At 44.2% G+C, this 72,089-nt stretch overlaps 1 protein-coding gene and 1 pseudogene across 1 annotated transcript; both read right to left on the bottom strand.

The window, feature by feature from the left end:
* Positions 1-29,054: 29,054 nt before the first annotated feature.
* Positions 29,055-55,903, bottom strand: LOC134369067 (histone-lysine N-methyltransferase PRDM9-like; annotated as a pseudogene).
* Positions 55,904-56,470: 567 nt separating this feature from the next.
* Positions 56,471-66,419, bottom strand: LOC134369066 (testis-specific Y-encoded protein 3-like). The gene is made up of 8 exons (XM_063085258.1): positions 66,353-66,419; positions 64,327-64,466; positions 63,667-63,822; positions 62,845-62,922; positions 62,604-62,715; positions 62,364-62,509; positions 62,178-62,259; positions 56,471-56,613 (listed from the first exon to the last, which is right to left on the bottom strand). Exons 1-8 carry the CDS (start codon positions 66,417-66,419, stop codon positions 56,471-56,473), a joined length of 924 nt encoding a protein of 307 aa, XP_062941328.1.
* Positions 66,420-72,089: the final 5,670 nt, after the last annotated feature.

Below are 72,089 nucleotides of genomic sequence, written 5' to 3'. Positions count from 1 at the left end.
GCAACTCTGGCCGGTCTTTTACCATTGGGACCTAGGAGCTGCCTCCTTGTGATTCTGGCTCTTGTCCCTCTGCCTACAAGTGGCCCAGCTTCCACTGGCAACACTGGGGCCCAGACTGAGGCTCTAGGTTTGCTAGTGAGCTGGCTGGAATGAGGTGTTAACTTGAGTGATCTGAGCCTTGAGTGATTCAGTGCCCCTCTTTTTTCCTGTAAGGTTTGTACATTTTGAGTCCAGAGACTATCATGTACTTTCTCTTTCCTGTGAGTTTTCCAGGCATTTAAAGTGATCTTTCCCCTAGCTTTGCCTCTCAGTCCATCTTTGACCCTCTCTAGCCAGCAGAATTTTGCACTTTGAGCTCTAAGTCCTTCAGGCACACACAGCATTTGCTTTGGTCTTCCATGCATGTGATTTCTCCTCCTTGGAATGTCTTAGAGAATATGTTCTAGAGTGGGATTGTCCAAACTTTTAAACCCAGGGCTCCATCCACAAGGGTAAAAATGCCACATGCTTCTGTAGTGTGCAAAATTAAAACATATATAGTGTGACTACTAATTGAGAGGAAAAGCACTGCTTTTTTCAGGCTACAGAAGGGATTGTACTGGCAAGTGGCAGAGCAAACAAAGTCGATTTCAATCCTTCCACGGCCTCGTGCTGGGACTTGCTTACAAAGCCCTCTGAGGCTGATCCAGTTGGTGAGAGAATGCTCTTGGATAGAGAGGAGGGGCAATGAGGGGCCCACTTTGCAATGCATGGTGGACAGTATTCCTTCCTCTACATCCCTGCTGTTTGGCTTGTTCTGTCCAGTTGGACAATGAGATTGAACCTTAAAAGTGACTCTCCTTGGGCTGGCCTGTTAGCTCACCACAATGTGGCCGCAAATCCCTCTTGTGCAAGCAATCTAAGACTGAGGCATAGCACAGTAAGAAGCGATCCAAGAGAGAGGCAGAGGCATTCACAGACCTTTCCCAAAACTGAGCACGTGTTAAGCTACAATGAACATATGAATCATACAAAATAAAAAATGGCTTTTGGAATCTAAGTGTCAGTCAGAAGTGACAGATGACCACTTGTCTATATTCTACCGGTCATGCAGATCAGGCCTGAAAGAATGTGGGCGGGAATTACACAGAGTGTGGATAGCAGGAGTTGGGAACCATTGGGGACCACCTTGGAGGCTGTAAACTCTTGCATACATGAGAAATGTCAACCTTAAGTAATTAAAGAAATACGAAGGAAAACAGGATATATGTGATTCTTCTCCTTTTAGAAATGTAGCAAAGGTCAAAACCAACAGTAAATGTTCATTCTAATAGGACATAAATTTGGTGTTACATGTCCAGAACACAGTTTAGCTTTACATATAGGAAGCCTGAGGAATGCAAGTGCCCGATGAATTAGTAATTTCAAGACTTCAAATGTTTCCTATGGATCTAACCATCTGCTGAAAAGATTAAGGTTTTAACAAGCCTATACATCACAATATTCTCAGTAATAGCAAAGAGTTAATAAACCAGTCCACAGTAGGGAAACTGTTTAAATTATGATTCATCCTTTCAATAGGATAGATTGGAAGCATTAAAAATTACTTGTGGGAAAGTTATTTATTTTCAGGAAAAAGATTTGTACAATATGCTGATCCAAGCAGGTCACAGATGGAGATGTATTCCATTACGTCTATAAGGTGATTATAATTTGTGTTTCTATACAGATGTGTTTACATGCCTAGAAGATATACATGAACCTGTTTAATGGGCATCTCGGGGTGGGTGAGATTTGGGATATGTTTCATTTCTTATTTCTCTGCTGTGTATTGCTTTTATAAATAAGGGTTATTGTTCAGGTTAGGATTATGGTTCGGGATAGGTCTCAGGTTAGGTTAGGTGTTAGGGTGAGTGTAAGGGTTGGTTTCGGGGGTAGTTTCGGGTTTTGGTTCTGCTTCGGGTTCAGGTTAGTGTTAGGGTTTGGGTTTTCTTTCCAGTTTGGGTTAGGGTTACGGTAGTTTGAGGGGTCCAGTTTTGCTTTGGGGACTGGATAGGGTTTGGTTTAGGGTTCGGGTTCTGTTTTGGGTTCGGGTTCGGGTTCGGGTTCGGGTTAGGGTTATTGTTAGGTTTAGGGATTGTGTTTAGGGTTAGGGTTCGTGTTATCGTTCAGGTTTGCCTTACGGATAGGCTTAGGTGTAGTGTTAGGTTTAGGGTTTAGGTTAGGTTTAGGGTTAGGGGGAGGGTTTTCTTTCGGGTTCGGATTATGGTTAGGTTAGTGTTACAGTTCCGGTTTTGGTTCAGGTACTGGTTACAGTATGGTTTAGGATTAAAGTTCTGGTTTGGGTTAGGATTAGGATTAGAATTAGGGTTATGGTTATTGATAGGGTTAGGGTTAGGGTTCGTGTTAGTGTTCTGGTTTGTGTTTCGTTTAGGTTTAGGGTTAGTGTTAGGGTAAGTTGTTGGGTTAGTGTTAGGGTTCGGGTTAGTGTTCGGGTTCGGGATAGTGTTAGGGACAGGGTTATGGTTAGGCTTAGGGTTAGGATTGTGTTCGGGTTAGGGGTTTGGGTAGGGATAGCGTTGGGTTAGTGTTAGTTTTCGGGTTATTCTTCGGGTGAGGGTTAGGGTTTGGGATCGGATTCAGGTTAGGTTTTGCGTTCGTTTTGGGGTTAGGGTTAGTATTCATTTTAGTGTTCGGTTTCAGTTAAGTGTTAGGGTTAGGGTCAGGGTTAGGGTGAGGTTTAGGTGTTGGGTTTGGGTTAGTATGAGAGTTTGGGTTCGGGTTCGGGTCAGGTTCAGGTTCAGGTTAGGGTTGGGATTTGTGTTAGGTTTACGGTTAAGGTTAGGCTTGTAGTTTGTGTTCATTTTTGTGTTAGGGTTCCTTTTAGGGTTCGGGTTAGGGTGATAGTAGGGTTTGGGTTCTGGTTCGGATTCGGGTTCATGTTATGGTAAGGGTTAGTTTTAGGGTTCAGCTAAGGCTTTGGATTTGGTTTAGGGTTAGGGTTATGTTTAGGGTTCTGGATAGGATTAGGGCTTGAGTTACTTTTTGGTTTTGTGTTATGGTTCAGGTTAGTGATAGGGGTAGGGGTAGGTTTAGGTTTCGGTTTATGGTTAGAGTTAGGATGAGGGTTAGGGTTCGTGTTAGGGTTAGGGCCCAGGTTAAGGTTAGAGCTTTGGTTAGTGTTAGGGTGCAGGTTAGGTTTATGTTTAGGTTTAGGGTTCTGGTCCAGGTTAGGTTTCTGGTTAGGGTTAGGGTTAGGGTTATGCCTGGAGTTTGGGTTAGGTTTAGGTTTCTGGTTCGAGTTCTAATTCGGGTCAGGGTTTTGGTTAGGGCTCGGTTTAGGGTTCGGGTTAGTGTTAAGTTTAGTATTCCATTAGGATTAGGGATCGGTTCCTTTGTAGGGTCAGAGTTAGTGTACAGGTTCAGGTTCGGGATCAGTTCAGGGTTAGGATTAGGGTTAGGTTTAGGGCTAGGATTAGGGTTACAGTTCGGTTTAGACTTAAGTTGAAGGTTAGGGTTAGGGTTCAGGTTCAGGTTAGGGTTCAGGTAATGGTTAGGGTTAGGATTCTGGTCCAGATGTGGGTTAGTGTTAGGGTTAGTTTTAGGGTTAGGGGTAGGGTATGGGTTAGGGTTAGGTATCGGGTTTCGGTTACATTTAGGTTAAGGGTTAATGTTTGGATTCTGGTTAGGTTTAGCATTAGGGTTATGGTTAGGTTTAGGTTACGGGTTAGGGTTCTGTTTATGGTTAGGTTTATGGTCCAGGTTCAGGTTCTAGTTCGTGTTTGGGTTCGGGGTAAGGGTTAGTGGTCGGGTTCGCATTCAGGTTAGGGTTAGGGGTAGGGGTACCATTAGGCTTCGATTTAGGGTTAGGGTTAAGGTTCCGTTTGGGGATACGATTCGGGTTTGGGTGAGGTTTATGGTTAGGGTTCAGGTTAGGGTTACCCTTTGTGTTCGGCTTCTGGTTAGGTTTAGGTTTAGGGTTAGGGATCGGGTTCTGTTTATGTTTAGGGATACGGTTAGGATCAGGTTTTCAGTTCGGGTTTCTGTTAGGGTTAGGCCTAGTGTTATGGTTCAGATTCGGGTTCGAGTTGGGTTCGGTTTAGGGTTGGGGTTCAGGTTCGGTTTTGGGTTCTGGTTAGCATTAGGGTTAGGGTTGGGTTTCGAGTTCGGGGTCAGATTCGGGTAATGGTTAGGGTTAGGGTTATTGTTTTGGTTAGGGTTTGGGTTCGGATTAGGGTTAGGTTTAAGGCTATGGTTATGATCCGGGTTCAGGTCGGGTTTGGGTTTCATGAAGGGTTAGGGTTAGCGTTAGGCGTCTGGTTCGAGTTCGGGTTAGACTTAGGGATAGGGTCAGTGTTGGGGTTAGGTTTGGTTTAGAGGACGGGTTAGTTTTAGGGTTTGTGTTCTGGTTTGGTTTCGAGTTCAAATTTGGCTTATGGCAGGGTTCCAGGTCCGGTTTTTGTTCAGGTTAAGGTTAGGGTTAAGGTTAGGGCTTGGGTAAGGTTTAGGGTTCAGGTTAGTGTTCGTGTTTGTGTTATGGCTAGGGTGAGTGTTAGGGTAAGGTTTAGGATAAGGGTTATTGTTCAGGTTAGGATTATGGTTCGGGATAGGTCTCTGGTTAGGTTTGGTGTTAGGGTGAGTGTAAGGTTTGGTTTCGGGGGCAGTTTCGGGTTTTGGTTCTGCTTCGGGTTCGGGTTAGTGTTAGGGTTTGGGTTTTCTTTCCAGTTCGGGTTAGGGTTATGGTAGTTTGAGGGTTCCGATTTTGGTTTGGGGTCTGGATAGGGTTTGTTTTAGGGTTCGGGTTCTGTTTTGGGTTCGGGTTCGGGTTCGGGTTCGGGTTAGGGTTATTTTTAGGTTTAGGGATTGTGTTTAGGATTAGGGTTCGTGTTATCGTTCAGGTTTGCCTTATGGTTAGGCTTAGAGGTAGTGTTAGGTTTAGGGTTTAGGTTAGGGTTAGGGTTAGGGGGAGGGTTTTCTTTCGGGTTCGGATTATTGTTAGGTTAGTGTTATGGTTCCGTTCTTTCTGTATATTTAACCATGTTATCTGCACAGAGGGACAAATTGACTTTCTCCTTTCCAACTTGGATGCCCTTTATCTCTTTCTCTGGCTCTATTCACAATTGCTAAGATTTGGAACCAACCTAAATGTCCATCAGTAGATAATTGGATAAAGAAAATATAATTTTCACAATATTGCTCTGGTCAGAACTTCCAGTTCTATGTTAAATAAGAGTGGAGAGAGTCGGCATCCTTGTCTTGTTCCAGTTCCCCATTCAGTATGCTGTTATGTGTGGGCTTATATATGGCTTTTATTGTATGAGATTATTTCTATACCGAATTTGTTGAGAGTCTTTATAATGAAGTGATGTTGAATATTATCAAATTTTTTTCTGCATCAAGATCTATATATTATTTTGATGATTTGGTGTGTTACATTTCTTGATTTTCATGTATAGAACCATCTTTGCTTCCCTGGGATAAATCCCAGTTCATTATGGTACATAATGTTTTTGATGTGTTTTTGGATTCAGTTTTCTACTATTTTATTGAGATTTTTTGTATCTATGATTATGAAAAATATTGGACAATAGTTTTCTATTTTTTGTGTGTCCTTGCCTGGTTTTGGTGTCAGGCTAATGCTGGCCTAGTTGTATGACTTTGGAAGAATTCAGTTCACTCTGATTTTTTGAAATATTTGAATGTTGTATTATTATTAGTTCTTCTTTAAATGATTGGTAGAATTCAGCAGTAAAGCCATCTGGCCTTGCACTTTTCTTTGTTGAGAGACTTAGTAAAAACATAAAAATATAATTCGATCTTGTTCTCTGTTATTGGTGTATTTAGTTTTTCTATCTCTTCTTGGTTCAGACTTGGCATGTCATATATGTTTAGGAATTCCTCTATTTTGTCTAGGATAGAGAAATAAAAATTTTGAATTTACTGGCATATAGTTATTCATAATGGTCTCTGTTGATCTTTTATTTTTTAGTGGTATCATTTGTAATGACTCTATTTGCATATATCATTTTGTTTACTTGGGTCTTTTTTCTTTATTTCTTTGTTAGTCTGGCTAATGATTTGTCAATTTTGCTTATGTTCTTAAAGACCTACTCTTCATTTATTGGTCTTTTATATTGCATTTTTAATTTCAATTTTATTTGTGTCTACTCGGATTCTTATTATTTCTATTCTTTTCCTTGTTTGGGGGTTAGTTTGTTCTTTCTTTTCTAGTGCCTTGAGGTGCATTTCTAGGTTTTTTATTTGATAGCTTTAGATTTTTTTGATATAGGCATTTATTTCAATAGACTTTTTTCTTGCCTCGGCTGTGTCACCTAAGTATCGTTATGCTGCATATCTGGATTCATTTGATCCAAGTTTTTAAAAATTATTTCCTTCTTAATCTATTTGTTCCATTGTTTGTTTAAGAACATGTTGTTTGATTTTAAAGTATTTGTGTCACTTTGAAAGTTTCTCTTATTATTAATATCTAGTTTATTCCATTATGGTCAGAAAAATACTTGGCATGATTTTTATTTTTTTTGACCTTGTTGAAATTTATTTTGTTATCTAACGTGGTCAATCCTGGACTATGCCTTATGTGTTGAAAAAAAAATGTGTACTCTACAGCTGTTGTATAAAATGTTATGTAAATATATCAGGTCTGTGTTGTCCATGAAACCATTTAAACAGCATGTTCTTTTAAAAAAAAATTTTTCATTATGTTTTTGTTCTAATGATCTGTCCAATGATGTGAGTGGTCTTTGAAGTCCCTATTATTCTGTTGACAACTATCTCTCTGTTCAGATCTAAGAATATCAACTTTATATACCTGGGTGCTCTGATGTTGGGTGCATATATAACTTATTCTCTCATTTTATTGATTCCTTTATCATTATATAATGCCCATCTTCATCTTTTAGAATAGATTTTGATTTAAAGTGTGTTTTATCTGATGTAAGTATAGCTACTTTTCACTTTTGATTTCCATTTGCAGAAAATATCTTTTTCCTTCCCTTCACTTTCATTCTGTGTGTGTCTTTGCAATCTTCACCACTTTGGGCCTAAGATGTTCCCCAGTGGAACCTTAACATGCATTAACTTCTGGGAGTTTAAATGAGGTGAATGATATTACTTTTTTGTGTATATGTGCAGATGGGATGGTAGTTTGCTTATTTCCTGCATCAATACTGTGGTCAAGTTTTCTTCTAACATACCTCAAAAATATTTATAACTTCCCACCAAAGGAGGAAGCTATAAAAACAAACAAACAAACAAAAGAATGCCAAGTTGATTGGACAAACAAAATTCTGCTTATTACCATCATTTTGTATCTGCTGCTTTTGTAATAGTAAAAAAAAACAGACATTATTATGAAAAAACTTTGCTTATCTCTTTTCTGGTCTGGCTTCTCTCCAAAATTATTTATAAACTTGCTTTCTGCCTGAATCATTCAATACCAGACTCATTTAGTTTATCTCTGGGAGCCACATGATTTTTCTCTAAGAATAGTGGTAAATTTTTCATATTATTTAACTTTAAATTCATCATCTCCAATCTCAACTGTGCCCGTCATTCTAGACCAGGTTGTACTTTGAAGTTATTTAAACTGTGCCTTCATAGGGGCAACAGATTCTGATACCAAATTTTTTGGTTTTGAATTTTGACTCTATTGCTGACTACCTGTGTAACTTTGTGAACAGTATTTAATAATATCTGTGCCTATGTTTTCTCGTTTATTAAATAAGGATAATAATTTACCCTAGTATTATTTTTTTAACTATAAGTACATTACTTAAAAGAGAGCTGTGTATAAGTAAACGTGATATAAATGTTCTCTTATTGTTAGCAATCTTTAATTTTTATTCTTCTCCAGATTCTTTCCATTCAAATTTAAACATGCATGTGTTTTTCACATCTTAAGAATATTTATTTGTCCCACATCTGCCCCCAGGGAACATTCAGTTTCTTATGTCCAATTTATAGCCCAACGCCTCATTTCTGCACTTGAAATCTTTACATTCTTGTCTTCTTCCATTAATATCACTCATGCAAGCATCTTTTGCACTCTGACTTTGGAGTCCCCAACTATTAAAAAATCTTCAGCTAAGATCATCTTTTGTTTAATAAAATTTTGGTTACTAAAATTCTTGCTTCTTTGACTTCTCTGCATCATTTTACATGGTTGAGATATTTTTTATGGTGTTCCATGCTAGTTTTCTTTTCTTTCTAAAAAATTTTTCTTTATAATTGGCACATAATAACAACACGTTTATGGAGATACAGCATAATATTTAAATGCATGTGTACATTTTTCTAATGATCAAATGAGAATAGTTAGCATATTTATCACTTAAACAATTTATTTGTGGCGATAACATTCAAGACTCTGTTTTCTAGGTAGTGTAAAATGAACAATGCAGTATATTTAGCTGAAGTCACCCTACCATGTAATAGAAAACCAGAACATACCTTTTCTATCTTTTACTTTGTATCAATTGACTAACCCATATGCAATTGATTATTGCTATTTGCATTTACCCTACAATGAAAGAAAATACTGCAACTTATGTCTTCTATCTAATTGTAACTTTGTACCCATTGACCACTTTCTCTTTATTTTCCCTCACCCTGCTCTTCCCAGCCTCTCATAACCACTATTTTACTTTCTACTTATATAGAAATAATGTGCTAAGATTCCAATATGAGTGAGATTACGCATCATTTGTCTTTCTGTACTTGGTTTATCTCACTTAACATATTATTCTCCAGATTTATTTATGTTGTCACAACTGAGAGAATATACTATATGTAAATTTATTTATGTTCTCTCTATTCTCTTTCATTGTTCTCTGTACGTTTTTATGCCAGTATTATGCTACTTTGGTTACTATATTTTTGTAGAAATTTTGATGTCAGGTACTGCGATGCCTACAGATTTATACTTTTTGCTCAGGATTGCTTTGGCTATTTGGAGTCTTTCATGGTTTTCCACAAATTATTTATTTTTTTCTATTTGTGTAAGATTATCATTGGTATTTTTGTAGGGAGTGTGCTAGATATATAGAGTACTTTGGGTAGTGTAAATATTTTAATGTAAATAATTTTTTAGTTTATGAACACAAGATATCATTCTAATTAATTGCCTATTTCAATTTCTTTTGTAAATGTTTTATAGTTTTTATCACAGAGACTTTTAACCTCGTTTAAATTTATCACTAGTTATTTATTTTATTGTAGTTGTTGTAAATGCAATTACTTTCTCAGTATTTTTAGATAGTTTGCTGTTGGTGTTTAGAAACATTAACATTTTTGCGTGTGATTTTTTTTAATCCTGAAAGTATACTACATTCATTAGTTATAACAGTTTTTGTAAAGTCTTTAAAGTTTATATATGTAATAAAGTTTATGTATGTAATCACATTGCTTGCAAATAGATATCTGATTTCCTACTTTACAAATTGTATGTCTTTATTCTGTTGTCTGATATTTTTGGATAGTACTTCCAGGACTTTGTTTAAAAAAAGCAGCATAAGTTGGCAACTTTTCCTTCTTCAAGTTCTTAGAGAAAAAAATCTTTTAACTTCCCTCTTTCAGTATGATGTGGTTTTGTCATATATCACTCTTATTGTGTTTGACAATGTTTTTCTCTGCTTCCTTATACAAAAAAATTTTATTATAAAACGATATAGAATCTTGTAAAGTGCTTTTGTGCATATTTCTTGGTTCTGTTATTATGATTTATCACTTTTATTAATTTGCATATGTTGAATCATCCTTATATTACTGGAACAAATCTTACTTGATCATGGTGAATAATCTTTTAAATGTGATATTGGATTTTGTTTGCTAGTATTTGCTGAGAATTTTTGCATTTAGGTTTATCAGCAATTGGTCTTTATATTTATTTATTTATTTTTATGTCTTTGCTTTTTTATACCAGTATAATGCTAGACTCATAATAAGTTTAGAAGTGTTCTCTTCCTTTCAATTTTTTGATGGCATTAAAGAAAAAAAAAATTGTTTGTTGCTTTTGTTTTGTTTTTAGTGTTTGGTAGAATTTAACAGTGAAGTCACCAGGCCCTGAACTTCCATTTGACAGATGGCCTTATTACTGATTCAACCTTATTGCTCATTATTGGTCTCCTCGTGTTTTCCATTTCCTCATGACTTGGTCTTCATACATTGTAATTGTACAGAAATTTAGGTATTTTTTGCTAGTTTTTCCTGTTTGTTGAAATGTAGTTGTACAAAATGCTATTTTATTATCCATTTTATTTCTGTGATTTCAATTGTAATGTCTTCTTTTTATTCATGTGAGTTTTCTCTTTATTTTTAAAGGTAGTCTAAAGTTTTGTCAACTTTGTTTATCTTTTAAAAAAACACTGCTTGTTTTATCGACTTTTTAAATTTTTAAATCTATATCTTTTCTAATCTTTGTTGCTTTTTCTTCTACAAATTCTGGGTATATCAATTTTTTTTTTTTTTTTTTTTTTTTTTTTTTTTAGTTTCTTAAATTGTAAAATTAGGTTGTTAATTTTACACCTTTCTTCTTACTGTAGACACTCTTTGCTATAAATTTTCCTCTTGAACTGTGAATGTTGTAATGTATAGACATGTTGTGTTGAGTTTTCATTTTAATTTGTCTCAGAAATTTTTCAGTTTTCTAATTTTGTTAAAAACCCATTGATTCAGAAGCAAATTGTTCAATTTCTATGTATGTGGAGAGTTTTTAATGTTCCTTTTACTACTAATTTCTAGTTTAATTTCATTGTGGTAAGCAAAGATACGTTCTATGATTTCAATATTTTTCTTAAATTTTAAGGCTTATTTTGTCACCCTACATAGGGCCTACTTTAGAGAATGTTTTGTGTGCTGTTTATAAGAATGTGTATTGTTTAGATGTTAGATAAAAAGCTTTCTACATGTTTTGTGTATTTGGCCCTTTTAATCTAGAACTTTGATGTTTCTTTGCTGATCATTTGTGCATATAATCTCTTTATTGCTAAAAGTGGGGTGTTTAACTCTCCTTTATTGTAATGAGTCAATATCATTCTTTAGGTTTATAAATATTTGCCTTTTATGTTTGCATGCTCTGGTGTTTGGTGCATTTATATTTAAAATTATTATATGCTTCTGGTGTTTTGGCTTCTTTATCACTATGTAATGCCATTATTTCTGTTTTTTCTTTTGATACATTATTAGTGAATTGTATTTATCTGATATAAATATAGCTACTTTTATTGGTCTTTATTTCTATTCATAGTGACTCCATTTTGTTCAAATTCTAAATTAAAAGGTATTTTTCTTACTCTTGCAACCTGAACGGCATAGCTTGCAGCTCGACATTAGAATACAATGATTTTGGTTCACATGTTTCTCTTAATTATTGTCTGTGGAGTAGTGAGCAAACAGACATTTGGGGTTTTGGTAACAAATGGATTATTTTTTCCCCATTTCTTCACTTTCAGCCTGTGAGTGTCTTTTTAGATGAAGTTTGTTTTGCGGAGGCAGCATGTGGTTAGGTTTATTTGTTAAAATGTATTAACCTACTCTAATCCTTTAATTAAAAACTGTACTGTATTTACATTTAGAATTATTGTTACATTAGTAGTCACTACAGCTATTTCATCACTTGTTTTTTTGTTCATATTTTTTGCTTTTGTAGTCTCTTTTAACTTTTTTTTCTTCTCTTACTGTCCTTCTTGGTATTTAAGTGATTATCTCTGGTGGCATATTTTAATTCTATGCTATTTATTTTCAGTATATATATTATAAGGTTATTTTATGTTTACCATGTGTTGGGAAAATAGAATAGTTTGGACAGGGCCCTCACCTCAGGCCCAGTTGGGTGTGGTTTTAGCACATCTTTGTAAGCAAATTGTGCGTGTGTGTGTGTGTGTGTGTGAAGTTAGTACAAATACACACCAATGTATCTTTTTAGTGTTGTTGCTATTCTTGAGTTCTTCAGAAAGAGAGAGAGAGAGAGAGAGAGAGAGAGCAGTTTTAGTGAATGAGACAGGTGGACATCTGCCTCAGGCATCTGCCCTGTGCAGCCATGTTTTCCCACCTTTTGCTCCATGACCTTTTGGCTGGTTACCCAGCTTATAGACTAATGTGAAGGAGTCTGGTGACCCAGCCTGGCGTGTGTGCGGTCTCGTGACCCAGACTGGCATCTGAAGAGTTTGTGAGCCAGTCTGTGAATGGGCTTGAGGGGCCTGGGAGCTCCAGACCCAGCCCTAGTGCAACAGTTGGCCCAGTCAGCAGGATTACCGGCAGGTAAAAGAGCCCGACAACTGGTATGGTTGCCTACCTTTACAATTGGTGATGTTGACAGGATTCCAGACCTTAGCTGTGGTTCCACAATTGGTGTAGTTGGCAGGATTAAGAGTGCCACACCATGATACTAACAATAAACGTCTTACAGTTATAATAGGTTATTTAAAACTGATAACAACATAACTTTTATTAGAAACAAAAGGATGAAGCAAAAGCATACTCTAAACTTTAACTTTATTACTTTTTACCTTCTGAGTTTTTAATGTCTCTGTTTACATATTTCATTCTGTCTCTTAACCAGTCCTCATAGTTATTACTTTCAACATTTTCTTTTTAGTCTCTATTAAAGATATGTTATTTACTCTCCACATTTACAATATTAGAATATTTTAAACTTGTCTGTATATTTATATTACCAAACAGTTGTATACTGTCTATATTTTGTTGTTACAAATTAATATCTTCTTTTTTCAGACTGAAGAATTTTCTGTACCATTTCTTTTAGGATGGGTCTGGTGTTGATAAATTTCTTCAGGTTTTTCTTGTCAAAACTCTCTTCTTGCTAAAATGGTAGCTTTGCTGAACAATAGTTTTGATTGGCAGTGTCTTTCTTACCTTTCATTTATCAGCACTCTAAACATATTATCTCAATCTCTCCTAGCTTGTGAGATTTCTTCTGATAAATCCACTGAAAATCGTATTGAGGATCCTTGAAATGTGACGTATTTCTTTTTGCTGCTTTTAGCATGCTTCTTTATCACTGATTTTGATAATTTGATTATTTTGTGCCTAAGAAATATGGTAATCCTATTTGGGTTGAATATGACTAGTAAATTCTGAGATCCATGTACCTGAGTGCTGTTGTCTTTCTTCAAGTGTAGAGAACTTTCAGCCATTATTCTAAAATATGTTTCTAGGCCATATTTGGTTTGTTTCCTTTGTAATTTATTTGCTTGGTTATAGTTTTCCATAATGTTTACAGGCCTTTCTTATTCTTTGTCTGTCTATCTGTTATCTATCCTCTATATAATCTATTTATTTTTGTTTCTCAGATTCGGTGGCTCCAGGCGTCCCTGGGCTTGTGGCCACATCACTCCAGTCTCTGCCTCTGTCTTTGCATGGCTTCTTCTCTGTGTCTGTGTCTCTTCTGCCCCTTATAAGGACAGCTGTCATTGGATTTAGGACCACCCTGATCCAGAATGACCTCATCTCAAGGTCCCTAACTAATCACATCTGCAAAGACCCTGTGTCCACATAAAATCCTCTTCAAGGTTCTGGGTGGACATTAATTTGGGGGTGTCCCGCTCCCCCCACTGCAGGTTTTATTATGAGGTCCATCTCTGGTCTCCACATTTTTTCTTCAACAAATAAGACTAGCCGAGACCCAGGAAGACTAATAAATCCAGTTTTATAAAGCATCTTTCACACGACCAGATGTTTAGCTCTGTTTGTGGCAACATAAGAAGAGAGCCACAGAAGCAGTAAAGTCACAGGTGTGAAACTGCCAGCAGCAGCAGGGCAGATCAGCAGACACTGGTCTCGGACGCTGAGAAGATACTGTGTCAAGTGCATGGCAGCCCCAGCACTGTCCTCTGAGAACACTCAACACCCAGGATGGAGCAGGCTCTGGATGGGCAGGCAGCTGACCTCACGGTGTCTGCGTATGACCGGCAGGCCCCGGACCCAGCCCCTGAGCGGAAGCCCGGTTTCCCCCACATCGAGTCTTCCCCATGGAGATAGCAAACTCCAAAAAGGTGGACAGAGATCATCATTGGTGACAGCAATAACCACCTGCACAGAGACAGAGCCAACGGGTCCCAGGGCTGGGAGAGGAGGGCATCCCTGCGACCTAATTCTAACCCTCCCCACCAGGAGAAGAGCCAGGACTGGAGAAAACACAAACTGATGTTCTCAACCTGTAGAGGGTCCAGCGAAGCCAGCAGATGCACATGTTCTGTCTCCTAAATGCTCTGTCCTCTGGACACTCTGTCCTCGATGGTCTATCCCCTGGATGCTCTGTTCCCTGGAAGCTCTGTCCACTGAACACTTGGTTCCCTGGACACTTTGTCCCCTATTTGCGCGGCCTCTGTGTACATTGTTCTCTGGACACGCTGTCCTAAATGCTCTCTCCTCTGTGTACTTGGTCTTCTGTCTCATCTCCTGATTATTCCATCCACTGCCTGCTTGACCCCAGGTCTCCATCCCCCAGGAGGAACCCCTCTTTTGGCTCTGCCTGAAACCCTGCTCTGCTCTGTCACCCAGGGATTTGGGGAGCACAGAGGTCTGTCCTGGATGTGGACACTGCTGTCCTCTGAAGGGCAGAGATGGCCGTGTGGTCATCGTGGGCTTTGCAGCCAGCAAAGGACCAGGACCTGGTCAGCTGAAGGAAAGAGGAAGATCTCTACTAACTCAGGCAGCGACCTCACTGAGTGACTGCCCCATGGGCAGGCAAGAGGCCCCCTTGTGGGGAGGCTGGTGGGAGGGGATGCTGATATCCATGCAACTACCTCCGGATCCAAGGTGCAAGATGTATCAGAGTCCCAGGAGCAGCAGGGCTGACACAGTGGGTGATAGGAGACACCCCTGGGGGAGATGGTGAAAAGGTGGAACCCCAACATGGCCCCAAACCCTGAGCCTCTGCAGTGGGGAAAACCCTCCCATTCCTCCAACAGGGACCAAACTCGAAGGGAAAATCCAGGAGAGTGGCTTGGACCCATCCAAGCAGTTGGCTGCGTGGACACTTCTGCAGTAGGAGAGGAAGGCCATCTAGTGGGGATGGAGGGAGTGGCTCTGCAAGCAGCCATGGCTGGGAGACCTGGGACAATTTCTCAGTGCTGGCAGGACATGTGCTGAGGCAGAGAGCTTGGCTGAGTGATCCTGACGGAGTGTCGAAAAGGCTGGTCCAGGAGGTGGCAAATGCCATCCAACCCAGGCAGCATGATGGGCATGGCCTGTGAAGACCTCAGTGGGGAAAGCTTTGGGCCACCTGGCAGAGAAGTCCAAGCACAGGACCGTGACTACTCAGAGAGGACCTGGAAGGCGCAAGTGTGTGTCCTCTCAGAATAAAGATTCAAGTCTGTGATTCCTAGGAAACCCTCATGGGAGCCAACACCACCTGCTTTTCGGAGGATTAGGACAAAACCTCTCATTCAGGTTAGGATTGTGGTACCAAGTCTAAGGACAATGACAGCTCAGCACCCAGTGAGACAGTGTGATGGCCTCTAGGGCCACTGGCCTGTAGGATTACTGACCTCTGGTGTTGCTGACCTCTGACCAGCTGGCCAGCCTGCCCCTAGGGCATTAACAAGCAAAAAGAAGCCCAGACCCTTTAAGAACCAGCCTGACATCAGCCCCTAACATCAGCCTTGAAGTGTGCTTTGTTACAGTCCATGAATCAGTATTGACACATTATTGTTAACTAACACACACTGGGGGCTCACTCTCAGTGTTGTGCATTTTGTGGGGTTGGGCAAATGTGTAGAGAGCACTAACATTTATGGAGCAAATGTATTTCACAGGGCCTGTTTTCCAGGGCCGTGTGGCTTCAGGTTTAGCCTAACCTTTTAAAATTACATATAGAAATGTTAACCTTGCAAAAGACAGGAAACTTTCTTCAGGCTAGGGTCTCTGATGTGGATGGAGAGTTGTGGCAAAGCAAGGTTGCTGGCTCAAGGACAGACAAGTTACTGATTGATGCGTAAAGATACTGGGAAATTGCTGCAGGGAAAAACAGTGTTTTCTAAGATCAAACTTTTGTTGGTGGACCGACTTAACCTTTTGCACATTGCATTATGGAATGCACGTTGCTGTTTCATGTTGCTGAATTTTACCAGCCTCTACTGTTAAACTACAATTGATCATAAGTACACCTATGTTCCCTTCCTGTAACTTCCTGGTCTGGAGAATAAATGTGGGCAGAGAACCCCAGTGTGTAGTTAATTTCCCATAGGAAGGAATGCTTCTGTCTTGAGGGTTCCAGGAAATTAACCCCTTCGGGTCTCTCACTGCTCAGAAGAAATGGGCTTTAAGTAACCCTTTTTGTGGCTCCATCAACCAGGGGAAGAACGGTGACAAATCCATGTGAGGGAAAGCAACAAAATGCAAAAGGTCATGTATCCCCATTCAAGTTGTAGTTTCACTGCCCTGAACATCCTCTGTGCTCCACTGGTCCATCCCTCCCTCCCCTGACCCCTGCCAACCAGATCTATTTACTGTCTCCATGGTTTTTTGCATTTTACAGGTGTCATGTGGATGGAATCATACAGGATGCACCTTTTTAGATGGCTCCTCTCACTCAGCAACATGCATTTCATGTTCATCCGTGTCTTTACATAGCTCAATAGCTTATTTCTTTTTATTGCTGAGTAATGCTCCATGGTGTAGTTGTAGCAGAGTTTGTTTTCTGCTCACCTACTGGAGGATTTCCTGCTTGCTTCCAAGCTTTGGCAATTATGAACAAAGCTCCTATAAACACGTGTGGGCACATTTTTGTGTGGACATAGCTTTTCTGCTCGGTTGCTAAATGCCTGGAAGCATGATTGCTGCGTCGCAACAGAGTGTTTAGTGCTGTTAAGAAACTGCCAATCATCTTCCAAAACCACCCCACCATTACATATTCCAGTCTTTCTTTTCTTTCTTTCTTTCTTTCTTTTTTTTTTTTTTGAAAAATTTCTGTAACCTACTACTGTCTGCCTAAACTAACAATCGTACCTTGTTTCCTGCCGATTCCTTAAAGAGCCATGGGGAGTTTAGTCTCCCCAGAAGGTCTGTCCACCCCTGAGGGCTGTACCAGCTTCCATCCAACAGACCGAGCTCTGAAAATGATGCCATCTGGTATCAAAGACGTCCCCCATTAGTCCTCACAGTCAGCTCAGCATAAGCACAGACACGGTCACTCTCCCTCACCCTGTCCCCTATCCCCTCCATTTCCTTCAAGGCCAGTGCATTCTGAAAACCTCTGGCACAAAACGGGATCTTAGGGGAAACAACGAAGCTGTTCATGTCAGGATAGCTGCCCATCCGCTTCTCAGAACTTAGGCTCTTCCCCCAACACCCTCCTTCCTAAGTTCAAACCCTATGAAGCTTCACTAGACTGTACGGAGGCAGAACACTGACCTTTCAGTCTCCCCTCGAGGTTCACTGGAGATAAACTGTCTTATTTGATAACATTTGGCTTGGAGTCCTTAAGTCTCTTGGTCTCGCTGACCTAACACACCCATCCCTGGTCACAGGGCTGCAACCTTTCAAAAGTTCAGCAGAAATACAGCAGGTGCAGAGATACACCACGCACACATGGCAAAACCTCAGCAAGTCGTGAGTCACTAGCAAGCATCTCTAAGTGTTCATTTTGCTCTTCTTTCCATTTTTCCGTGTATTAGAAGAATTTCAAAATGCAAGTATTGGGTCAAGCAACCTAGTCGAAGGGGAAAAGTCTTCCCAGTATATGTGGCTGAGGAGACTCCCCTTTGAGAATCTGCCCCAGGGAGGAACCAAAAGGTCCTGAAGAAATGTGAGAATGGAGGTGCTCATCCCAGTGTTATTTATTGTAGAAAAACATGAAATAAATGAAACACCTGCCAGTTCGATTGTACATTCAGGTGGTGAAATACTGTGCAGCCCAGACAGCCGTGTTTTTGGAGCACGTTTGAAATGTTTCCACAACGCGTGCACACGAGGAGGCTGCAGGAAGTCGGAGCTGGCTCTCAGAGGATGGTGAGGAGGTTTTTGTTTCTTCACTGTACTGGACACCTGGGGCTGCTGGGCTGGGCAGGCATCGTGCAGGAATCAGACACAAGCCCACCCCTGCGACCCTTGCTGAGGTGTCAGCGGTGAGAACTAGAGGGCATTTTGTAGTGAAGTCGTGGTGGGCCCCAGGCACCTGCAGACCCACCTGTGGCTCTGGCCCAGCAGGTCAGGTGGGTGACTTGTGGCTCTCTGTCCATGAGGCAGGTGGTGAATCTGAGGTTCTCATAACAGTGGGTGTTTGTTGCCCCATATGGAATGCTCTCCTGGTTTACTGTCTGTCCCAGCAGGAATGGCAGGGATGGAAGAATGCTGTGGTCGAGGCAGGAGGAGGATGCAAAACCCCCTCAGGACCTTTGAATTCCACCCCCAGTGTCAGGGGCATTTCTAATACCACCATGTACATTTCCACCCTCTCCAAGGGATCTTCCATGCACATGCTGGACACACCATTAGCAAAAGCAAGTGATTAACGGCAGGAGAAAGGAGTGCACTTGTACCTCCCTTCCCAGTGTTCCCAGTGTTCCCGGTATCCCCAGTATTCCCAATGTTCCAAGTGTTCCCAGATTTCCTGGTGTTCCTAGTATTCCCAGTGTTCCCCGTGTTCCCAGTATACCGGGTGTTCTCGTGTTCCATGTGTTCCCGGTGTTCCCCGTGTTCCCAGTGTTCCTGGTGTTCCCCGTGTTCCAAACATTCCCAGATTTGCTGGTGTTCCGAGTATTTCCAGCATTCCCCATGTTCCTGGTGTTCCCAGTGTTCCCCATGTCCTCAGTATTCCCAATGTTCCCAGTGTTCCTAGATTTCCCAGTGTCCTAGTGTTCCCTGTGTTCCCAGTGTTCCCAGTATTCCCATTGTTCCTGGTATTGCAAGTGTTCACCATCCTCACCAGTCGTGCTCAGCCGGGTCCGCTCCCAGAGGACTAGGTTCACATTGGCCTTGCCCAGCTCCAGGATCCCTGATGTGAGAATCTGTACCTGGGCTGAGGTCCCCTCCCCTGTCCCCTGGGACCCGCCGCCCATCCCCCAGTTTGACCCCTCAGTCAGGAGCACCTTCCAGTGGGCCTCATGTCCTCCCACGTTAATGAAGGTGGCCTAGTCCCTGTGGACTGTCTTCCTCGCTCCAGACCAGGACTTGGAGACCAGTTCCAGCACCCTGTTCCTTCACAGGAGGACAAGTCAGCACTTTGAAAACACGAGCCATGTGCCTCCACATCTGAGACACTGGATGGTGCAGCAGGCAGAACCAACTGCACACCCTCGTTTGCCCACACGCATGGCGAGACCCTTGTGGCCACATCACTCCAGTCTCTCCCTCCATCTTCATGTGGCTTCTCCTCTGTGTCTGTGTCTTATCTCCTTCTGCCTCTTTTAAGTATTGTGTCTCGGGGCTGGCTTAGCTCAGCACAGCTATGTTACGTGGCTTTTCCACTGTTCCCCTCCTGGCAAGGGGTAAACATTACCTTCATCATCAAGGGAAAGTCTTGTGCATTGTGTCCGCAGGCTTCAGGCTGGATTGCTTTGAACCAAGACAGTGGCTCATTGGGAGCCTGTACCTTAACCAACCAGATGTTATCAGACCACAAGGGTGGTTTCACTTGCATACCACTGATTTCAAAACTGCCCCTTACTCTGCCAGAACCCGCAAAGCCTTATAATCCTCCTGCTTTCCTTTGTTGGTGGAAACTAACCTGGCTCAGTCTCCCTTCCATGTTACTGGAATAAAGGTTTTTGGCTGAAATAGTGCCTGGCTCGGTCTCTCTCTCTTTCCCTATTCTGTGTCTCACTGTATCTAATAATAAGGGCCTTGTGATGACATTGAACCCACTCACACAATCTGGAGCAATCTCTGCATCTCAGGATCCTTAACCAAATCACATCTGCCAGGTCCCTTTGCCATGTGAGGGGCCGACTCACAGGTTCTGGGATGGGGACGTGGGCATCTTTGGGGACAGCATTCAGCTGACCACAGAGTCTCACATACAGGAGGTGGAATTCTAGCACAAGAGCCCGAGCTGCAGGCACATCTCCAGTTGACCCTTGCTAAGAGGGAATGCCACGAGTACCCTGACTGGTTCCAGGAGAGCTTTGGGGCATAAGGAGCAGGTGCCTTGTGGTGGGAACTGCTCAGACCCCTGTGTCCTGGAGACCTGGCAGGGCTGGCAGGAAGTCAGGGGCAGGGTCACACAGAAGGAACAGTGCCATGCGGGGATGTGGCTGCCCCTCCCCTCCCCATCTCTGCTCACAGCACCTGCCTCAGAGCTGAACTCTGACCTGCCAGGGAGCCAGCCCAGCTGAGGGGCCTGGGAAGAAGCAGCCCGCCCCCAAAAGAGCCCAAACGAGAGGGGAGTCCTCAGTGGTGGCCCTGCACTGCACATCCCAGGCCCTCAGAGACACTCTGTGGTGACAGTGAGTGGCCGTCCTCCCCAACTTTGCGTTGAAACAGAGCAAGGACATCCCACGCATCCCTTGTGCATGGATAGGTGGATACACATGGTCTGTCCACACCATGGAGATGGTTCACTCGAGGCCTGAAGCTGTGACATGCTGATGCGGGTGAGCCTCACACAAGGAGCGGAGGGGAGGACGCCAGACACACACGGCACAGAGCATGTGAGGTTTTTCACACGTGTGTACAGAACAGGCGAGTCCACAGGGACAGAAAGCAGATCAATGCTAGCCGGGGTGGGGACTGGGGTGACTGCTGATGGGGACGGGGTCTCCTTTTGGGGTGATGAGAATATCCCGGGTTAACAGCACAGTGATGTATTAAAAACCAGTGAGTCTTTCACGTTTGAATGGTGAAAATGATTTTAAAAAGCCAAACCATCTCAGAGAAAAACGTCATTGGAATTTTGGGGGGCGTTCCATTGAATTTGTAGATCACTTTGGGTAATATGGACATTTTCATAATAATCATTCTTCCAATCCAAGAGCATGGGATACTGTTCCATCTTCTCGTGTCCTCTTTATTTGCTCTCAACAGTGGTTTGCATTTCTCTTTGCAGAGAATTTTCACATCCTTGGTCAGCTTTATTCCTAAATTTTTTAATTTTATTTATTTTTTTTCATTTTTTGTTGCTCTTGTACATGGGTTAGCGTTCTTGATTTCTTTTTCTGCATGTTCACGGGGGAAGTATAAAAATGGTACTGATTTTTGTGTGTCCATTTTGTATCCTGCAACTTTGCTGGTATCATTTATCAATTCCAAGAGTTTTTCTGTAGAGGCTTTACTGTGTTTGATATGTAGGATCATGTCATCTGCACACAGGGACAGTTTGACTTCATCCTTTCCAGTCTGGGTGTCCTTTATTTCCTTCTCTTCTCTGATTGCTCTGGCCAGTACTTCCGACACTATGTTGAATACCAGTGGTGAGAGTGGGCATCCTTGTCTAGTTCCTGTTCTTAAAGGAAAAGCTTTCAGCTTTTCCCCATTCAGGATGATGTTGGCAGTGGGTTTATCATATATGGCTTTAATTAGGTTGAGATACTTTCCATCTATGCCTAACTTTTAGAGAGTCTTTATCATGAAAGGATGTTGAATTTTGTCAAATGCTTTTTCAGCATCAATAGAGATGATCATATGGTTTTTGTCTTTGCTTTTATTAATGTGGTGTATCACATTTATTGATTTGCATATGTTGAACCAACCTTGCATCCCTGGGATGAATCCCACTTGATCATGGTGTATAATTTTCTGTATGTGTTGCTGTATTCTGTTAGCTGGTATTTGATTGAGGATTCTTACATCTCTATTCATCAAGGATGTTGGCCTATAATTTTCTGTTTTTGATTCATATTTGGTTTTGGAATTGGTGATAGTTGCCTCACAGAATGAGTTTGGAAAAATGGCCTCTGTTTCAATCTTTCGGAACAGTTTGTAGAGAATTGGTATCAGTTCCTCTCTGAAGATTTGGTAGAACTTGCAGCGAACCCATCCAGTTCAGGGCTTTTCTTTGTTGGGACCCTTCTCATAACAGCTTCAATCTCTTTTATTGTTATTGGTCTGTTCAGATTTTGTATATCTTCTTTCTTCAATTTTGGTAACTTGTATGCATCCAGAGATTTATCCATCTCCTCCAGATTTTCAAATCCAGACATTTATATGGAACAACAAAAGACCATGCATAGCCAAAGCAATCCTGAACAAAGAAAAATAAAGTTGGAGGCATAACACTCCCTGACTTTAAATTATATTACAAAGCTATAATAACCAAAACAGTATGGTACTGGCGTAAAAACAGACACATAGACCAATGGAACAGAATAGAGAACCCAGAAATTAAGCCATATGCATTCAACATCTGATCTTTGACAAAGGCAGCAAGTCTACATACTTAGGAAGAGACTGCCTTTTCAACAAATGTGCTGGGAAAACTGGATAATCATATGTAGGAGAATGAAACTAGACCCATGTCTGTCACCATATACCAGAAACAACTCAAAATGGATTAAAGGATTAAATATACATCCTGGAAAATAAAACTCCTTAAAGAAAACATAGGGGAGGGCTGACCACATGGCGCACTTGGGAGAGAGCAGCGCTCCCGCTGTGCAGGTTCGGATCCTACATAGGGATGGCCGGTGCGCTCACTGGCTGAGCGCAGTGCAGGCAACACCAAGTCAAGGGTTGCGATCCCCTTACCGGTCACGAAAAGGACAAAAAAAAAAAAAAAGAATGAAAAAAAAAGAAAAAGAAAACATAGGGAAAACGCTCCAGGAAATAGGAGTGGGTACAGAATTCATGAATAGGACCCCCAATGCACAGGCAACTAAAGGTAAAATAAACAAATGGGATTATATCAAACTAAAAAGCTTCTGCACAGCAAAAGAAACAATCAACAGAGTAAAAAAAACAACCAACAGAGTAGGAGAAAATATTTGCAACATATACATCTGACAAAGGTTTACTATCCATAATATACAAGGAACCCAAACAAATTTACAAGAAAATAACAAATAACCCTATTAAAAATTGGGCAAAGAAGCTGAACAGACATTTCTCAAAGGAAGATAACGAATGGCCAACAGACACGTGAAAAAGTGTCCAATATCACTCCTACATCTGGGAAATGCAAATCAAAACCACACTGAGATACTATCTCACCCCAGTTAGGATGGTTAACATCCGAAACACTGACAATGATAAGTGCTGGAGAGGTAGTGGAGAAAAAGGAACTCTCATCCACTGTTTGTGGGGCTGCAAAATGGTACGGCCTTTATGGAAAACGATATGGAGCTTCCTGAAAGAATTACAGAGAGATCTACCATATGACCCAGAGATCCCACTGCTGGGAATAGACCCAGATTAATGGAAATCATCATGCCAAAGGGATACATGCACTCCAATGTTTATTGCAGCTCTGTATACAATAGCCAAGAGCTGGAACCAGCTGAAATGTTCATCATCTGATGAGTGGATAAGGAAACTGTGGTACATCTACACAATGGATTTCTACTCTGTGATAAAAAAGAAAGATATACTACCATTCACAACAACATGGATGGACTTAGAGAAAATTATATTAAGTGAAACAAGTCAGGGACAGAGAGAAATACCACATGTTCTCACTTATTTGTGGGAGCTAAATATGAACAAATGAATAAATACACAAACAAATAACGGTTGGGGGGAAGAAGACAGAATAAGCACAAAAATTCCTTGAAGTATTTAGGCCAACTGCACAGATATGATGTGGGGGTGGGGGAGGAGAAAGGGTAAAGAGGAACAGATAAAGGGCATGAAAATCAAGTACAACGTATTTTGAGAAGTAAAATTAAATTAAATTAAATTCAAAACAAACAAACAAACAAATAATAATAATAAAAAGCCAAACCAGAGCAGCAGCCCCAGGCCCATGCTGACCCCCCCTGCTGACCCAGGACCTGTTCCTGGGAATGTGCTGGGATACAGCGAGGTTGTTTTCTTCAACTACAGTTCCCAGTGCTGCTCTGATGGGCCACCATCAGCCCATCTGGGCAGCCAGCCCCACCCTGCCAAGGCCAACCCAAGGCAGGCAGGCCCAGGAGGGCCAGACCCCACAGACCCAGAGGTCTTAATAAATCGCCTTCCCTGCAGCCACAGTGCACCTGAGGCTGCACTTCCTGCCTCCCATCAGTGCTGCAGGGCTGCAGGCCAGGAGGGGTGTGAGGACTCCCGGGCCCTGCAGCATCCAGCTCAAGTGGCCTGCTGGACCCACCGCAGGCAGAGCTGGACAGCGAGCTGCTGCTAAGGTTGGTGCGGCTCCCACACTTGCCATCTGAAGTTCTCCTACAGCAGGCAGACATCAGAAGCAAGAAAAAAGCCCTAAGGAGGCATAGCCTAGGTTAATCCACCCAGATAAAAAGAGCACATGGGGCCAGAAACCAGGAGGCATGACTCAACTCCAGCACTGTGTGCCTCTCACCTGGCTCCCATCCAGTGTCTGCTCCTTGGTGTCTAAAATCTTTGCACACATCTGGCCTGGTGTTCCCTGCGAGGGATGGGTGAGCCACCGCAGGAGCAGCCAGCACAGGGACAGCTCACATTCATAAGAGGCTGGCTCTGGGGGCCTGCAAGCTTTTTCATGAGGACTGATCACTGGTGACTGTGAGAAAGTCCCCGTCTCCCTGGGGACTTGGTCTCCACTTCAGAATCCTGTTCATTTGCAATGCAAATGTCAGGAGTGGGTTTTCACAGATGTGGCTGGTGGCTTCCTAATCACCAGTGTGAATGGTGATGCTGGAGTCTCCACAATCAGAGGTTGACTGAGATGCGCCTGCCCCTCCTACTGTGGCTTGAGTATGGTGGGGGATCTGGTCATGGGCTGCAGCCTCTGGGATGGGTCCAAGGCATGCACTCCAGCAGCCTGTGACCAGACACTGTGCTATGACTCCCGGTGACCCCGAGGATGACTCTAAGGGGGGTGTGATCCAGCCTCTACAACCCTTTAAGGAGACCCACACTCCCAGGAGCCTACACAATGGGGACTGCAGGAGTTTCCTGGGGCAGCCATAGCAAAGGACCACATACTGGGGACTTAACACAACAGGAATTGATTCTCCCCCAGCTATGGAGGCAGAAGTCTGAGATCCACAGAAGGCAGGGCCACGCTCCCTCCGGAGGCTCCAGGGGAGGATCCTTCCCACCTCTTCCAGCTCCTGGTGGCTCCAGGAGTCCCTGGGCTCGTGGGCACATCATTCTGGTCTCTGCTTCCATCTTCACATGGCTTCTCCTCTGTGTCTGTTTCCTCTTCCATGTCTTATGAGGACACCTGTCATTGGATTTAGGGCCCACTCTAATCCTAGATCATGTCATCTCAAAATTATTAATTATATCTGCAAGCACTCTTTTTCCAAATAAGGTCCCCTGAACGGGTACTGGGGATAAATCTATCAGGGGCACTATCCAGCCCACTACAGTGTGTAATAAAATAACCTTTTGTGTGGGAGGTGACCGAGGTCTGGAGCAGACTGTTACAAATAGCACTGGGCAGGGTCTGGGCTGAACAAGGGTGCCGAAGGCCCTTCTGGTGGAAGGTCCATGGCCCGGCCTGTCAGAGTATGAGCCTGTCTGCAGCGAGGCTGTGCCAGTACCAGACCCAGAATGAGTTACCTTGGAAAGCTGGTTCTTCTGGAATTCATCATTAAGACCATCTTGTAACCAATAATTACAGGGTTAGAAGAAATCGATCACAAGACACATGATGGCACTGTTGTCTTAGGCTCAACAGGACTGAAATGGATGTTTAAAACAAGGAAAGCTCGGGCAGTTGCAAAGTGTGGCTGTCGAGGAAACTGAGCAGGCTTCACGGTTTCAGGGAAGCCTCTCCTGAATGCAGACAGCAGAGTTGGGGGAGGCTGGACCCCAGGGTTCTTCCCGAGGGCATGCCTTTAAGCACCGTCGCGTGAGTAATGGTCTTGAGACACATCTCTGCAGCGTGGGCTGTGGTTGAGGAAGTGTGAGCTACATTAAGTCTCATTTTCTGTCACAGCTGGGGAGCGGTTTGCAAAGCACTTTTGTGTTTAGGAAAAAGTCGAGGTTATGAAGAGTCCCGACACACCAGGGGCTGGAAGGAGGAGGCATCCGTTCCCTCACGTCAGCATTTAGGGATGCAGGTGGACAGCTCTGCTGCTGTGGTGACTCAAGCCCAGCCTGTGTCCTCCTGGCTTGTCACCTTCCTCCTGGGTGGAGGATCAGCAGCAGGACAGGTGGGTGGTTGTGCGGGGTGACCACGGGGCACAGCGTCCTTTCTTCCTCCTCACATCAGGCCGGCTGGGGTACACCTCACCTCCACCCACTTCCCACTGGAAACTTGGGGTCATTGCGCCTGAGCTGCAGGGTGGGGCAGGTGGGAGATGTTGTCTGGACACAATCTCAGGACAAAGGAAAGCAGACTGTGGTGGGTGCTGGGTAGCTCCAACACTGTGGGGTGAGCTGGACTCTGGGCACAGTGATGCCTGAGGTGCAGGTCAGTGCAGACCAGACCCCCGATGCAGTGTGGCTGTGGGAATCCTGTAAGAGGGGTGTGTGGTAGCTGCCAGCCTGACGCTAACAGTGGCGGTGATCATGCCACACAACTGCAGCTCTGCATCAGGCATGGGAGTGGAGTTCCTGGAGAAAATCGCAGGAATAAACTTGCCTTCTGAGAGTGTGTGTAGCTGTGTTCAACACGGATGCAGTCATGTTATGCACAAAATTTCTCCTATTGCTTCCTCTATTTGTCTTCACATTATACACCCTTGTCTATCCTGTTGAATAATCCAGCTAAGTCCATGCAGATGGCTGTGGGCCACCATGCTGCAGCAACTGGCTGGTCAGCACGCAGTCAGGGGCCAGGCCCCAGGGATGTTGCCATTCTCTTTCTTGGTGTGTTGGGGCACTCGTGGTATGTCGCTGCTTTGTAGTGAGCACTCGGGTGAACATGCTTGTAATGGAAACATTTTCAGGGTTTATGAGGGAAAGTGGCAATTAACCTGTCACTCAGCTGATTCCAGCCCAGCCTCCCAGAGAGCCTGCAAGTGGGACAGCCGTACTTACAGGAAGCCCGCTTTGTTTAACAACACAAACCAGCAAATTCGCTGTAATTGCAGACACTTGGTAGAGAATGGCCAATAGCTTTTCTGACATCAACCTGCATAGTTAAAATTCCCAGGTGCCATAAGTCTCTGTTGCCGAGAAAATATCCAGCACTCTCAATTGAGAGGCATTGAGTGCTCTCAGCACCCCACATAGCATTAGGGTCTCACCTTGTGTTCACGGGGCAGCTTAGGGCTGGGGCCACACATGTGACACACCCTTTCACAAAAGGATACCATGTGTGTGCAGAAGGCCAACTAGAGGTGCCTGATAGCTATGATGAGATCTGCGGAACTGCTTCTGTTTCCGCTGCCCCCAGGGAGGTCACTGAGGCCCAAAGATGCCAGCAGACCCCAGGCACCACTTCATCGCATGACAGGTAAACTCCTGGTCAGGGCCCGACACAGAACACCCATCTGAGCAGACAGTGGCCTCCTTGGCCACAGAACACACTAATCTTTGGAACCCAAGGAACACACCTAGAGGTCCCAAGTGGGGACCAGTCCTGGATTCAGGAGGCCACAAATGAGTTTGGCATGATTGTCAAAATTAGTAGAACAGATGCAACTGTCCAGAAGAGCCTGGTGTGGCCTGAGCACACTCAGGTGAGGACACCTGGAGTCCCATGTTTGTGTGGTGAGTTGGGCGAGAGACCAGGTCAAGGCTGAGGCATGGGCACAATGGTTTCTACCCTGGTTCTCCACACATCAGACACTCTGTGAGCCCAGCATTCCTCCCCAGTGAACCATCTGCCCCTGAAGAACAGCAGCGTCCCTGCTACAAAGCTGAAATCCCTTCGTCACGTGGCAGATGTTGCTGGGAGGTGCAGGGAGCATGGAGCTGGAGGCAGAGTTGCATGGAGTTTCAACATTGACAGCGTGCACCCTGGGACAGCAGACTCTGCTATCCATGCGCCCAGGGCAGCCCCTAACTGGTCAGCATCGCAGCCTCGAGGCTGCCAGTTAGGGTTAGAAGAGTCCCAGTCTAAGCATGGCTGTGATGCTCAGCATAGTCAATTATGCACAGTGTCGATTACTCGAAAGCACTCACGCATCAAGCACACGTCGCAGCCAGACCAGCCAGACTGACAGAGGGAGCAAGAGGCTGCTTCCTGAAGGTTATGTACACCAAGGCACAGCCCTCTCCTCAGGACACCCCCAGGTCCCTGGGGACCCTGTAAAGTTACAGCGAACATACAAGGGGGGTGCATGGGCTCCTTGAGTCTGAGATCTGATTTTACTCTGTGTGAGCCTGCCAGGGCCACCATAACAAAGTCCTACAGCCTGGGCGGCTTAAACAACAGACATTTATTTCTCCCAGTCCTGGAGGCTGGAAGTCTGAGATCAGGACGTGGCAGGGCTGGTTTTTCCTGAGGGCTCTCTCCTTGTAGACACCATCTTCTTCCTCTGTCCTCACATGGTCATCCCTCTGTGTGTGTCTGTGTCCTAATCTTCTTTTCTTATAAGGACACCAGTCCTCTTGGATCGGGGCTCACCCTAGTGACCTCATTTTATCTCAATCACCTCTTTAAAGACCCTGTCTCCAAACACAGTCACATTCTGAGGTCCTGGGGTCAGGGCTCCAACACATGAGCTTTAAGGGGTCTTGGCGTAGCCCATGCACCCTACTTAGGGCTAAAATGTGTTCTAGTCCCTCTCGCCTCAAGTCCCATGGGGTGATGTGGTGGCTTGGGGGACACTCTATGAGCAGGGGTTGGAGTCCCAGCTGGGAAATCCACTGGCACTTTTAATCCCATGGTGAGGGGGCCAATCCCCTCCTGAGTTGAGCGGTTCTGGGGTGTCTTCCATCAGGCTGTGTCACCTCGACCTTCTGGGGCACCCATGCAACCCACCCAGGAGTGCTTGGTGTCAGGAAGCTAAGGGGCATCCTGGAGAGGACTTCGGGGCTGTGTGATGTCCCCCCTGACAGATGCTCTGCAAACATGGAGACCCTCAGGAGTTGGGAGTGGGGGTGCCCGGGTCTGACGTTTGGTTCCGGAAGCCTCATGGGTCTGGGTGTGTGATGCTGGGGGCGAAGAGTGCATTAGGTGGTGACGCAGGTGGGGGCTTGACGGGGCTGTGGCTGCAGGTGGCATGAGTGGTGGGATTAGATTCTGGAGGAGGAACCGTTAGGAGCACTAAGGTGCAGAGCTAGGGCGTGAAGGGGAGTGGGGGATAGTGGACAGCCCCTGTGTCTGGCTCAGAGCAAACCCCCGGGGTGGGCACAGCAAACCCCATTTCTGCTGACTGGATGCCTCTTAGACCCCAGGGGAGGTGGCCACTTGGTGGCTGCATAGATGCAGCTGGAGCTGGGGAGAGGAGCCCAGGTGGAGGCGGCACTGCTGGTGTAATCAGCATAGCGATGACAAGGAAGGGGCAAGGGGACGTCTGTCACCAGTAGACCCCAAGGTTGGTCAGGGGCCATCTTGGCTGAGGCAGGTTCTGAGCCACACAAGGCAGCGGCCTCGATGGCTTGAGCCTCTCAGTTCAGATGCGTCACACCTCTAAATCCAGCTGCTGTGAAGTTGCCATGGTGCAGGCTGGTGGCTCACAGGGCTGCCCTGCTGGGCATCACTGGGGTGTCGGGCAGCAGAGACCCTCTGCCCCGGGGAGGGTCTAGCGTTGTCAGCACTGCCTCCTGGCTATGGGACTTTCCACCTGTGCTGTGGTTTCCATGGTTCCCACTCTGCATGGCACTGTGCATCGAGTAAGTCACCCTGCCCACCCCCAAGGTGTCCATGGCATGTTTGGATGACAGACATGGGGTGGAGAAGCTGCTGCTTCGGCTATCAAGGGAAGCAATTGGATCCCAGCCTTCTTCTCAGCCCTGAGCCCAAACTGTTGCTGCTGCAAATGGCCTGTTCATCTGACTGTCCAAAAACTAAATAGCAAGATTTTACCTGTTCCCAGCTGCAACAGGACTTCCACAGGCTTGAGGGGAATCATGGCCCCCAGGGACAGGAACACTGGGACAGATTCTCTCCCACTCCTTCTCCATCTCCCAGACACCTGCAGAATAAAAGAGACTTCGGGGTTTTATTTGGGTTTTTTTTGGAGGATCTCTTGGGGGAACTTAGGGGGAAAAAAGTCCAAAAAATCATACCTTCAAAAAAGACGGAAGAATTATTTCATGATTCCAGCACCTTAAATATCGTGAAGGAACTTTTGTGAACCAGCAGTAACTGCTTGATGAGGACACATGATTTCAACGCAGAGAGACGGTGAAACTTCATAGCAGACTCAGAACCTACTTACAGCACGCTAGCGGCATCGCCAGGGCTAGACTGGGCTCTGGGTGTTTAGAAGTGAAAAGGGCAGTCTGTGCATTAGGTTCCCGGGGCTGCCACAACCGAGGACCACAGGCTGGGCAGCTCGAACAGCTGAAGCTTGAACAGCAAGGTGTCCCCTCTCACTGTTCTGGGGCACAAGCCCAAGATCGAGTGTCGGCAGGACTGGCTCCTTCTGAGGCTGTGGGGAAGAACCTGCCCCACACTTCTCTCCCAGCTTCCAACGGCCACAGCGGCCTTGGCTTGTAGACAGCCAGCTTCCCCCTATCGTAGACAGCCAGCTTCCCCCATCCATGTCTTTCCTATACCCAGATTTCCTCTTTCAAAAAGGACACCAGTCGTACTTGATTATAGGCCCACGACAATGATCTCATCTTACCCTGATCGTTTGTAAAGACCCTATTCACAGGTACTGGGGATTACAACTTTTTGGGGAAACACAATTCAAGCCATACCAGTCTGCCTTTGAAAGATATACAAGCAATCAACGACATACATAATAATATGGAGAGCTAACTTTTATTGAGTACTTACCATGTGCCAGACATGGTGCTAAGTGTGCTATACACATTCATTAGCCCTGCAACAGCTCTGTGAGGTAGCACTATGGGCTGAATTGGGCTCCCCCACCCCAATTCATAAGTTGAAGCCCTAACCCCCAGTAGCTCAGAATGTGACTATATGTGGTCTCACGGTGATAAAATGAGGTTGTTAGGCCTGGCCCTAATTCAATGTCCTGTTCTTATAAGAAGACGGAATTTGGGCACAAAGAAAGGATGCTTGTACACAGTGAAAAGACCACGCGAGGACACAGGGAGAAGAGGGCCTCACGAGAAACTGGCCCTGCCACACCTCGATCTTGGCCAGGACTGTGAGAGGATAGAGCTCTGCTGCTGAAGCCCTGTTCTTGGTATTTTGTTATGGCAGCCCTGACAAACTCGTACAGGCAGGAACATATACTCTCCCTGTTCGTCTGACAAAGAAACTGAGGCACAGAGTGTTACCAACCGGCCAGGCTTGCCCTGCCCTCTCGCATTAAGCAAATGACCTCGAAGTCCAAAAGCTGATGCAAGGATTGGAAGGTTTATTCAGATTACACGTACTCAACTAAATGTCTAACCAAGCAAACAAACAAAGAGAAAAGAGGAGCAGTGGAACCAGTTCAGCCTAGTCCCAATCGGCAGGGCCAACCTACCCCATTAACAAGAATTGATAAAAGAAGTTCTCCCCCTTGTTTTCAGCATAAAGAAAAAAAGTACCAACTAGATTTAAATCAAAAAAACAAAGCATAGCCAGGAGCCCTCCACGGTGCACCTGTACAGATGTGGATACAATCCAAGCAAACAGAAGAGGTCTCGGAAAGTCAGAGAAAGGTAAAGAGAATAAAGCATTGCCTTGTCAGAACTTAGGACAGGGACTCCAGGAGAGATCTGCCAGCAGCAGAGACATGGGAGCAAAATAGTCCCAGTGGCCACTTGCCTCTTGCAGCTGGAGTCCTCTACGATGCCCTCCCAATTTTTGCCAGTGATTAAATTAGGCTCTCGGATTCCAAAGTCATAGAAATGAATAATGTACCCAGCAGTAAAGCAAGCAGCGCTTTATGAAAAGAGGAGATGGACTTATTCATGAGGGGGGTAGCAACAGTAATTTAGCACCCCCAGGGGAGTTGCTCAGGGTCTTTTTATAGGAAAGGATTTAAGGGGTGGCAGGCAGCATCACTGGAGGTGGTCCGTTCTGTTCTTCCTGGTTGTGTCATGAGTGCATGCTCAGTAGGCAGTGCTGTTCATCATTGTCACCCCAGGAGGGTCATTGTAGCAGTCACCTTGATACTTTGTGCACAGGTGGGAATTCCTAAAGCAGTCTTAGGTTAATCTGTAACTTTTACAATTATAGTAAACAAGCCTTGGGAAGGGGTTTTTCCACTCAGGAAATATCTGTTTCCTGTCTTATGTCAGTCTGTTTGTCAGGGCAGCCCATGGGGTAATCATTTGCCCGGAGGGGTCTCATGACTGAGGAGTGGAAAAGTAACGAAGTGTCTTCTGCAGGGAAAATGGAGTCAGTTTGGTTGCAGGCTTAGCCTTACTCTGTTTCAAGAGAGGTTTAGTGACTTAGCTCACGTGGTCAGGACCCGACAGAAACGAGGCCTCTCTCTGCAGCACACACACTCTGGGGCGCTGTGCTGCGCTTCCTTAGACTCCCTGGAAAAATGTGATTCCTCAGTGCACCCTCAGTGTGCAGGAGCGTGAGTGTGGAGATAAAACCCGTTTCAACCATCTTAAGCAAATGGGCACAAGGCGGAGGAGTATTGGATATGTTGGGGAAGGAATGAAGGACCAAGCCCAGGAGCGAGAGACAGACCTGGCCGCAGAGATAGCTGGGTGAAGACTGGATGCACTGGGCTTTGTCTCCTCTCCCCCCTGCACCCTCGGAGGAAGAACTGGCTCTTCTCCCATCACAGAGCATGTGCCACACCTCACAGTCTGTGACGAGGTAGATTGATTTAGCTAATGCCATTTTTACTGTTCAAAAAGTGTCCTTGTTTGAACCCACCCCCAACACCTATGGTGAAAATTGAAGTTTAAAAATTGTCCTGTTCTTACACAAATTTTAAATTCTGCCTGCCTTTGCTGTTTCCCGCCTATGCTGTCCCTGACTAATAAAACCAAGAGCTGTTTCTGGATGTATCTAGACAACCTGAGGAGGAAACCGCCCTGTGGAAGTTTTTGCTGTCCCTAAGTGATTAACTGGCTTGTCTTGGCTTCTGTAGCCAGCTTGCAGGAGGCCTCAAAAAACCCCTTCCCTCCTCAAACTAGGAGGAAACGTGTGTGACTATATGATAACTTTAAGTGTGTGACTATATGATTTTCTTGCCTGTGTGACTATTTGCCTTTAAAAGACCCTTTCAATTTAAACTCAGGGCTCTTCTCATACCAGAATATCTGGAGAGACAGTTGCCGGTAAAGACCCCCTTTTAAAATTCTCAGTTGGGCGTTCTGGTTCCTTTTCTGTGCAACAGCCTCACCACAAGTCCAGCTGCGGAGAGACTGGGATCCAGGGTGGTCAGATTCCCACGGGGCAGATGTCCACTGGCTGCCGCCAGCCCAGCACTGCGGGAGTTGGTGTTTAGTGGGTGCAGAGTCTCAGTCTGGGAGATGAGAGAGTTCTGGAGAGGGACAGTGGTGATGTTTGCACAGCAGTGTGAACGTGCTCAATACCCCTGACCTGGACACTTAGATGGTCAAGATGGTCAGTTCTATGTTACGAATGTTTCACCACAATAAAGATTATTCCTTAGAGAGAGATACTGACGGGTGCACTGAGAGATGGGCTTAGATTGGCCCCACTTGGGTTGGGCCCCAACCTTAAGCCATGCAGCTTGCGTGGCGCCGTGGCTGGGCGCTCGCAGGCGTCAGTGGCATGGCCAGGGAGGTCAGTCCCCAGCCCAGGATGGCGCAGGCAGCAGAAAGGCGTCCTGGCGAGGGATCATCCCGGGGCTGTCCAGGGCCAGGGGACCCTTGGGCTGCAGCAGCGAGTAGGACTAATGGTCCCAGAAGGAGCGCGGCTGTGAGGGCGTCGTGTCCATCCATACTCGGGTGGCCAAACAGCAGAGAGAAGGTGTCCGCGAGAGCCCTCCTGACCCGCGGGCGGAGCGGCGGACCCCGGTTCGCGGTGCGTGCGGCCCGTCTCGGGACCCTACGGGCCGGGTCCACACAGCTGTGGGGTGGCGAAGCCTGGAGCCCGGGAGCCCGGGACCCCGGGCCGCAGCCGCACCGCATGGTGAGCCCCGGGGACGTGTGCCAGGCACGGTCCGGGGCGGGAGTCAGGACGGGGAGGGAGCCAAGGAGCGACAGGGGCAACCGGGGCGCCGCCCAGGGCCAGGCTCTGCCAGAGGCTGCGCGACGGCCGCCGTGAGCCTCCCAGCGCCCGGGCACCGCTGCGCGCCCGGGACCACTCGCCACCGCTCGGCTCCACTCGGTCCCACCCGCCAGCATTCGGCTCAGATGGCAGCCTGAGGGTGGGGTGCAGGTGTAGGTCCTGCAGAGTGACAGCTGAGGGGGAGTTGTTGGTGCAGCAGAGTGACAGCTGGGGTGCAGGTGTAGGAAGTGGGCAGCTGGCAGACGGGAGGTTTGCCCCTACTTTAGCTGGTTCCCGAGTGTCCCCCTTCTGACTGCATCCTTCACCCTCTCCGCGAGCCAGACGGAGCCTGTCAGCAGGTGGGAAGCCGAGCGTGCCGGGCGTCAGCAGTCCAGGGGATCTGCCATCACCGGACAGGGGCTACCTGAGCAGAGCTTGAGCCACGACGCCAGGTCTAGTGGATCGAATCATGCCCCCCGCCAACTCATTGCAGCTTGAATTGTGTCCCCCAAGTTTTATGAATTAGAAACAGGGAGGTCAAGATGGCGGAAGAGGAGAGGTGCCTGCCGCTTTTCCGTCACCAGTAGAAGCAGCCTGAGGCCCACGCCAGATGCAGCTGTAGCAGAGTCAGTGCAAAGGAACAGCTTCGAAAGGGTGTCTTTACCCTGCCGAGAACTGGGAATCTTCCCCCAACGCAAGCAAGGGACCACCCGGTGCGCCGCAGCCCGCGTCTCAGCCGCAGCCGCAGAATTGGAAACATGGAGGCCGGAACAGCGTGTGTCACCCCAGGCTGCGGCGGTGACCACAGCTTCTGATCCCCCCCCCACCCGCCTCCACCTGCCCGTCCCTGGAGCTGGAAGCAATTCAACTGGCGGCCGAGAAAGGGAGACGTCCAGTGGGAGAGGCAGAAGTTCCATGGAGACCACATGCCCTGCAGGGCCGCCACTGCGTGATCCAACAGGTAGGCTTCACTACTGCCACCCAGCTTCATTCCCAGCCCAGCCCAGTGCACACAGAGCGGGGAGACGTCCGGCAGGGGAGGCGGGAACTCCACAGGGTCCACGCTGCTGCTGCACAATCCAGCAGCAGGTAGGCTTCACCACCGCCACCCGGCTCCATCCCAAGCCCGGCCTAGCGCACACAGGGCAGGGAGACATCCTTCAGGGGAAGGGGAAGCTCTGCAGAGACCACATGCTCTGTGGTGCCTCGGTGCATCCCAGCAGCCCGGAACAGATCGCACAGGAACAGGGAGTCACTGAGGTAGCGATACCAAATTGGCAACCACAGCAACATCTTAGTCAGTCAATAGTGCCAAACCTGTGGACTGTGAAACGCCCTGCCACAATGAATAAACAACAAAGAAAAGATAGAAATACAAAAAATCAAGAAAGTACACCACCAAAAGATAATAAACCTCAAGCTCTAGATCCTATAGAACAAGAAGCCCTTGAAGTGACTGACAAGGAATTTCAAGTGATAATTCTGAGGAAACTGAATGAGATACAAGAAACTCAGCTAGACATCATGATGAAATGAGGAAAAGTATACAGGACCTGAAAGAGGAAATGTACAAGGAAATCAATGCCCTGAAAAAAAAAAATGTAGCAGAACTTGCCGAACTGAAGAAGTTATTCAGGGAAATAAAAAACACAACGGAGAGCTTAACCAACAGGCTTGTGGAACTTGAAGAGAGAACCTCTGAACTTGAAGATGGGCTGTTTGAAATAACACAAGCAGACAAAAAAAAAAGAAAGAAAGAAAGAAAGAAAGAAAAAAGAATCAAAGGCATTGAAGAAAATCTGAGAGAGATATCAGATAACCTTAAGCGCTCAAATATCCGACTCATGGTTATTCCAGAAGGGGAGGAAAAAGGAAATTGCACTGAAAACATATTCAACAAAATAGTGGCAGAAAACTTCCCAGGTATAGGAAAAATCACAGATTTTCAGATCCAGGAAGCTCAACGATCTCCAAATGTATTCAACTCAAAAAGGCCTTCTCCAAGACATGTTATAGTCAAATTGGCAAAACTCAAAGACATAGAGAGAATCTTAAAAGCTGCAAGAGAGAAGCATCAAATCACCTATAAGGGAGCCCCAATCAGACTAACATCAGACTTTTCATCACAAACCCTAAAAGCCAGAAAGGAAAGGGATGATATATTCAAAACACTAAAAGAGAGATTGTCAGCCAAGAATACTTTACCCTGCAAGGCTATCCTTCCGAAATAAAGGGCAAATAATATATTTCTCAGATAAACATAAACTGCGGGAGTTCACCACCACACGACCACCCTTACAAGAAATTCTCAAGGGAGTACTGGGTTTGGTTCCTGAAAAATAACTACCACTGCCGTAAAAACCCAAGAAAAATCTAAAGCCACTAGTATAATACAAATGGCATTCATGAAGAGAAAACAAAAAAACAAAAAGGCTATCTACAACCTAACGAACCAAGAAACACAGAAAACAAACAGTAAATCAGAAAGCAAGGAACAAAAGACACTGAAGCCAACCAAACAACAATCAACAAAATGCTAGGAATAAACCAACACTATTCAATAACAACTCATAATGTAAAAGGCTTAAATTCCCCAATCAAAAGACACAGACTTGCTGACTGGATTAAAAAGGAGGACCCAACTATACGCTGCCTTCAAGAGACCCACCTCACCTATAAAGACTCACATAGACTAAGAGTGAAAGGATGGGAAAAGATTTACCATGCAAACAGAAAAGAAAAAACGAGCTGGAGTAGCTATTCTTATATCTGACAAAGTAGATTTTAAACTAAAAACCATAAAAAGAGACGACGAGGGAACTATATAATGATAAAAGGACTGATCCATCAAGAAGTCATAACAATCATAAATATGTATGCACCCAATGTTGGAGCTGCCAGATTTATAAAACAAACTCTATTAGACCTAAAGAAGGAAATAGACACTACTACCATAATAGCAGGGGACCTGAACACCCCACTGTCAATATAGGACAGATCATCTAGGCAAAGAATCAGCAGAGAAACACAAGATCTAAAAAATACTCTAGACCAGTTGGACTTGGCAGATATCTACAGAACATTCCACCCAACAACCTCAGAATATTCATTCTTCTCATCAGCACATGGATCATTCTCCAGGATAGATCACATATTGGGTCATAAATCAAGTCTCAACAAATTCAAAAAAATTGGAATTATCCCATGTATTTTCTCAGACCATAATGGATTAAAACAAGAAATCAATAACAAACGAAATTCTGGAAACTACACAAACACATGGAAATTAAACCGTATTCTACTTAATGACATATGGGTCCAAGAATAAATCAAGCAGGAAATCAAAACATTTATTGAAACTAATGAAAATAATGATACATCATTATTATTATCCCAAAACCTGTGGGATACTGCAAAAGCGGTATTAAGGGGGAAATTTATTGCATTAAATGCTCACCTCAGAAGAATGGAAAGATGGCAAGTGAACAACCTAACACTTCACCTTAAAGATCTAGAAAAACAAGAACGATCCAAACCTAAAGTTAGCAGACGGAAAGAAATCATTAAGATCAGAGCAGAACTTAATGAAATTGAAACCCAAAAAACAATACAAAAGATCAATGAATCAAAAAGTTGGTTTTTTGAAAAGATAAATAAAATTGACAAACCATTAGCATGGCTAAAAAAAAATAATAATAAAAAAAGGAAGAGAGAAGATTCAGATAACAAAAATTAGAAATGAAAAAGGTGATATTACAACTGATTCATCTGAAATACAAGGAATCATTCAAGACTACTATAAACAACTATACACCAACAAGTTTGAAAATCTGGAGGAAATGGATAAATTTCTGAACACACACCAGCTCCCAAAACTGAGCCATGAAGATACAGAAAATCTGAACAGACCAATAACAATAAAGGAGATTGAAGCTGTTAGCAGAAAGCTCCCAACAAAGAAAAGCCCAGGACCAGATGGATTCACAGCAGAATTTTACCAAACATTCAATGAGGAATTGACACTAATTCTTTACAGACTATTCCAAAAGATTGAAACAGACGCAAGTCTCCCTAACTCTTTCTATGAAGCAAACATCATCCTGATACCAAAACCAGGTAAAGACATAACCAGAAAAGAAAACTACAGGCCGATATCCTTGATGAATATAGATGCAAAAATCCTCACTAAAATACTAGCAAACAGAATACAGCAACACATACGTAAAATTATTAACTACAATCAAGTGGGATTCATCCAGGGATGAAAGGTTGGTTCAACTTATGCAAATCAATTAATGTGATACACCATATTAATAAAATCAAACACAAGGACCATATGATCATCTCTGTAGATGCTGAAAAAACATTTGATAAAATTCAACAATCATTCATGACAAAGACCCTCTATAAGTTAGGTATAGAGGGAAAGCATCTCAAAATAATTAAAGCCATATATAATAAACCCACTGCCAATATCATCCTGAATAGGGAAAAGCTGAAAGCTGTTCCTTTAAGAACAGGAACTAGACAAGGATGCCCACTCTCACCACTCCTATTCAACATAGTGTTGGAAGTACTAGCCAGAGCAATCAGAGAAGAGAAGGAAATAAAGGGCATCCAGATTGGAAAAGATGAAGTCAAACTGTCCCTGTTTGCAGATGACATGACCCTATATATCGAACAGCCTAAAGCCTCTACAAAAAAAAAAAAAAAAAAAAAAAAAAAAAAAACGCTTGGAGGTGATAAATGACTTCAGCACAGTAGCAGGATACAAAATCAACACACAAAAATTAGTAGCATTTCTATTCTCCAATAGTGAACATGCAGAAAGAGAAATCAAGAAAGCCTGCCCATTTACAACAGCCACCAAAAAAAATAAAAAACTTAGGAATTGAGTTAACCAAGGATGTGAAAAATCTCTATAATGAGAACTACAAACCACTGCTGAGAGAAATTAGAGAGGATACAAGAAGATGGAAAGATATCCCATGCTCTTGGATTGGAAGAATCAACATAGTGAAAATTTCCATACTACCCAAAGTGATATACAAATTTAATGCAATCCCCATCAAAAGTCCAATGACATTTTTCTCAGAAATGGAAAGAACTATCCAGAAATTTACGTGGAATAACAAAAGACCACGCATAGCCAAAGCAACGCTGAGCAAAAAAAATAAAGCTGGAGGCATAACACCACCTGACTTTAAACTATACTACAAAGCTATAATAACCAAAACAGTATGGCACTGGCATAAAAACAGACACACTGATCAATGGATTAGAATTGAGAATCCAGAAATCAACCCACACACCTACAGCTATCTGATCTTTGACACAGGCACCGAGCCTATACTCTGGGGAAGAGACTGCCTCTTTAGCAAATGGTGCTGGGAGAACTCGATATCAATATGCAGGAGAATGAAACTAGACCCACATCTTTCACCATACACTAAAGTCAACTCAAAATTCATTAAAGAATTAAATACACACCCTGAAAAAATAAAACTTCTTAAAGAAAACATAGGAGAGAAACTTCAGGAAATAGGACTGGACACAGACTTCATGAATACGACCCCCAAAGCACGGGCAACCAAAGGAAAAATAAACAAATGGGATTATATCAAACTAAAGAGCTTCTGCACAGCAAAAGAAACAATTAACAGAGTTAAAAGACAACCAACAGAGTGGGAGAAAATATTTGCAAAATATACATCTGACAAAGGATTAATATCCAGAATATACAAGGAAATCAAACAACTTTACAAGAAAAAAACAAGCAACCCAATTAAAAAATGGGCAAAAGAGCTAAGTAGGCATTTCTCTAAGGAAGATATACAAATGGCCAACAGACATATGAAAAAATGCTCAACATCACTCAGCATCCGGGAAATGCAAATCAAAACTACACTGAGATACCATCTCACCCCAGTTAGGATGGCTAAAATCCAAAAGACTCTGAACAATAAATGCTGGCGAGGTTGCGGAGAAAAAGGAACTCTCATACATTTTTGTTCGGACTGCAAAATGGTGCAGCCTCTATGGAAAATGGTATGGAGGTTCCTCAAACAATTCCAGATAGATCTTCCATATGACCCAGCTATCCCACTGCTGGGAATATACCCAGAGGGATGGAAATCATCAAGTCGAAGGTATACCTGTTCCCCAATGTTCATCGCAGCACTCTTTACAATAGCCAAGAGTTGGAACCAGCCCAAATGTCCATCATCGGATGAGTGGATATGGAAAATGCAGTATATCTACACAATGGAATACTACTCTGCTATAAAAAGGAATGAAATAGTGCCATTTGCAACAACATGGATGGACCTTGAGAGAATTATATTAAGTGAAACAAGTCAGGCACAGAAAGAGAAATACCACATGTTCTCACTTATTGGTGGGAGCAAAAAATAGATAAATAAATTCACACACACACACACACACACACACACGCAAAAAAAAAAAAAAAGGCATGTGGGGGAGATATAATAGCTACAATTCCTTGAAGTTGATATGATGAGCAAACAGAAAGGACATTGTTGGGAGGGAGAGGGGAGAGAGAGGAGGGAGGGAGGTTTCAGTAATGGGCCACAATAATCAACAACATTGTATATATATTGACAAAATAAAATTAACAAAAATAAATAAATAAATAAATAAATAAATAAACTTAGCCCCCACTGTGACTGTTAAGAGGGTGGGAAATCCTATTATGGTAATTGAAAGGTGGAGCCTTAAAGAGGTGACTGGATTGTAGGACCATGCAGTAGTGAATGGATTAAAAATGGTGCTCAGGGGCGTGTTTCTGAGGGCTTTAAAAGAAGAGGAGAGCCTGACTCTCTCTCTCTCTCTCTCTCTGTCTTGCTTCCTCCCACCATGTGATCTGCTGGTACCCGCCAGCTGCTGCTGCTTTTCCTCCATGAGTAGAAGCAGCCGGAGGCCTGCGCCAGATGCAGCTGTCCCAGAATCCTAAGCCAAATAAAACTCTTTCCATTATAAATTACCCAGTCTCAGGTATTCTGTTACAGCAACACAAAAATGGGCTAATACACCAGGGTCTGTGACTAAATTTTGCCACAGACTGGCTGAGTTCTTGGATAATTTGCCAAGAAATGGAGACTTTTATGTAAGTGTGCTTATGTACAAATACATATACACCTCTATATACCTCTCTCACCGTATAAATATCTCACTATATATCTCTCACTGTGTATCTCTCATTATATAAAAACCTTACAATTTATTTATTTCATTATGTATCTCTCACTATATAATCCTCTCATTATACGCATATCTCACTATATAAACATCTCACTATAAAAATATCTCACTATATATCTCACTATATAAATATCTCAGCATATCTCACTTTACATCTCTCACTGTATATCTCTCATTATACACACAATCGAACTCTCTTCTCTCATGTTCTTTTCCATCTATCACAATATTATCGATGTCACTGGCTGCAAGAAGAAGCAGTCACTGGCTGCTTCTGACCTTAATTGGGTCGACACACATGGAGTTTAGGACAAGGTCAGGCCGGTGTGCTCAGTGTCAGCTCTCTGCATGTCATCAGCTGGGGGACACTTGGGTGACTTCTGAGATGTGCTGACCATTCCTGCCCATCTCCAAGCACCACGGGTACATTGCTGAGGGTCAGACTGGACAATGGGTAGATTGTGGTGACAAGACCCACCCAGGGCAATATGGGTGCCCAGACACCTCAATCCCAACACCTGGCATGGTCCAGTGACTGCCATCCCTGGCTGCACTGCAGACACTCTCAGGATGCTTCTTTTTCATTCTGGCTAGTTGATTTGAAATTCTTATGTGGTCGTCATAGGGTTCAGGGCTACCTGTGATCCAGGTGGAGGCCACTTCTCAGTCTGGCTTCCACTCTCATCTACTGAAAGGAAACAAGCAATGTAGACAGGGTTTAATTACCTGTTGGAAAGCAAGATGCGGACAGAAGTTTTGAGAAATGGTTCCAGGTCCAGAGCTGTGTGGCCCCCCATCCCCACCCCAACACCCCAGGGCTCTGTGAACCCATGGGGGTGGGTTCGTTCTGTTGATGGGAACTGTAGGGACAGAGACGCCAGTATTGCACGGGTTAATGTTAGGATTATGCGTCGAGGTTTAGGGCTGGATATCATGGTTGTGGTCAGGGTTGGTTCTCAGGTAACCTCAAACCCTTCCTTAACTTGAAAGGGCTGAGGCCAGTGTTTCCTGTACTCAGTTGCATTTTTCTAGGATCCCAATTTGCTCCAGCACTTGTTTAAAATTCCCCATATTACCTTGTAATATGTCCAGTGCAGTCAGTCTCCAGCACGTTGTTTCAATCCTGTAACCCTCAACAGGCAGGTGGATGTTTCGTCAACCTTTGATTTCCTTCCTCAGCATTCTGAGCACATCAGGACAGCCACGACACATCTGCAGGGATTACTTTTAGCACTTTTCTTAGAGGACTTAAATGCTGTTTTCGAGACTCTGGGTTTCATCACAACTTCATTGCTTGTGATGCACTTGCCAACTCCAGGTCAGCCTATTGTTTTTCTGTGAACTCACCACCTCTCTCTCTCTCAACAGCAGAATCTGATCAGAAATTGGCTCCCATGTCGAATGCTGTATGCCAGTCACAGCCCTGAGGGAAAGAGGTCTTCAAGTCTGAACCTGTGGCTGCCCACCTAGCTCCCTGGAGCTGTGCCTGGACAGGGCCTTGAGAACCATGGGGCCTCCATGTTGGGCAGTGCCCCCAATGCTCAGAGCCCACCCGGCACAGGATCAGTAGCTTTCTCCCCAGTGCCCACCGGCCTCTCACTGAAGACACACTCAGTCTGTGCAGGGACATGGTTTTCTTCTCTGTGTGAGGATTCACTCCCAGAAGGGACCAGGGGCAGAAGGAGGAGCAGAGGAGGGGGCACCATCCCCATCTCCCCCCTGCTCCTCTGTGGAACCCTGGCCCTGGACACCAGCCTTTTATACCCCATCCCAAGCTCCCCAGCTTCAGACAGGTCACAGTGGAGTCCCCAAAATGTTACTCCCATGACTCCATCCATCTACCACCTCCTAGAGCATTCTCCTCCTGGGTCCCTGCCCAGGCAGATTTGTCCCATGACTCCTTCCCTTCTCCAGGCCCCGCCTCCCTCTCCCCAATTCCAGAGACTTCATTTTACAGGTGTAACGTTTGGGTCTGGGGGAGATGACCTACCCAGGAGCATATGCAAATTATATGTCAGGCAGCCTCAGACCAAGACCGCAGTGGTCTCCTCCCATCCCCCTCACGCTGTTTCCAGGAGCTGGAGGATCAGGGACCAAGAGTCCACAGCTGGGGAGGGCTCTGTGATTACAGGGTTTGGGCCCACCCCACCACCGAAGCCCTGCTCTGTAAACATGCCCCAGATCCTGGGGCTGAAATTGCCCCCTCTGCTATGATGCCTGATACCCAGCCTAAGACTGGACCCATAGAGAAGGGGTTGGGGGCTCGGGGAACTGGTTTCCTGACTCCTTTTCCTTGTCTCTTGAGTTCCCACTCACGTCCCTGCCTGGCTTCTGCCTCTAAGGCTACAGAGATCAGAGGAAACAGGAAAGGCCAAGGGCGTGCTGGTGGAGGCGGGCCCCTCCTGGCCCATCTCAGTCTCCATGTCCTCCCCTGGTTCTCTCCCTGGGCCCAGGAGGTGATTTAAGCAGGGCTTGGTTCCCATGAGACCCAGCTGAGAGTCCAAGTTCTCCGTGGCCTCCTGGACTCTCCCACCTTTGGGACTGAGAACAAGGTACACAGCCTGCACTGTAGCTTTGTCTGGGGATGATGTTTATTGGAACAGGAGGACATGGAGGGGAGCCAAGTGGGACATGGAGGGGATCCGCACCCGTCCACAGACCATGAACCCTTAAGGAACCCCTGCCTCCCACATTTTCTGCCTCATCTCTGGTCATGAAAATGGAGGGTGTGTTTGATCGGTCACATCTGTCTCTATACTCCTGGGGAATATGAGAGGTCAAGAGAAGTTCTATGACGTTCCCTCAGTGCTGGGTTGTGGAGGTGTGTGGTGGCCACACACTCTCTGTTGAGATGTGGTTTTACTGCTGACTCACTTGCCCTTCCTGCAAACATAGGGCTTCTCCCCTGTGTGTGTCCTCTGGTGTCGCATGAGGTGTGACTTACAGCCAAAGCCTCTCCCACACTCCCTGCAAACATAGGGCTTCTCCCCTGTGTGTGTCCTCTGGTGTCAGATGAAGCCTGACTTGTTACTGAAGCCTCTCCCACACTCTCCACACTTGACTTTTGCAATTCTTGAGATTCTTACCCCCACAGATAACTTGCCTGTGTTCTCTGGATTCACCTTCTGGCCTGTTCTGGACTCTTCTTCCATCTCACTCTCCCTAGAACTCCCCATTTGGCCTTTGGGCGGGCTGGAAAATGTGCTTGAAATCCTCCTGTGCCTTGTCCTCTTATATAAGGGTTGGACCTTTCTTTGGCCTCTTGACCTCCGGCCTCATCATTCCAGCTGTGTGGATCAGGATGTTGCTGCTCCTGATTCTGACCCACTGCACAGAGATCTCCTGGCTGGAGATGTTCTCTTGCAGATGTCTCTGGGAAGGTTGGAGAGGAGTGATTGTGTTCCACATGTTGCCTGAGGAATTTCTGACTGGAGAAGGCCAGAGGGCATGAAGAACAAGGGTGGATCTCTGGCTTTGGTTCCACTGAAAGAAGAAGGTTTTGGTCATGGGAGGTGTAGACAACTGGGCCATCTGCTTTGTTGTATGGTAAGGCCTGCTCCACTAATCATTCCTCATGTGTTAATACAAGCTGTCTCCCACCGAGCATTCCTTTACAGTCTATTTTTCATTCTGTTTTTGTTTACTACATCTTCCTCAGAAATCTAGAAAGCCCACATCAAGGGCCTTGTCTATGGATCAGCCAAACCAGGGACCTTCAATAGCATCAGAGGCAGCTTCAGTCTTTATACAGAAGGAACTGCAGTGACTCCCCCCCACACACACACACTACAATTATCTTCTAGGTCATATCATATCCTCTTCTCTCCCTAATCTCTGGGTCCATTTCCTGATAGAGCATCTGCAGCTATTTTATTCTACTGAGAAATAATAACTCTGGATTACATAGATGGTGATAGAGTTTGGATGTGTTGTCCCCCCAAAACTCATGTGAAAATCTGATCCCCAATATGGCAGTGTTGGGAGCTGTTTGAATCATGGAGGCAAATCCCTCATGAATGAATTTCTGTTCTCCCTGGCAGGTGGCAGTAGTGAGTGAGTTCTCACTCTATTAGTTCCCATGAGGGCTGGTTGTTTAAAAGACTCTAGCATCTCCCCCATCTCTTTCTCTTGCTTCCTCTTGCCGCTTGTACCCGCCAGCTGCCTACCACTTTCCACCATGAGTAGAAGCAGCCTGAGGCTCATGCCAGGTGCAGCTGTCCCAGAATCATAAGCTAAATAAACCTCTGTTCTTTATAAATTATCCAGTCTCAGGTATTGTGTTATAGCAACACGAAAAGGGGCTATTATGGATGGACTCATCCTTAGTGACTTTTCTTATGAGGTAAAAAGGATCTAGTAAGTCAGGAACCACTTCGTCTGGAGATGCACAAATGTAGAAGGCAGTGTAGAGTTAAAGATGTAAGTACACCTGAGTTTGAGTCTCCCCAGTCAAAGACATTTAATTGAGGACTCTTGTGTACCTGGTTCTCCATCAGGAAGTGGGATTCAGAGTGGTCCAGGCCCCCTTGAGTAAAGGACTCTGGTTCCTGCTGCCTAAACTAGATTATGGATTGCTTCCATCTAAGTGTCCACAAATCATAAAATAAAAATATGTTCTTCCTTGGGTGACACATCAAGTATTCCTACTTGAGGTATTTCATTCAGTCTTAACACATTTCAAATTTAATAGGAAGTTCTGTTTTAATTGTATCCCTAATCAGACTTCTTTCCTCCTGACTCCCATCTTTATTCAACCCACCATCCTCTCTTACCTGGAGACTGATGTGGCGTCTGAGGGGATTACACACTGCAGATTATTTTCTGAAAATTAACTCAAAGTCCACAATTGTTTCCATCTCAGGAAAATCCCCAGTGTCTTGGCAGGAATCATGGGCACTACATGTCCAGGCTTCTGTGTATCTCTCTGACCTCTGCTCTCTTCTCTGCTTCCTTCACCTGGGTGGTCTCAGCCATTCCTCAAACACCCTCACTCTCTCCTGCCTCAGAGCTGTTGCACGAGCTGCTCCTTCTGCCTGGAGACATTTGAGCACAACTCTGCTCCTCTCAAATGTTATGTCCTAAGAGGAACCTTCCCTCATGTTCCCTGCCATACCCTCCCTCCCCTCATGATGATCTCTAGGCACTTTTCTGGCTTAGTTTACTTGAAAGCATGAATGACTGTCTCATTTTATGCACATGCCTGTGTGTGTCTGCATGTTTCCCTAACTCACATGTCAGCTGCTCAATAGCACTTATTCTGATCATCTTGCTCTATCCATATTTCCTGTTCCTCGAACATTGTCTGGCACAGAGTAAGAATTCACATGACAACTAATTGAAATAATGAATGAATGAAAAACAACATATGTATGTTATTTAGAAATACGGAAGAAATTAAGAAATAATTAAAAGAGCCAGAAGAAACTGCCTTGTTGAAACAGCCAGTAGGTGCTTGAGAACTTGTTCTTTGCCTCTAAGCCTGTCAGGACTATATGTTGTTATATATTTTGCATATAAAGTAGTTAAAAAAATAAAATGAGAACAAAAATTTTAAAATATAAATTGTCCCTAAAAGTCAAATGCATATGAAACAAAGCCTTAATTTCAGAAACACCTGATTTGAAATTTTTCTGACTTCAGACTGCATTTTACTCTACTTAACAGTTGTACCATGAAAATTCCCAAGGAGAATTCTTTCTTTTCTGTCCTTTTTAAAGAATAATGTGGTGCCTACCTCTCCCTGCCGTGAGCTCTTTCTTCCACTTGCTGTCCCACTTGATACCCAGCTCCTGGCCATATTCATCCCCGTACCAGACCAGCAGTTCACAGCCCGGCCTGATGACCTGGCAAGTTCAATAGAAGATCTGCCCGTGGTATTGAAAGGCCACCAGGTTCTGCTCCTCATCATCCCGGGCACAGTTCACATACCTGGGGTTGAGGCAGACAAAGGGACAGAAAATAACAGGCAGTGAGTCTCCACTACCTGCCAGGGCCGTGTTGGGCTTGTCACCAGATGGTCAAGGCCCCCATGCTGTGACGGGCCATGCAGTTACCCTCCTCCAGGAACCTGCTGTTCATACCTAAGCCTCTTTCTCCAAGTCCTGCTTATGGTGCTCATCCTGCCTGGAATGCTTTTCCCCCCTTGCCTACTTAACCATTCTTCAAAGCCCAATTACAGACTTACCTCCACCATGATTGGCCATAAAACACTGACTTCTCACTTCTCTAAACTCTCAATCGATTTCTACTTATACCACAGAATTTGGTGTTTAATCAATCATGTTCTCTGCTTCTAGATTAGCTCACATCATTCTATACTCACCCCAAGTCTATCTTCTTTTGAAAGACCTTTTTCTAATCTCCCATAGTTTACCCAGGTGCCATTCACCTGCCTCCCTGGGTTCCCATAGAAACTTAGATGTCCCTTTGGCCTAGCATGATAATACACAATAATAACAGCATGTCCCTATTCTTATCCTCTAATAAAACAAGAACCTTCATGGAAAGGGGCTGGTCCATGCAGCACAGAGGTCCATGACCACCCTGCAGCTCACTTCTCAGGCTTCAGGTTTTAATTTCACTGAAGCTGGGAAGAATTCCTGTCCTCACAGATTAAAGGTCCCTTGATTTACATTGTCTTGGCCTTGTGTACTTCTCCTATAATCAAATGTTTCATTTATGCTTGCAATAGTCCTTCACAAGGGCATGGGTTGTGTGATCTATTCATGAGATGTACTCCATTTTCTAAACTAGAGTACAGTAAATGCTTAATAAATGCTGATTAGATAAATTAAAGTGTGAATCCAGCATCCCCAATGAATCTAGGCTCCTCAGGGTTTATCCTGGTGCCCCAATTTTGTCTATCATAGAGATTTAGTTTTTTGATTAAAAAATGGTAATGTTTATATTTTACCTCTTTTTTCCTGGATGTTCATAATAAGAAAGAACATTGTAAGGGGAGCAGAGAGTGTAAAAACCATCGAGGGAGGCATGCTGAGGAGGAAAGAAGCCGAGCTTGAGAGAGACGAGTGTCCCTGCTGGAACCCGAAACCTATTGGCCTTACCTCATCCAGTTGGCCCGAGATTTGTCCTTTCCATCCACATACTCATAGCAGTTTCTCCCCTTGGTGATCTGAGTTTCAGAAAAATAAGTTAGTCATTTTTGGGTTTGATGGGCAGGTAATAATCAGAATTATTTTATTCCACTGTCATCCATGCATTTGAGCCTGCATGGATTCAGCCGCCAATGGTGACACATGCTGTGTACTCCTCAGCATAATCTACACATCTGAGTTGATTTGTCCCGTCAGAGCTGAGGCCCCATAGGGAGAATGCACTTTTTCTGTCTCTGTGCCACTTTTCTCCCACTCACCCTCTGACCTTTAAATAGGAGTTCCAGGTTCATGCAAAGACCACTAAGTACACAGATCTAACCATGTTGTCACTATCCATGTTCTAGCATATAGAAGGTGATGTCCCACCAAAGGCACAGAAGGGATAGAGGAAGCCAGAAGATGGGGTAAGGTAGGCCCTTCTCACCATCCAGGAGTAGCCACTGTTGGCTGCCTCTTCATCTTCTGTGATCTGGCCCTCATAGGGGCCAAAGTGCTGACCCAACAGCAGATCGGATGCCTCATTCCATACTCCAAGCCCGGCCTCAGGGATGCCCGACGGCCCAATTCTCAGCCCAGGGGGCAAAGTGAGGGCTGAGCGGTTGGGATTCCCCTTGTCCACTGCACTGTCCTTTACAAATGTAGGGGGTCTATAAGCCAGTCAGCTGTCGATGAAGAAGTCTTGGCATTGCTCACAATCTGAAGGCAAGAGCAGCAGGGATTAGGAAAAGTATAGTGCGTGTTCCTGGATATAAAGAGCTTCAGAAAGAGCCCAGCATTTACATAATTCAGCCTCAATCCTGTACTCCAAGCCACCAGAGTAAAGGAATGATTTGGGGTCAAACAACAAGATAAAATTATTGTACCGGGACATAGCCTTCTCCATGAGTGGGCCAAAAGGGTCACTTACACAGGTAGTCATCATCCTGAGGCTCACAGACCTCTTTGTATGCATGACCCTTTCTCGCAGGCTACACATCTTCATTTCAATCTCCTTTCTCTTGACTTCTACATTGGAGAAGAGTAAGTGAGTGAAGTTAGGAGTCTGGAGTGTTTGTCCCTGTATCGTCAGAAAATGTGAAATCTCCTACCATCAAATTATTGTCTATCCTTCTACATACTCTGGCTCCCCACCCCTTCACTACCTCTTAACTATTATTTCAGAGAGACTAAGACTCTACACCCACACTGAATACAGATGCCTAATTCAATTTTAGTTTCTGGATTCCCAGGATCAGATTTAACTTCTGAAACTTTCTAGTCACAAAACAGTTAATGCATGCATTTATTTATCCATAAAATATTTGTTGAAGGTGCATTACATATTAGGCATTGAACAAGGGCAGGGATATACAGTAAGAAAATGTGGTCTCTATTATCACAGATGGATTTATTGGACACCTTGAATGTATATTTATTTTAGTGCTTTTAAACAATATATGAGCCATTGGTCTTTATCTTCATTTTACAGATTAGCATTAATGAGCTCAGCGAATTTATAATGTCTTCCCAAGGTCCAAATGATTCTGCGTGGATTATAACAAGTATGTGACTTCAGAGTTAGTGTTTGTTCTTACATGTTATTCAATACAGCATCTAACTTCTGGTCTCAGCTTAGTCCAGCTTAAGCACAGGTCTATCGAAAGTCTACGCCACATATGTAGACCATACTCATCAACCTTTCTAAAGGACCTAGAGGGACTAAAGTGCCCAAATTATTTTCTCTTACCCAATTTTTCTCTAGAATGCTGTCCGGAGGTACTTGCTTCTGCAGGAGGGGACACTCGTTTCCGGGCCTTCTCTGAGTCCCTTGTGTTCAGTAAATCTGTTGTTCCTGACAATTTCTTCAAGATAGATTCATTATTTAACAGTGATCTGGATATTCCCTTTAATGTGAGAATCACATATTAAAAGACAACATACATTTCTTTAGTTCCTTAGGGCTTGCAACCTGTTTTCACATGCATGACTTTAGTTAATGGGTCAACAATCCCTGGAAAAACTTGCAGTGACTGAATACCAGAGAGAAAGGGAAAGGCCTGTGTGGGCAGGACAGTCTTAAGGCTCTTTTGCTTCAACTTTCTATATATACATGAGAGCGAGGGAGGGAGAATAATCTGGAAGACTACCTGGAGACTCAACAAGGTCTGTGAAAGAAGGAGGTAGGGGCTTATAGGGAAAAAGAGGGGATCTTCTATGAACTAGGAGACATTTGACAGAAGGAGAAATGTAGAAAAGCACAGAGGGTACAAAACACATCTGGAGAATGAACAGTGAGGTTGGGAAGAGAAGAAACAGTTGGCATAAAGGTTATCTAGACAACTAAGAGAGTGATGCTAAGAGCTGCAAACTGCCATATCCTGGAAGGGATATTTAACTTTGAAATTGAATTAACTAGTTCCTGTACCAATTCTGCCTAAGTAAGGGTGTACTACCAGCTAATTCTATTCAGTTTCCCGATCCGTAAATTGGCATACATGCTCATTCTTAATGGTACAGTGAACATGAAATGTAATAACGCTCACCAAAGTGTTTTGAGATTAATAATTTCTCTTATAGTCCTGACATCAATTTTCCTCCTCAACCATCTCTACAGTCAAAATCTAATTCAAAGATATTATCTTCAGCACTCTCTGACCCTGTTACCTCTATTTGAATTTGAAAAATTTGGAATTATTCAGAAAACACTGAGGGGGTCATCAAGGGCTCTGAGTTGGGCCTGGGACTCCTGAGAATAATCAGGTATGGACCAGGCTCTCAAAGAGCTCGTAATACAGAGGTGGCAGGCTATACAAATGATTACAAACAGCATGAGATTTGTCTAGTTCGGGCCCAGAGGAAGGAGCAGTTAACTTCTTCCTACAGGGATGAGCATTTAAAATCAGTACCAGGATACATTTCTACTGAATAGTGTAATATACATGAAGTGCTAAGTCATTCTCCTATCTGTTGTTTCTCAATCAAACTTCAAACTTCTCAGGGCTAGGAGCAGTCTTCTCACATCCGAATGGGTCCCTTATGAGAGAGTAGGAACTATCTCCGTCTTCATCTGGGACCAGGCACAATGTAAATTGACTGTATATTGCCAAGCTCCCCTCAGACTGTCTTAGCGTATCTCTCACTTAGCACATCAGAGAAGAATCAGGTTGAAATAATCAGTCAGATGAATAATGTAAAGGTGTATGAGTAAGGCAGCATGAACTTTACAAAAGAAGAAAGTTTTAATCAGCTCTTAAGTACTTTAGGGAAAGAAGGAGTATTGGATTAGACTGAACCACTACTGACTGTGATGTCAGGCATAATCTAACATTTCTGTACTTCAGTTTTCTCATCCACAAAATGGTTATGCTTATAGTACCAACTTCATAGGGTTGTTGTAAGGTTTGAGTGAGTTTATTCACGTACAATGCTTAAAATAAAGTCTGAAATATTGCAAAAATAAAACAAGCAGTAGTGATTATCATTGCTCTTCTTATTAACTCTTAAAAGGATGATTTCCGACATTGTGCTAAAGAGATCAGAAAAGGGAGGCAGCAGTCCTACGATACTGTGCACATTCTCCTTCTCTTACCTGTGTTTGGATCTTACATGAGGAAGATTGTTGTGTCAATAGGATTTTTCAGGTATTCACCTTCTGGTGTTTACTCTGTTCCACTCTGAAGACCACCCAAGGAGGATTGACCAAAAGGTGATGAGAAATCAGTGTTTTGATTGGTAAATATTTCCAAGCTCAGAAGAATCTCATTAGGGACAGAGAATTCTGAACTAGAGAGTGACAATTCAAAGTATTATCCAAGGGTGATTTGAAAATGGTTTCTGAAGTACCATGAAGACCTTTGCTTCTATTGGAGGCACTGCTAATTTTCTTAAAATGTTTTTTAAAAATAGAGCTCTGGATCTTGGTGTTAACACCACACTCTAACCAACTGAAGTAACTGGTCACCCACCAAAAAACAAACAAAACAAAACAAAACCTCATCTCTGCTTCATCTTGTGTTGACAAGGTTTCTATTACATTTATTTTTTTTAAAAAAAATATATTGGCTTGACTTTCATGAAAAAACGCTGAACAAAACCACACAATGGAGGAAAGGACAGTCTCTTCAAGAGATGGTATTGGGAAAACTCGATCACCATATGCAAAAGAATGAAGATTGACCCTATGTTATACTACATACAAAAATTACATCAAAATAGATTAAAGGCCTTCATGTGACACCCAAAAGTATAAAACTTCAAGAAGGAGACATGGGGGAAAGCTTCAAGAAATTGAGTTTGGCCACGATTTCTTGGAAATGACACCAAAGCATAAGTGACAAAAGCAAAAATAGACAAAGAGAACTATGTAAAACTTAAAAACTTCTGAGCACCAAAGGAAACAATCAAGGAGTGAAAAGGCAACCTACAGACTGGATGAAAATATTTACAAACCATATATCTGATGAGGGGTTAATATCTAGAATATATAAAGAATTCCTACAACTCAGCAAGAAAAAATCTCAGTTAAAAGAGTGGGTGCTATGACTGGGTTTTTTTCCTCCAAAATTCATATTTTGAAACCCTACTTCCTGGTGTGATAATATTTGGAGATGGAGCTTTCGGGAAGTAACTAGGGCTAGATGAGTTCATGAGGGTGGGGTCCTCATGATGGGATTAGTGCTTTTTATAAGAAGAGGAAGAGAGAGATTCCCCCCAAGAGGTGGAAGTAACCTAAATATCCATTAAAAAATGAATGGATAAGGAAAATGTGGTATAGAAATACAATGGAATATTATTTAGCCTTAAAAAATAAAGAAACCCTGCCATATGCTGCCACATGGATAAATCCTGAAGACATTTTACTAAGTTAAATAAGCCAGTCACAATAAGCCAAATATGGCATGGTTCATTATTTGAGGTATCTAAAGTAATCAAATTCATAGAAACAAAGTAGAATTGTTGCCAAGAGCTGGGGCAGGAGGAAATGGGGTGTTGTTGTTCAATGGGTATAGTTTTATAGTCATGCAAGATGAAAAAGTTCTAGCAGTTTCTTGCACATCAGTGTGTATATAGCTAATAATATGAAACACTCAAAAACTGTTAGGAGGGTGAGTTTATGTTATGTGATTTCTTACCACAATAAGAAACAATAAATTGACTAAGATGGGGATTTAACTGAATCCAGATAATGATGTGTGACAAACCGTGGGGTTAGTCATTTCTTCTTCTAAGACACTTGATCCAATGACTGCACTATTATGAGATTAGGGTTAGAAAGCTCTTTGGTGGATTTACAGTTCAATTAAGGTTTAGTTAAATTGCCCACTAATTAATTAACAATGTTTAGCAAAACCAGTCTTTCTTTATGACTTTAAAGAATGGTAAACTTTAAACGTATAGAAAAGTACAGAGAATAATGCTGGAAAACATAAATCCACCACCATGCAGTCCCATTTCAACATTCTGCCACAGCTGCTTGAGATGTTTTTATTTCTACTTTTTATTTCAAAATTCAAAAGTAAAAATAAAACAAACAAAAAAGGTAACTATGACATAGTGAAGCCACCTGCCAGCCCTTCCTCCTTCTCTTGTGATGATAACTTCTGAGTTTGGTATTTCTTACTCACATTCAGGTTTTTATACTTTTAGCACTTATTACTGTATCTGTAAATAAAATATGTAATCATTTTACACGTTTAAAACCTTTATATGAACAGCCTCTTACTGTATGTACTCTTTCGCATCTTGCTTGTTTGTTGAACATTTGTTTTTGAGAGAACATGTTCTCCTTTGTTAACTCCTAAGATAAAGCCGAGACATCAACCCAGGCTGGTTTCAGGAGGTCACTTCTAATTCCTCCTGGCCCCTCACCTTTCTGCCTAGGTATCCATTCTTCATCGGAATCCTCAGTGTCATCCACATGGAGTTTGGCCTGCCTTCATTGACACATGAAAGCAGTTCGAGGGGCTCTAGAAAGAAGCCAAATCTTTGTCCTAAATGGGAAGAGGTGGGAGGAGGAACAAAGGGTGGTGGCAATGGAAAGCACCACAAAGCCAGTGTGGCTCAGCATGGGCTGGGAGAGTCTTGAACAAGGTCAAGATGTGAGCTCTGCATGACTAGTGCCGACACTCAGCCATACCCTGACAAATAAAAAGAACAAAATTTCCCCTCCAGATTTGTCTCCATACAGAAGGGAACTGTGGGCAGATGCAGCCACCTAAGAGAGAGCCATAATAATACAGGGACAGAAGACCTGTTTTCTATTTCCCAGGCTGGTCTGCAGCCAGCACTTGCAGTAACCTATGTTAATCAGTTCATTATAGTTCCTTTTCACATTCCTATAGCAAATTTTCTTCGATGCTCCCATCTCTGCCCCTTCTTCCTTGGAGAAGTATATCGAAATGCCTTTGAAAGCATCTATAGCCTAGAGAAAATAACATAGTTCATCAGTGATTTACTGTATACATCACAACACCGAGTGGGGCCTTTTCTTCTACCTTGTAATCATAACAAGCAGAACACAGCCTGGGGCCTTGGGGTGGTCTCTGTGAAACAAGGATAAAGACATTTGTTCCCGCCCTCCCCAGATTGTGTCCTGTTTGAGAGGACACAGCATTTTTCTAGCTCTCCCCAACACAGAGAGTTTGATTCCAGTGTCCTCTTCTCTCCCATGTCCCAGACGGGACAAATTGTCCCCACTCCATGCACATTCACAGCCAGGGTCACACAGAGTTGCAGGCCATGGGTCTGTGGCCCCCCAGACACCAGCTCCTGTCACTCGGTTCCCCTCTCCATCCTTCTTACAGATCCTGCTTGGAGCCCAGCTTGACTTCCCCCACCTCTCACCTTGGGCTTCTGCCCTGTACTCCCTGCATCTCCCTCAGGGGTCTCCTCCCGGGACCTGTTGGGGCTCTCGGTGCTGGGACAGGCTGGCAACTACCTGCTCCAACTCCAAGGTTGGGAAGAACCCTTGAGTCTCCCAGCTACAAGGCCAAAGTTCCTGTGGAAAGAGATGGTGCTTAGAGGAGGCCACAGCCCAGACCATTATGCACAGCCAGGCTCTGTCTTCTCCACTTGGCCATGTTGTCCAGACCAGGAAGATGTGGAGACCTTGTAAGAACTGGAGGATGTTGGGGAGGTCTGAGGGCTATCGATGGGATAGGGGGAGGGTCTCTGCTGGCCATGACAGACCACCTAACATAAGCTGTTCTGTTTCAGTTCCCCTGCATCTTGACGCATCTGAGGAAGGGTGGCAAAGGTGCCTGAGGGTCAAGGCTCAGGTATCTTCGAGGGGAGTCCTGAGATGTGAGGGCTGGGGGAGGCCCATGGAGACTTTGAGGCCCCCTGACTGATGGGACTCGGGTCAGACTCACCAGCTCCACTGAGAGGAAATGAACATTTCTCATAGGAAGCTTCTGGGATCTTCAACTGGAGATTCTGGAAAACTGTGGGAGTAAAGCAGTCTGGATCTCTAAGGAGCAGCAATCCCACAGGCTGAGGAGATTGGGGGTCTCCAAGGCCAATGAGATTTGGGGTCTCTCAGGCTGAGGTTCTGGGGGTTTGGGGGTTGAGGGGATTTGGGGTATCTCAGGCTGATAGTATTTGGGGTTTTTCAGGACAAGATTTTGGGTCTTTCGTGCTGAAGAGATTTGGGATACTCAGGTCGAGAGGCTTTGGGATTCATCAGGTAAAGGGAGTTTGGGGTCCCTGAGGATGAGAGGATTTTGCATTTTTGAGGCTGAGGAAACTCGGGGTCTCTCAGGCTAAGGAGATTTGGGGTCTCTCATTAGGGGGCATTAGGCTCTCTGACACTGACGTTATTTGGGGGTCTTTGAAGCAGAAGGACGTTTCCAGGCTGAGTAGGATCTCTGAGCTCGGGGAAATTCAGTCTCTCTGTGGCTGCGGTATTTAGCGTTTCCCAGGCTTGAGGGGAATTGTGATTCCTCAGGCTTAGGGTGTTTGGGCTCTAAGCATTAGAGGATTTGGCGTTCCTGTGGGTGAACAGTAGATTTGAGGTGTCTGAAGCTGAGGTGCCTCGGGGTCTCAGGCCGAGGGGGTTTGAGGTCGGTCCAGGGTAGCGGATTCGAGGTCTCTTGGGGATCAGGGGATCTGGGGTTTCCCAGGCTGAAATTTGAAGGTCTCGGGCTAAAGGTTTACAAGGGTTTCTTACTGCACGGCAAAGACTTCCCGAGTTCCTGTCAGTCTCCCTGGCTTTCTCCTGCCCCGCTGCCCACCCTGACTGGCGCCGGCTGGGATCCTCTCTGGTTGAAACGGCCACGCAGCCACCGGTACCACCAAACCACCTATCAGAGTTGTGACCCAAACGCTCCCGCCAATGAGCGATCAGAAGGACATAAAGGGGCGGAGAGTAGGGAGGAGCCAAGCCTGTCAGTAACAGGCTCCCCTCAGTCCTAGGCTCGGGTGGTAAGGCGGGACCTGGTCTTTCCCGCCTTGTGGACAATCCGCCCCAAACCTCAGGGACTGGCCGCTCTGGGTGGATCCCTGAAGGGGTGATTGGATTATAGCACCATGCAGTAGTGAATGGTTTAAAAATGGTGGTGAGTGACGTGGTTCTGAGGACTTTAAAAGAAGAGGAGAGTCTGTCTCTCTGCTCTCTCTCTCTCTCAGCTTCCACCATCTTGCAGCGTGAGACCCCCTGGGTCACTGTTGCCACCACCAGATGGACTTTGGACTTCCCAGCCTCAGAAACTTTCGCAATAAATTTCATTTTCATTATAAATCACCCAGTTCAGGTATTTTTTTATAAGCAACAAAAACAGACTAATACAGCAAGCTTTTCTCTCAGGCTCATCTTTAGGCTTCAGGTAATCCACAAGAGAAGACTTGAGCAGATGTAAACTGCTCGTATAGTTTTGACGGTGTACCAAAATTCTGAGCCAATCTGAAAAGAACAAGACAGCATTTTTTTATTTATCCTGTCTTACATTTTGTTCTGGGCACATAAAGAAATGTCTCCCAAATTACTGCTTAATGGAACAGAGACATCAGTGATTGCACACGACAAGTATGGTCTACTCAAAACAGTTTTGAAAAGTAAGTTTAAAAAATCGACTATAATGATCAGAAATAAACCATGGTGAGGGAGAATAACGTGTTCTCCAAAATTACTACATTGCAATAATCATAAATTCCAGTTTTCAAAAACAAAACAAAACAAAAACCTAACAAACGGGAAAACTTTTCAAAGCATGCAAAGAAACATGAAAGCACTTCCCATTCACGGGAAAATAGTAATGATGATGATGATGATGATGATGATGATGATGATAATTTAAAAAATGGTGGGTGGGGAATCCCAGCCAATGAACTTATTAGACAGTCTTTAAATCACCCAAAACAACTGTCACACATATGTCCAAGAGGTAAAGGGAATGATGCACAAAGAAATAAAAGAAACCAAGGGAACAATGTCTAACCAAATAGAGATTCTCAATAAGGAGATAGAAATCAACAGCTCGAAAACCATAACATGTGAATTGACACCTTCACTAGAGGTTTCAAATGAAGGTTTGAGCATGCAGAAGAAAAAATCAGAAAACTTAGTTAGGTCACTTGAAATGATCCTGTATGACGAGCAGAAAGAGAGAAGAAAGAAAAAATTAAACACAGCCTAGGAGACTGTGTGATCCCCATAAAGCAAGCCAATTGTATTAATCCACTTCTGTTGCCGATAACAGAAAACCTGAAACTGAGTGATTTATAAAGAAACAAAACATGTTTCTTACAGTTCTGGAGGCTGGCAAGTCCAAGGTCCAGGAAACATATCCGGTGAAGGCCTTCTTCTTGGTGGTGACTCCACAGCAATGCAGGCTGTCACAGGGAGAGAATGGGTGAGCAAGAGAGCTAACCTGCTCACTTGCTTTCCTTCTAAAGTTGTCAGAACCACACCCATGATAACTCATTACTTCACGGACAAGGGCATAGTACTCACAATCCAATCCCTCCTCAAAGACCCTATCTTGCAAATATTATAATAGTACTTCCCACTCTCTTAGCACTGTTACAATGGAGGTCAAGCCCCAGTGAGTTTTGAGGAACAGTCGAAGCCCAGAATGACAGTCCCAGAAGAGAGGCTAAAGAGAAAAGGGCGGGAAAACAAACAAACAAACAAACAAAAACAACAAATAAAACCACATTTCGAAGAACAATTGCTCGAACTCCCAAAATTCTTGAGAAGACATGAAAGTTCAGATAGAATGTTCTTTGGCTTAGAAGCCTTTAGACCAAATTATCTCTTCCTGAAGCCCTCACATTTCTTCAACACCCAGACCCTGTAGGCAGAATAGGCTCACACTGTTACCTGCCCTTTCTGAATGCCCTGTTTAGTTTATGTCCCCCTATCACTTCTCTGCAGGAGGTCAACGAGAATAGAGATTTTTTGACACCTTCTCATGCAATGACAAACCCATACATAAATAGCTTAGAACAAACAAATCATAAAGAAATTGTGCATAGATTAAGTTTATTAAAGGAATAATCCAGTTAAAAACTGGAGGGGCTGTGACCATCAACTCCATTCACCACTGCACTGTGTTTACAGAACACTTACAAGTAAACCTGACAAGTAAACCCAAGATTCCCCCCCGCCCTTGAAAACGACCTGACGCATTCCCTTCAAAGCGTTCATTCTCTTCTGGGGGCGGGGGGTAAAGGGGGCACAACTAGGAGGCGTAGTTGTTACTGACTTTTCCGAAAGCCTCTCTTATGTGATCCAAGTGGGATTTATGCTCCTCGTTAATTTCAGTGAGTGCACAAGCTATCCCTGTTTCTAAATATGTAACAGGGTTAGTTATGCCGATAAGTAAAGCATTTCCGTGACTCACAAAAATAACTCACAGATAATCTCAGTTAAAGGAGATAGACGGATTTGAAGCAGAAATGGAGAAAACAGCCAAATTCACTTGGAGACAGACTCAGACACAAACTATATATGAATGAATGAACAAACGGTAACAGTGGCAGATAGCAAAGCAAAGAGATGAAAATATTGAAACAACTGTAGAGATGTGAGTGTTCAGTTTACATCAGCAAGGATAAATGATATCAGATGATAAAAGTATAGGCAGAGTCAGAGGAAGAGACACACACTCACACACAGAATGAGAAAGAAACCTGGGGAAATGTAGACACTCAATTTGAATTTTAAACAGAGAATACCAAGACACTGACATCAGGAAAAACAAATGTGGTTCAGAGATATCAAGTCAGAATGCTCACAAATTAATCATGTGATTATGAGGCCCACATGCACTGATACTCCATGGAAGGAAGCATTAGGGAAAATGTACAATTTCACACTTCTTTTGGTAACCCCAAAACAGCAGGACCATGTGAAAGCAGTAATATGACTGAATTACACCTATGAGTCAAGGACGAAACTCAGGAAGCTGCATTCTCTTGGGTGGACATGACCAAGCCACTAGGCAATAGCAGTTTAGTCAACAGTAGACAACTACGGTTTTGCTAGACCCTCCATGGAAGTTCTCCTCACATTTCACTCCAAGAGCAGCTACAGTTAAAACTGGCAACCAAGGGCTAGCGGGAGATAAGTATTTCGAGAACCCTTTCCTAACCTTTTCTCCATTCATTAAACGCTAAGTAAGACCCCTAAACTTGCAGCTAAATACTCAGAAAATGGCACACAGAAATCTGCTGACCTGCTCTCATGCAGGGCTTCTGGAACTGCTCTCTTTTACAAGCACAATGGACGATAGGTAGCAGCACATGGCACCGGAAAAGGTTCCTGCTGTTTGGATCAAGATGGACCAAGTTGCTTAGAAAGCCTGTCCCGTTCTTTCCTTTTATGTTAACCTTATGCACAACATGCTGAAAACACCACAGAAAATGAAAGGTTTCTGGGTTCCTAATACGGTGTGGGGTATCATTTACTAAGACAACATTCTCACTGGAGTATACCAAGAAAGGAATGTACTCATAATGGCTTTACCTATTTACATTTTGGGATCTTCACCTAATACACAGGGTCTTGGGTAAAAGCTTAGACCATCTGAAAATAGGAATATTAAGAATAATGTCTACATCTAGGATCATCTAGGGACAGACAGCACATGGGTGAAAGTCTAGCAGTTGTATATTTAACCACTCCACCTCCCTGCTCTGTTTATATTTTTTGCCCAAACTCAGTCACCTGGAAAAACAACGGGACTCACAGACAACTACAAGGAGACCCGCTTTTTCCCAAAAGTTTATCTTTTCACTTAGTCACCTTTGCCAGAAACAAAGCCACACCTTCACTGCCTTCCCTCATCCCTTTGTGTCCTTTCCCACAGTCCCTTCATATAGCATATATTCCCATTTCTTAAAATGTTGCTGGGAAGCCTGGCCCTGACAGGATGATTGTCCCAGCAAAGCACTGTGCATTCATCTACCTAAGGATGACATTTGGTTCAGAAGAGAAACAAACTTTAATATTTCCACCTTGAATTCTCTTAACGCACAAGAGAGGATATTTGGAGTAGCCCTGAGCAAGAAAATTTCACCCTGATTATCTTACTTCTGTAATCACTAGGTCCTTTCCTTGAACTACCCTCACATTCCTGGGAAAAACAAGAAGTGTCAAACTAAACTGTTTCTCTTTCCTTTCTCCACAACCCCCTGCTCTGTGGGGAAGGAATAAAAAAAGTCCTCAGACGGAATCCCAAACCTTGGTTTATCTGCTCTCTACAACTTTATAAGCCCATATCCTCCACAGACTGACAGTTCCTGGACAAAGAATTAAAAATCCCACATGGATTTGACCTATGTAGAATCTCACCCCGATCCGGTACACAAGCACACACACAGAGACACATATGTTTGATGGTGTTTATTTCTCCTTCACACCAATCCGATTTTATCCAAGTGTCTTGCTGTCTGCATTTTTCATCACCTGATCGGCTTTTCTTTCAATCCTGAGCATGAGAACACTGTATCTGAAGTCACTTTTTAGAAGTTCTGCTTTTTTAGGTAAAGTCTGATGCTCCGAGATATTCAACTCAAAAACTTGGAATACTCTAAAACACACAAACACACATAAAAACTCATTTTCTCTGAAAAATGTTAAAAATTGCTTTAATTATGCAAGGTCCTGCCCAGGAAAAACTAGCCCTTCCCCGTTTGTGACCTCTTCAATTTCCCCTTACCATGTGTTAGAAATTGCTCTCCGTAACATCTGCCCCACTGCCAGTGTTCTCTGTATGAGTAGAATAAGCTAAGGAGATAAACAAGAAAATTAAAAGACACTGATTACCAAAATGGAAAATTGATGAGAGAAAGGAATGAGAGACTGTACAAATATCCATAGCCTTTTGTGGAAAGGGTGAAAGGAGGAACATTTGATGAGCCAAAATTTAAGGGGGTGGAGAAATGACTGAGGGTGGGGTTGGCTGTCATGGAATTAAGTTCAGAGAAGTAAAGGATTGAGCTTTGCTTCTGTTCAAACGACTCCGGACACTGACTATAGTGCAGTGGGCTTAAGCTTCCCCAGCTATAACTTGTTTTGCAGTGCAGTTTCTCCAACGTTCCTGTTTCATCTTGATGCCCTGGGTGACCTGGTTTGTGTCATTCCCTGTCTTTCAATTTCTACACTTGTGAAATTAGTGTCCAGGTACCTAAAAACATGCATTTCCATCCCTACTTCCTGAGCTGCTCACCTGCCCTCTCGGTTCCCTGTCCAGGCACCTGCATCCTCATGTGGTACCGCAGGGGATTGAGCCATAGGTCTTTACAGATGATCTGTTAGGGGAACCAGGACAGGACCGCTCAGGGTTCAGACACCATTCCCAAGAAGGCTGGGAACCCTCCCTGGTCATTTCAGAATTTTTGCAGTGAGGCCCTACCTCAGCGATCCTGTTAGATCCTGCAAAGTTGTGGTCAGAAAACCAGTTGAAGAAGTTAACACTGCTGTTGTGGTGCCTGCGGCTATAAGCCTCATGTTCATAATCCTGATACCACTGAACTGGAGTGGAATGAGATGCCCTGTATCCTGCAGGGAAGAAAAGTATACAGGAAGGGGTTGGAGCATGCTGACGATGATAAACCCAACACCTTCACTACCCATCCTGGGATCTACCTCCTACCGGTGACATTAATGAGATATTCCTTAATAATCACTTTATTCCGGAAGTACGGGTTGTTCCGAAAGAACAACATGATCTTGCAGCAGTGAATGGGATGCCTGATTTCCTCCACCTGTCATGACAAAGTGGAGAAGGTTAAAATTTCTTTTCAGGTCACCTACCCTTTTCTGTTTGCCTGAAAGTATTGCTTCTCTTATCCTTCCCCGCTCAACCTTCCAGCCTCAGTCTCACTAGTTCTGACCTCCAAGTCGATCATGTAGCTAAGCAAGTCTTCATCTTCATCCCTGATCATGGCCAACATCTCGGGGTGGTTCACAATCTGCCTCAGGTCAAGGAGCCTTTCCATGCTACGGAAGTAGGCGCTAGAAGCAACTGAGCATGTATAAACAGCTAGGAGAGTGTGTTGCGCAGGGGTCTCCCACACCTCACACATTGTGTCTCCCACACCTTATGCACCGTGCCCTCCCTGCCTTTCATGCGACACACTCAAGGCAATTGGTGCCTTGCGTGGCCTTAAATGGGAGACTGTCCACGTTGACACAGGGAGGGGCTCCTTTCTGAGGGATGCTGAGCTCTATGTGTCCCTGATGTACTAGGGGCAAAAGTGAATCTGCTTGTATCTAAGTATGCACTTTATCAGCTCTTACTGACTAGGGTGGGAATTCATACACTTTCCTACAGCATTATTGTCAGCAAAGCCTGTCCTTCAAACACCTTTTCTACATGAGAACTCCTTTGTGCTATTCACGACACTGATCCAGAATGACTTCTAATTCTCCGCCCCAGTTAGTGTCTCTGTGCCATAAGTATTTGTATTTGCACGAGTGTGGCTGCAGCTCCGTCTTCCCTCAGTCTGTACCTTCCCCCACAACCCCCAAGTAGATGTTTTCCAGTACAGGAATGGAACACTGGTCCTTGGTGCTATCAGTTCCATTCTCTAAACAACTGAGCAACCGGCCAGAAAAGCCTGTATATTCTCATGTTGAGCTGTCCCGTGGATCGATTGCTATTACCCTTGCCCATGCTCCTACTGGTCAGTACAAAGCGAGATTCAAAAGGATACGGCTTTGGCCCAGAAGCCAGGGATGCCCTGGATGATGGCCCTTCGGTGACCGAGATGAGTCCTGCGTCTCTGCACCAGGTTCTGCCTCAAACGAGCAAAGGCCCTCCTGGCTTGGTTGTTCACGGGCTCCAACTCTAACTGAAGGACCTCCAGTGACTACAGAGGGGATAAGGACAACATGGGGCTCCACAGAGTCTGTGTCGGGGTCTTCTATTCAAGCTTCTCCTCAGGCTCTACAAGTTGCATCAGAGTTTCCTCCCCCACGTCTTCTTCCTGAACTTATTCCTCAAATTCCTCCTCCTCCTCTTCCCTGTCAGGCTCCTACACCACCCTCTCACCGTCCATCACGTGCTGCGCCCACTCCCCCTTCCACTGCTCCTGCTCCTCCTTCTCCTCGTCCTGCTCAACTGCCTCCACCTCCTGAATAACATCCACCAACACAAGCACCACATCCTCCTGCTCCTCTGCTTCTCTCTCCTCTTGTCCCTCTTCGGATTTTCCCTTCGCTTCCTGCTCCTCCTGCCACTCAACGACCTCCGCCACCGCCATTACATCCACAAGCACAGCACCACGTCTTCCTGCCCTTTATCCTCCCGGTCCTCGACTTTTCCTTCCTCACAAGCCTCTTCCGGTTTCTCCTCTTTCCTCCTCCACAGCGACCTCCACCACCTCCACTACCTCAAACAAAACTGGCGCCACCTCCTGCCCGGTCGCCGCCGCATCCCTCTCTGCCAAGGCCTCGCTTTCCTGCACAGCTTCAACCCCAGTCCCGGAGGCCTCCTCGGGCGTCCCACCCAACTCTGCCAGGGTCGCACACCCCACGCCATTACTGGCCTCTGGCAGCTGCTCTCCAAGAGGCCTACCGGCCCCTCCCTCCCCAGGGCCCTTTCCCACACCTACCTTTATCCAGGGCTCGGCGGAAGCCCCTTCCTCCCGGGAGCCCGCCTCACTCGCCATGCTGCCCTGGTCCTCAGCAGGCTCAGCTGCGCCGGGTACACAAGGTCGAATGCTTTGAGCTGCACACCCCCAGCAGCAGCTAGAGAAGCCGAGCCGCAGGCAGCTTCCGGCTCTGAGAACTTCCGGGAGCCTCGCGGTGGGTCACGGCATTCTGCTCATGCGCAGGACTTTGGCCCGCTCTGCCGGCTTCATGGCGCCAAGGCACCCAGCCACGCCCAGACCTCTACTGTGGGTCCACGGCCAATGGATGAAGAGGTAGTGGCTGTCACGCAGGATGGCCCCGCCTCCCGTACTCAGGCATCTGGGGCACAACTGCCCCGCCTGCGTGCCCTGGCCATTGTCTCTAGGAAGCCCTCCAAGCTTGCCCGGTGCAGTGCACACACACAGCCGGTTTGCACTTTGTAAAGTCCAATGAGTGTTCCACTCCAAAGTCCATGCCTGCGTCTTGTGTGGCACCGAACCCAGACAACATAAAGTACTTAAGGACACGAAGTGGGCGCATTGGACAGTACTGGGTATTTCAGTTCCAGCCCACAGACAGAATGAGGTTCTCTGAGGGTCGGGCCCATGTGTTGCTCTATATGATGCTGCGCTGGATTTCATCGGGTCTAGAGGCAGAGAGCAGTACTGCAAGCCCTCCCTCAGGATTAGGAAAATTAGGGGTCTCAGAAATAGTGCACGATTGTCTCTGCAAGTACCAGACCCTCTCCTCCTCAGTGCCTGGCACAATGGAGGTGATTCAGCAGAATGTCCGTCCGCCTGCATGCACACATTTATGCAGTGCCTTCCCAGAGACTGAGAGAGCAAGCCGTGGCCTCCTTTCTACCAATGGCAGATGGCCACCGGCCGTTTGTGCTTTGGAAGAAAGGAAGTCGTGCGCAGGTATGTAGGTTCCTCTCTTCGGTATGTATAGTGGGTCGGTAGGTCAAGGGTGTCGTCCAGATCTCCTACACCCTTCTTCCTCGTGATCTTTCTCTTTACTCCCCTCCCTGTTGGGTAGAGGGTACCGATCGTGGTTCCCCATGGGCTGTGTTGAGTGACTGATGTCACTGTCTTGTTTTCTAGTGTCTCGATGGAATTGTACACGGGCACCCCCTTGCTTCACAACTGTGTTTTCTGCCCTTCCTTCTTTATTCTGGTAACCTGGTTTTGCACTTTCACTTGCACAAGTAGACTCCTGGGCTACCTCTTGCAAAAGAGGCAAGGTGAAAGTGACCAGGGCAAAGAGCACATGAAGTACACAGTAAAAACTGCCTGGGACCAAGTTGTGTGAAGTCCTACCTGTCCTTCGACCCTTTTGATGATGACAGATTAGCACCAATTAGTACACCTGTACCACCACATCCTTCTTTCTCGATGCTGCCTGTCCCCAGACACCATGCTTGAGCCTCAAGCACTCTCTGGTCAATCAGCCTCTGAGTCCAACTTTTTCTTCACGACGCTCACATGTTCCCATGGTTTTCCCTGAACTTCCCTGGGAGTGTCCTCACACCAGCTGCTGTGTGAGCCCATGTCTTCAGTGGCTTTTATTTTCTCTAACAAACGTAGAGGAGGCCCCTGGGAGCCAACGAGCTCTGAGATGTTCTCCTTTGCTCCTGACATGCAGAAATGTAAACTGTCTAGGTAAATATCAGGAAGGGGATTTTGAGGGAAGTAGAGTCATGCAAGCTTGTCGAAGCATTAGGTCATCTGAAAGTTAGGAAAAGAGAAGTCATCCTCCCCTCCTGACCGATGGAGACTTTGCACTGCACAGTCATGGACACCGCATGAGAGTGGCTGTCCCGGGAAGTTTCCATGCTCTTGGGATTGTCATTACTGGTCTCTTTTCCAGGAGCGAACATTTCTTAGTATGCCTCCTGGTCTGGGTGGAATGTGAACGCCCTCTTTGATTTCTTTGTAAGAGTCACTACTTTTTTTTCCTAAAGTGTATGTCTTATCTGGACATTACACCACCAAAAGCAATCCGTGAAGCCTAAACACGTGAAATCAATCAACCACCTACCAGAAACATCTTGGTTCATTGAGGTATGAAAGAGTTTCCCTTTATCTCAGTGAAACAAGGTGAGATCTACAAGTCACCCTCAGACGGGCTGCAGAATAATGGTGACCAAGATGAGAGAAAGAGCAGTAAGGGCATGTGACACAGAGTGCTATGGACATCTTGAACTGAAAATTTTGACATGCAGGCATAGAAGACGCGAGACTCATCGAACAATACACCTAGGGAGATCAGGTGACACCGTCTCACTGACACAGACACTGAGAGAGAGAGAGAGAGAGAGAGAGAGAGAGAGAAGCAGAGACTGAGGATATGAATGGACGAGTACGGGGACATCCTCACGTGCACGGTGCACTGTAAAAGAGTAACAAGAAACACCTCATCGAAGAGGACACGAGGAAAGGAATTGTTACAGAGGGAGTGAGCCAGAAAACTCACAAATTGATTAGGTCATTACCCCTGGATTGTGACGGGCTAGGGCCCATTGGAACTGGCATTGAAGAGAGGACAGCAGGGGCAAATCAAACCCATGGAACCTCACCTGGGATAACCCCCTATCATTTGGCCCTGGAAAGATCCCTAGTGAGAATGGGTTCCCCCTATGTGTAGATCTGTGATCCGAGAAGACACTCAGCGTAGTCGTGTTCTCTGGGATGGCACCCGGGACAAAACGTTGGCACATGAGTCTAGAGACGGCTCCCTCAGACTTCCCTGTGCAGTGCACGTCATAGCCCTCCACTTGCACGCTTCATTTTAGGGCCGGGCAGAGTTTAACGGTGCCGTCACTTGTCCCTGCCGGGAGATGACCTTGGTTTAGACAGATGGCTAAGGCTTTCCCCTGCTCTTCAGAGCCTGAGTGCTTTCTTTTCTTTTCTTTTCTTTTGTAAATATAGAATATGGATGATTCTTGTGGCTCATTACTGAAACCTCCCTCCCTCCTACCTCTACCGCCTCCCTCCCAACAGCCTCATGTCTCTTCACTTGTCATGTCAACTTCAAGGTATTGCAATTTTTGTGTCGTTTTCCCTCCTCCACCAGTTTATTTATTTATTTATTTTTAGTTCCCACCAATAAGTGAGAACATGTGGTATTTCTCTTTCTGTGCCTGACTCGTTTCACTTAATATAATCCTCCCAAGGTCCATCCATGTTGTTGCAAATGGCACTATTTCATTCGTTTTTATAGCTGAGTAGTATTCCATTGCGTAGTTGTACCACAATTTCTGTATCCACTCATCCAATGATGGACATTTGGGCTGGTTCCAACTCTTGGCTATTGTAAAGAGTGCTGCGATGAACATTGGGGAACAGGTGTACCTTCGACTTGATGATTTCCATCCCTCTGGGTATATTCCCAGCAGTGGGATAGCTGGGCCACATAGCAGATCTATCTGCAATTGTTTGAGGAACCTCCATACCATTTTCCATAGAGGCTGCACCATTTTGCAGTCCCAGCACAATGTATCCCACCATTCTATATACTATTTTTTTTTTTTTTTTGTCGTTTTTTCGTGACCGGCACTCAGCCAGTGAGTGCACCAGTCAGTCCTATATAGGATCCGAACCCACGGCGGGAGCGTCGCCGCGCTGCCAGCGCAGCACTCTACCAAGTGCGCCACGGGCTCGGCCCCTATATACTATTTTTATGAAGTGCAACTTCTTATTTAGATTCCATAGATGACTGAAATAGCGTGGCATTTGTATTTCTGTTTCTGAAATTTTACTCATAATTTCCTGCAATGTTATCCATGTTGTTGCATATGACAGGTTACTGTTTTTAATGGCTGAATAGTATTCCATTGTGAATATGTGCCATATTTTATTATTCATCTATCCATTCTTGAAAACTTACCTTGATTTAATGTCTTGGCTATCGTAAATGGTGATGCAACAAACATGAGATTGCAGATATCTTTTCAAAATAGTAATTACATTTTCTTTAAATATATTCAAATTAGTCTGTTCCTTGACCATTTTGTTCTACTACTTTTAATAGTTCAAGTAAATTTCATACTATTTTATATAATAGTTGTACTTAAATTTTATTTCCACTGAAACTGTGTGTGAGCGTTTTCTTTTCTCCACATTCTCATCAACACTTATTGGCCATTTTGATAATAGCCACCCCAGCAGGAGCAAGATGATATATCATTTTGGGTTTGATGTGCATTTTCCTGATGAGTAGTGAAGCTCAACATTCTTTTCATATACCTGTTTTTCTGTTGTATGTCTTCTTTTGAGAAACGTCCATTTAACTCTTATAACTATTTTTAATTCGGTGTTTGTTTTATTACTATTGAGTTGTTTTAAGGTTGTTATATACACATATTTTGGGTGTTAACCTTTATAAGATTTATAGTTTGAAATTTTAATTTATATTCTGTAGATTGGCTCTTTACTCTTCTGATTTCCTTTGCTAGTTTAGTTTGATGTAATCCCAATTGTTTATTATAGTTTTGGTTGCCTCTGCTTTTAGACGCATCCCTGAAATCATTACTCAGCCTGATGTCATGAATTTTCTTCAAGACTTTATGGCACAGCCCTGCATTGTCTTGTAATATTTTTATAGTTTATAGTCTTACACTTAAGTTTTTATCTACTTTGAGTCAGTTTTCATAGAAGGTCACAAACAGGGGTCTAATTTTTTCTGCAGGTAGATATCCAACACATTTGTCAGTACTTCTTTCCCATTGTGTGTCCTTGGCACATTTGTCAAAAATCATATGGCTATGAATACGTTTATTTTGAGTCTCTCCATACTGTCTCATGTTTTGTTTCCTTGTTTTGTTTTAATACTAGTCCATTTCTGTTTTGGTTACTATAGCTTTGTAGTATATTTTAAAGTAAGGTGAGGTAACCCCTCCACTTTGTTCTTTTTGTTAAAGATTGCTTTTCTTTTTCGGTTTTATTGGGGGGATTATACAAATTTTAGGACTTTTTTTTCTGTTTTTCTGAGAAATTTCTTTGATATTTTGATAGACATTGCATTTATGTCTACATTGCTTTGGGTAGTGTGGATGTTTGAATAATATTTAGTTTTACAATCCACAGACACAAACTATCTTTTGATTTTTGAGTCTTTCTAAATTTTCTTCATCAATGTTTTATGTTTTTTATTGTATAGATCTATTAGCTCTTTGGTTATGTTTTCCTAGCCTTTTTGTACCACTATAAATATAGTTGTGTTCTTGTCCTTGTTTTTCCAGATACTTAACTAGAGTATAAAGATGTTACTATGTCGTGTATGTTAGTTTTGTGTGCTCCAATTTTACTAACTTTATTTATTATATCTCACAGTTCAGGGGTGCAGTATTGAAGATTTTTATATGTAAGACAGTATTATCTGGAATGAGAAAATGTTTAACTTTTTTTTTTTTTTTTTTTTAAGTTTGGATGCCTTTAATTTCTTCCTCTTTGCTAATTGTTCTGGCTATCCAGGAAAATGTTGAATAGCATTTTTGTCTTGCTTTAAATCTAAGTAAAGTAACTGTAACTTTTCTTTACTCAGAGTGATATTATTTGTGACTTTGTCATATATGGCTTTAATTATACGAAAGCACATTTCTACTACATCTAATTTGTTTGTAGTTTTTAATCATAAAAATTGTTTAATTTTATCACAAGATTTTTTTGGCACCTATCAAAATAATTATAGTTTTGTGTTTTAATTCTGATAATGTGATGAATCATGTTTATTGATTTGCATGTGTTTAATCATCTTTGCATCCCTGGGATAAATTCCAGTTGATCACATTAAATAATCTTTTTAATGTTCTGTTGAATCTAATTTGCTAACATGCTAACATCTTGTTGATAGTTTTTGCCTCTACATTCATTAGGTTAGGTAATTAGTGTGTAATTTTAGTTGTTTTTGTTGTTGTTTTGTCCTTGTATGGCTTTGTTATCTGAATAATTCTAGCATTATAGAATGATTTTAAAGTACTTCTTCCTTCTCAATTTGAAAAAAAAAAGTGAGAAGAACTGGCATTTTACGTTTTAAAATTTTTGGTAAATTTCAGCAGTTGAGCTGTCAGAGACCCTGAGCTTTTTAACTTTATTTTATTTTTTGTTGTTTATGTTCATATTTTTTTCGCTATTGAAATATAACTGATTACACATATTTGTGGGAAACAGATTGATATCAGTACCTATGTACCTATGTGATGATCAAATCAGGATAACTAGTACATTCATCATTCTTTGTGACCCTTTTCCAGTTTCTCACTAATCTTTCTCCCCCTCCCACATTTCCACCCCTAGTAACCACAGTTATGTTCTCTCCTTTTGAAAGTTCTTTATTGTGATTGTTGTATTTTTACTACTTATTTATTTATTTGCTTTTTAGCTCCCATTCATGAGTGAGGACATGTGGTATTTCTCTTTCTGGTGCCTGGATTATTTCACTTAGCATAAATTTCACTAAGAGTGAAGAGATCCTTGTGAAATGTGGAAGGAAGAAATGGAACCACAGAAAGAAGAACAGGGCATCCAGCCTCAGCCACACTGCAGTATTCTGGCCTCGAACCAGGTAGAGAGAAGGTAAGCTGGAAAAGACCTCAACAATTCCCATGACTACCACAAATGCCAGTGATCGCCTACTTGGGGTAGTCTCCAAATAGTTTTGGATCTGAACTCATTCAGCACTTGCTCTCTACTTCCCAGGTGGGCAGACAGACATGCTGAGTGGGAAATGCACTAAAGTGGAGTGGTTCTGCACATTTGTCGCCAGCCTTGCATAGCCTGCAGCAGCTGAATCAAGAAGTGACCCATGGCCCATAGCTGAACTAGTAGCAGCCATTGCTCTCACTATGACCCTCCACATGGTCACATGAGTGACACCAGCAGGTCCGTGATCCTAGGTACATGGTAGCTGGACCCCTGTGCTGGGTTGAGTGTGCCTGAGTCTCTTTGTCTGGAGACACTGTTTACATTCTATAGTTCTCAGGTGTTAGCAGGACCAAGGCATAAGCTGCATGCAGCCTAGGGCAGACAGAAAAACTTAGACCCTAGAGACTGAAATCACTCAGTACTCCTCCACCCAAGGTGAGCAGGCAGACTGACTGAGCAGAAAGTCTGCTGGAATTCAGCAGGTCCCCACATTCACAGTCTGCCTTGTGTGACCCATGGGGACTCAGGCCATGGGTGCCCACATGGCCAATGGATAACTTAGCAAAAGCCTCACTGTAGAGGATTTTTAAAGCAAATGTACTTCACAGGGCCTGGTTTTTCAAAGCCTTGCAGTTTCCAATATTGACCTTGAAGAGGACTGGAAATTTTCCTCAGGCTACAAAGTCTCCATTGTAAGATAAAGATTTGTGGCACAGCAAGGTTGCTGGCTCAAGGACAGACCAGTTACTGATTGTTATGTAAAGATACTGAGAAATTGCTGTAAGAAGGTATGTTTGCTAAGATCAAGCTTTTGTTGATAGGGCCACTTATTTGCCTTACTGGGATGTCATCTGATTTGT

Source organism: Cynocephalus volans, unplaced genomic scaffold (assembly GCF_027409185.1).
Source record: "Cynocephalus volans isolate mCynVol1 unplaced genomic scaffold, mCynVol1.pri scaffold_35, whole genome shotgun sequence".
NCBI classification, from domain to species: domain Eukaryota; kingdom Metazoa; phylum Chordata; class Mammalia; order Dermoptera; family Cynocephalidae; genus Cynocephalus; species Cynocephalus volans.
Note: the sequence above shows the minus strand (reverse complement) of the source record. Positions and strands in the feature narration are given on the sequence as shown.

Excerpts from the sequence above, each read along its gene's own strand:
- LOC134369066 (XM_063085258.1), bottom strand. The coding sequence starts at position 66,419 with ATGGAAACTTCCCGGGACAGCCACTCTCATGCGGTGTCCATGACTGTG. Across the intron at positions 64,467-66,352 it reads GCAGTGCAAAGTCTCCATCG|AGTTGGGTGGGACGCCCGAG; the intron begins GTCAGGAGGGGA and ends CGACCCTGGCAG. Across the intron at positions 56,614-62,177 it reads ACAGGGAACCGAGAGGGCAG|ATCCCCTGATCCCCAAGAGA; the intron begins GTGAGCAGCTCA and ends GGGAAACCCCAG.